The sequence below is a fragment of the Castor canadensis genome, chromosome 3 (genome assembly GCF_047511655.1).
Source record: "Castor canadensis chromosome 3, mCasCan1.hap1v2, whole genome shotgun sequence".
NCBI classification, from domain to species: domain Eukaryota; kingdom Metazoa; phylum Chordata; class Mammalia; order Rodentia; family Castoridae; genus Castor; species Castor canadensis.
The window spans coordinates 183,601,372-183,673,460 of record NC_133388.1 but is presented as its reverse complement, the minus strand read 5'-3'; the positions used below and the strand labels follow the sequence as shown (position 1 = coordinate 183,673,460).

General features: G+C 47.8%; 2 long non-coding RNA genes across 2 annotated transcripts; both read right to left on the bottom strand.

Moving 5' to 3' along the window:
* Nucleotides 1-36,323: 36,323 nt before the first annotated feature.
* Nucleotides 36,324-40,978, bottom strand: LOC141421377 (uncharacterized). The gene is made up of 3 exons (XR_012445967.1): nucleotides 40,323-40,978; nucleotides 39,712-39,809; nucleotides 36,324-36,893 (listed from the first exon to the last, which is right to left on the bottom strand). It is a non-coding gene; the product is annotated as an uncharacterized lncRNA (long non-coding RNA).
* Nucleotides 40,979-61,852: 20,874 nt separating this feature from the next.
* Nucleotides 61,853-64,155, bottom strand: LOC141421376 (uncharacterized). Its single transcript, XR_012445966.1, has 3 exons — nucleotides 63,979-64,155; nucleotides 62,351-62,489; nucleotides 61,853-62,203 (listed from the first exon to the last, which is right to left on the bottom strand). It is a non-coding gene; the product is annotated as an uncharacterized lncRNA (long non-coding RNA).
* Nucleotides 64,156-72,089: the final 7,934 nt, after the last annotated feature.

Here is a 72,089-nt window from a genome sequence, read left to right as displayed (position 1 = left end):
GTCTATTTGTGCTCTGGAATTGCTCACTCCACCTCTGAGCTCACTGTTTAAACTTGTGTATACACTTAGTCAATCTCTGAACCCAGTTCTGCAGCCCAGGGAAGCAGAGACACACCCAAGCTATGGCCAGAGGATGTCTTTGGACTTCTTCCCTTTTTTTCCAGTGGTGGTATTAGGCTTTGAACTGAGGGCTTCACACTTGAGTCATTCCTCCAGCCCTTTTTTGTCTGTCTGTTTTGGGGGTAGGGGTCTCACTTTTGGCCCAAGCTGGCCTGGACTGTACTCCTCCTATGTTATGTTTACTGCCATTGCTGGTATGACAGCATGTGCCACTAGGCCCAACTATTGGTTGTGATGAGATCTTGCAAACGTTTTGACTGGGCTGTCCTCAAATTTTGATCCATCCAACCTCAGCACCCCAAGTAGTCAGGATTACAAGTGTGAGCCACCAGTGCCCAGCATTTTTTTTTTTTGAGACAGTTTCTCACTATGTAGTCTAGACTGACCCTCCTCCTTCCTCAGCCTCCTGAGTGCTGGGATTACAGGGTCGCTCTGCCATGCCTGGCTGGCTCCTGGCTCTTAACTCCACTTCTAAAAGCATGACTTCTTCTGAACAGGTTGTCAAATACCAGAAGATGATAGAAAAAAGGAAATGTGACCTTTTACATTCTAATTTAAAAGATCTGGGTCCCTGTTTGTGTTATTATTGTGGTTTTTTTTTAAGTGTTTGGGTCTTAGGGAATCTCCCAGAAAACTTCAACCAGCATCAGAAGCTCCAGCAAATTTGATTCCACTGCATGTCTGCAGTGCCTCTGAGACGGTGTGACTTCTATGCCTGGGGTGACCGCCTGATGTCCAGAGGGTAACTTTGGACTCGTGTCTTCAGTTACCCCACCAGGGGAAGAGATGCCCAGCAGCCTTGCATGTGCTCTGAGGTTGAGTGTGGAAGGAAGCTATGCTCTGAGAGCCCAAGTTCATTCTTATAAAGATTCTCCTTTTGTTGCCAGCGCTGCACAGCCTGGGCTCCACCTTACCAGAGGATTTGGAGACTTTTCAATAGAATGCCAGATGACCTATCCTTTACCTTTTCTCTCCCCATCCCACCTCCCCCCAATCCCCTCAGTAGATCTTCAGGGGAGTGGCAAATCAGGGATCATTGCAGCTCTAGGGGACTTCTGAGACAAGCTGATCAAAAAAGAAGGAGCATCAGGACCAGGCAAATCTGGGTCTGAGTCCTGGCTTTGACTCTCACAAGCTACAGGATGAGAGTGAGCATGGCTTCCCAGCCTTGGGTTCTCTGTTAATAATTTGAGGGTCCAAACACCTACCTACAGGATGAGTAAAAAGAACACCTGGGTGTAAAATGCTAGGATCTTGTCTGCCATTCTTGTAACACCTGTCGAGTACTGCATATGTGCTGGGCACAATCCCGTGAGCTTTCCATATATTAACTCATTTCACTCTCATAAGACTCAGGATACCTTCATTCTGATGTCCATATTTTAATAGATGCAAAAATTGGTACCCAAAAAAGTGAGCGGTGTGCCCTATGTCACTAGGGAAGTCAATATTACACCTAGAACTAGAATGGAGGAGGTGTGGCTCTAACACACTCCTAAGCACCACACTTCACTGCAACTGTATGCAGTTAGTAAATACCCACCATGCATTAGGTGTATGGCTTACAAAGACTAAGATCTAGCGCCTTCTCTTGGAGATCTTAATAACTTAGTAGAAAAGACAGGCACATAGACAACTAACAGAAACATGCAATGAGAGAATCATAAGAGTAAAGACAAGATGTTTATTTAGGGAACATAAGAGATACCTAACCCCAACAAGATCTGTCAGGGAACATTTCCTGAGTGAGGAGGCACCTGAACTAGAGGAGCCAACAGAATGGTGTATGCAAAGGGAGAGGACATTGTAGCTCCAGGGAACTGTGGGGGTTGGGGATAAGAAGACTGTCACTGAAGAGGTGGCAGGGTTACACAAGGACCCTGACACAGAGACCAGGCATGGGGGCCAGTGCTAAGCAGCTGGGATTTACTCTGTAACAGTGAATGTCCAGGAAGAATACAAGGCAAGAGAAGACATTGAAAGGATTTCAGGCTTGACATTCTAAGGAGAAAGAGCATAAGGGACAAGACTAGAGACAGGACACAGTGAGGTGGGTTAGGTGCGATCCCACCCTGCTCACGAAGGCATCACGAGACAATAATCAAATTAGCGCATTCACTAAGAAAATGTGCATAGCTTTAAATAACTTGTGTATTAGTCAGGATGAGCTGCTTCAGCTGCATTAACGGGTAGGTCAGGAAATCTCTGTGTCTTAATGTAATGCAACCTTATTTTTCAAACACTTGAAGTCCAGTATGGGTCAAACAAGTTCCATCTTGTTATTTTGTCATCTGAATTAGTGTCCCCCAAGACTACCATAGCTGAAAAAGAGGTAGGTAAACCAGTAAACAGTCATGTGGCTCCAACCTGACTTCAGGGCACCTGCAAAATGTCAAGGAGAAAATTAGCATTTGATGGCACTCACCACCTCTGCCAGGGCTAGGCGTGTTTCTTTGTGCAATCTCAGGGTCATTTTTTCCCTCCTCTGTGTAGAGGCCTTGATTACCCTCCCTCCCCCAGCAGATTTAGCATTTATGGAAGTCTTTGGATCGATTCCATTAGCACCAACCACGTTAGTCATAAATGCCAGTACAATAACCTAGATGTTCCCAAATATTGCTTAAGAAGTCCCTTCCGTGTCTAATCCTCTGACCACTGCAGGAAAAGAACTCTCAGTTCTGAACAGCAGGCTTGACTAAGTCTGATTAATGAATTTCTGAAGTTATTTTTGTTGATCTTCCCAACCCCTGACGCCATAATTTGCCTGTGGCAACGTGTGAGGATTAATGAGGCTTTCAGCAGCGAGTGGAAAAGTGTTCATTACATTAATTGTCCACACCTTCAACTGAAGGCAACTCAGGGCTGTCACAACGCAGCAGAGTATCTGTGCTGGAGAAGACCCTTGCTCATTGCTGCTCAGCCAAAAATAACAGAATTCCAAGCATGCACCTCCAACATATACCTCAGTATTTTTTATTTATATACACATACTAATATGATATGTTATTGACATTATAAAAATGTAAATTTAAGCAATCTTTAACCATTAAAATCAAGATGAATTAAACAATTTTAATAACTTTTTATTTTATTCAGTTACAACAACCTTTTTTGCTTTCCAAAAAAATGATAGGCTAGGCACAGTAGCTCAAACCTGTAATCCTAGCTACTCAGGAGGCAGAGATCAGGAAGATCTCTGCCAGCCAGGACAAAGAGAGACCGCATCTCAACTAATAGCTGGGCTCGGTGGCGTTAAATGCCTGTCATCCCCAGCTATGTGGAGAAACGCAAATAGGAGGATAGGGCTAAGCCAGTGGGAGGAGGGGAGTTGTCACAATGAATCCTCCATACAATGGATAGATGCTAATAAAAATGAAAATGAAACAGGAAGATCAAGATCTAGTCCAGCCTGGACATCAAGTGAGACCCTATCTCAAATATAACCAGCACAAAGGGGCTGGAGGATGGCTCCAGTGTGGAACACCTGGCTAACAAGATCGAGGCCTGAGTACCAGTACTGTCAAAAAAAACGATAGTAATAAAAAATTATTTTAGTGGCAGAAATGTAACTTGGAACATGCTTCAGTTTTTTCCAGTATGGTTTAATCTTTCTGACATAGTAATTCATAGTTTGATCCTAAATTCAGTTTTTTTCTGATAATTACTTTTAATGGCTCTCATAGCTGAAAATGATACCTCGAAAAGAAAAGTAGATCCAAAGGAAAGAACACATTCAATCGGAATGCTCATTTTTAAATTTCACCTACAATTAGGTAAGGCTCTGGTGAAATTTCCAACTTCCCTCATATAATCTATTTTCCTGAGACTTATTAAAAGTTGTTTTTCTTTAAAAAAAAATGAACAAGTACAATATACACTGCAACATTTCATTTGGCAATTTAAAACAATCTGGAATATTCCATTTCAATCTTTTCAGAAAAAGATACAGGTTACACAGACATGTTCAGCAATATTAACAAGAAAAATATTTCAAATTATTGGTGCTCAAACTCGGTCTTTATAGGCAAGTGATCTTTTTTCTTTGTATTCAAGAATGCGCCCACAGAAAAGTGTACATAGTAAAAGAGAATAAATCAAAGTACTTTGTTTTGTTTTGTTTTGAGACAGAGTCTCACTATGTAGCTCAGTCTGGCCTCAAACTCGTGATCCTCCCAAATGCTGGGATAGCAGGCGTGTGCTACCACACTCGGCTCAGATCAACATATAGTCATAGTGTGAACACACCCAGCTCAAGAAACAGATGAAAAACCAGAGCGTTATCTGCACCCTAGGGGTGCGTGTGACTGGCTCTTGTGTGTCCAACTTCTTTTGCTCAGAATTCCATCTATGAGACTCGCCAAACCATGGCTGCCATCATGGACCATTCACTGGTTTTGTGATCTCTTCAGTGAGTGCACAATAAGTTCATTCGTTTGACATTTGTGGGCATTTGGGTAATTTCCAGTGTTGGAGTGTTAGGAATAGTGCTGCTATGAATATTTCAGCACCTGTCTTTGGTGAATGCCTCATTCTGCTTTCACAGATATTTTCAAACTATGGGATTTCTAGTTGCACCATGTTCTTACCTGCTCTTGGTCCATTTTGGTCCATGTATTACGGCATCTCGTGGTCCACAAGTTTCTTTTGAAAGTCAGTTACTGTCTCACTCATTGAGTCATGACATTTACTCTCTAGGACTCTGACCCTCAGGGACAATTGAAGAATAAGCTTGTGAGTTTTCAGTTGTGTCTGTTGTAAATGACAGTCATTTTCCATCCTTAAGAAGATCAGATAGGGAGGGGGCTGGGGTCACAGGTCAAGTGGTAGAGTGCCTGCCTAGCAAGCGTGACGCCCTGAATTCAAACTCCAGTATGGCAAAGAATAATTATAATAATACTAATTTGGAACCCTTGAGTCTGTTCCAAATATTTTTCCTAAAATGAATAAGGGACTATCTGTTTGCACAAAATATCCCCAGGTTCTCTCTCTGGCACACTGCAAGTATTGTGAAGATTTTGCTACATTTATTTATTTGGTGGCACTGGGGTTTGAACTCAGGGCCTCACATCTGCTAGAGCCACTCTGCCAGCCTCTGCTACATTTTCAACATTTGACACTATGATTCACAGCCATGGCCTGATCGAGCTCTGTGCTCTGGGGACCTCCCTTCTTTCATCAATAGCTTGCTCTGGGCAGTACAGCAATTAGTACCACCCAAGGGGCTAGCTGAGGAACCCTACGTGTTTTCTCACTCCAGTTAACACAAACGCCAAAACGTCACTTTTGACAAGAAACTCACGGATTATTTTGTTCCTTTTTTATTCACATGCATTAATAGTACAAGGGAACATCATTGTGAAAATTTCACAGATGCACACAGTGTTCTTTGTACAAGTGCACCCCTCTATTATATTCCCTTAGCCTCCCTTCCTTCCTCTCCCCCTCCCCTTTTCATACAGTATTTGGTGGGTCTCATTATGCTTTCTTCATAAATATACAATTCGATCCTCTTCACCCCCAGTACCCTCTCTTTATTAGGCTTTTTGAACATGACTTAACTCATTCAACATGATATCTCAAGTTCCATCCATTTTCCTTAAATTACGTAATTTCAATCTTCTTTATGGCTGAGTAATACTCCATTGTTTATAAATACCATATTTTCTTTATCACCTCATCAATTTAGAGGCACCTAGGCTGACTCCATGGCTTGGCCATTGTGAATAGTGCTGTGAAAAACTATTGCTAATATTTTTTTCTGCTACATTCTTCCTCTAAGGGTTCCTAAGAAAGGGCACAGAGACTTCCAAATGAGCCTGGAGGCTCCCAGGTAGTGTCCCTACCTCAATGATCTCTGTGCCCCTGTTGTAGTTAACACAGTGCCAGACAAAACTGGGTGCCCAAAGTTATTATTGACCATAGAGGGTTGAATGGTAGCTTCCAAAAGGCATATCCACATGCATATCCCTGGGACCTAGACTATAACTTATTTGAGGAAAATGTGTTGGCAGCTGTAATTAAGTTAAGGGTCTTCTGATGAGAACATCTTGGATTATCCTGAGGGACCTTAAATCCAATGACAAGTGTCATTGTAAGAGGCAAGCAGGAGAAGGCCTAGGGTTGCAGAAAAGATGGCCACATGAAGACAGAAGCAGATTGGAGCTGTGTAGCCCCAGGACAACTTGGGTTCAGGATCGCCACAGCCAGGAGGACATGAGGGACAAAGAAGGACAGTCCCTCAGAGCTTCTGGAGAGAACATGGTCCTGCCAATGATTTGATTTGCAACTCCTGGCCTCCAGAACCATGACAGAATAAACTCCTGTTATTTTTACAGCACCGAACCTGTGGGCATATAGCAGACAGAGGAGACTAACCCATGGACTACACATAATCATGCAAAACCAGAAATTCCCTAATTCAGTGATTTCCAAACTTAAGCTCTACAGACTCATCTGTATACATAGAGAAATATGTGTGGTACCCATTTTGCATTTGGGGGTACTTCTAAGATTTCTTGCATTCATTCTGCAGCTTTAAAGAACTAAGTTAAGCTGGGCATAATGGTTTACATCTGTCTCGAGTTTTCTCACAAGCTCTTGTTCTACTGAACCTAAGTGGGGGCGACTGGAGATGCAGAAAGGACAAACGATAGAAGACAAAGCTGGGGCCAGGTGTGCTGGGCGCTCAGATGGAGACGCACAGCAGCCTTGTTGCTTCTTTTCACTAATAACTCTTCTTTTACGTTGCTTTTCTCTTAATCTGTAAAACCTTACTCCTAAAGTCTTTCTTCTTCTCTATTCTTTAAAGTCTCTTTCCTTAGACTGGCTCTGTCCCATCTTTTCTCTTGGCTTTTCTTTAGCATAATCTCTCTTAAAGTCTTGGCGCTCAGACTTGCACTGTCCCATGTTCTCTCTTTGCTTTCTTAAAGTCCTGGTGCTCAGACTTGCACTGACCCATGTTTCCTCTAATCTCTAGCATAACTCAGCAGCCAACCAATCAATCCACCCCCATCAAAAAAACTCCCTTCAAAAAACCCTCTTGTCCTCCTTCAGCAAGTCTTTTACATACAGTGGCAAACAAGGAGGTAGAGCAACAATTCTCAGGGAGGGGTGTGACATTGTAACAAGAGAAACCTGCTTTCCTACTTCTTTGAACATAAACAACTTAGGAAAAGCAGCTATGCTGCATTTTGCCCTCTGCGGCTGGGGCTGTGCCAAACTCAGCCTGCCAATTATTGGGCACAGCTGTGCTTATGTCAAGTTCTCATAGGCTTCTCATAATCCATTCCCCACACACCTGTAATCTCAGCTACTCAGGAGGCAGAGATCAGGAGGACTGAAGTTTCAGGACAACCCAGAAAAAAAAAGTTAGACCTCCATCTTAACAAACAAGCCAGGCATGGTGGGACATGACTGGCCTCCCAGATATGCAGGAGGCATAGATAGGAGGAAAAACCCTATTTTCAGGTTGAAAAACAACCTGAAGCAAAAAGGGTTAAGTAGCAGAGCACCTGCCTAGCAAATGTGAAGCCCTGAGTTCAAACCCCAGTACTGCTCCCCCAAAATAAAATAAAATAATAGAAATAGCCCTAAATCTTATCCAAGTCTAAATGTTGACAGTGAAGATCAAAGAATGTATGCAATTAGTCCAAGTTCTCTTATGAAAAAGAAGTGGGGCCTCACTCAGCACCCCATTTTCCATGCAGGGCACAGCTAGACAAGAAAGAACCTCCAGTAAATAAAGTTTCCAGGAAAGGAGGGGAAATCTCAGCAGTGGTCCAGTATAGTCAAAGGCATGACAAAGATGGCCCTCACAACACAACCACCCTGCCATCCAGTGTTCAACCCATGCTGGTAAGAAAACATCAGGAGATGAGAAGGAAGGGAGATTCAAGGGGAGGAGGGTTGGGAGGACCCTGAGGAAGCACCCCAGATCTTGCACCTGTCAAGGTAGAATGCCCTCCATGATGGACCAGTTAGCTCTGCCTGCTGTCACTTTGGAGTCACTGAAAGTGAATTCTCCTGTCACTTACACCTGGGTGACCTTGAGCAAGCTCACTTTGTCTGAGCCTCTGTGTCCTGTGTTCTTGGTAACAACATGCCCTTGCAGGGCTGTTATAAGACTTAGGTGAAGGGCGTGAGACTTAACAAGACAGCAGAGCCTGGCCATTCAGAGCTGAGCCAAGGGATTCCCACCTCTGTGAGGATGCACTTAGCCATGGGCCTTGAGCAACTTACAATACCGCTCAGTGCCTCGGTTTCCTCATCTGTAAAGCAGAGATAAAGCTGCCTACCTCAGAGGGCCATTATGACAGTTAGAACGAGCTTATATTTGTAAAGATTTTAGAATAATGTCTGGCAAAATAGTGCTATAGGAGCACTTGTTAAAGTAAAAATTAATAGGAAGGGAGAAGGGAGGGGGCACGAAAGAGGGTGAGGGAAGGGTTGACTGTGATCAATTATGCATGAAAATTCATAAAAGTTAATAAAAACAAGAAGACATGAATGTATAATGGCTCAAGGTGACAGGTGGTAAACAGGATCAATGTATGTTGTATACATATATGAACGTGTCACAATGACACCCAGGCTGTGCCCAGGCTGCCCCAGCAGATGTGTGGTGAGGACAGTGAGACCCTGTGGGCCTCCCTGGCTGGCTGCCAGTCAGAGGTGTCTGCTGGGGACAACCAGTTCTCACATCGTGGCTTAAGTGCAGGCCGCACACTCGTCAAGCCCCTGGCACAGAACAGGTGTTGAGCAATTCTCTCCCTGTTTCCGCAAGCCTCCCCGCTGAAGGGATCAGGATATTCCAGGCTGGGGACCAGGCAGCCCCAGGCCATGGCCACGTGTACCTCTGACTCATGTCTAATTCCACACTGCTGCAGGAGTCCACAGCTCTCCAGCTCATGTCAGCTGACCTCTGAGTCCTTCCATTGCACCTAACAAATATTAATAATAGTACTGACACCAAGTGTGTCAGGCTGTCCGCTGCTAGGCACCAGGAACACAGAGATGAGCTCATGGGAAGGAGATTAACAAATGAAGCCTTACAAATCCTGTTGACTCAGCTCAACGGGGCTGAGGGTGGTGTGGGGGATGAGGATGGAACAATACAGAGATTTGCTTTCATTTTCTTTCATTGACATATTCAACCCTTAAACCAGTCCATGAGGTAGATGGTACATCCGCAGTTAACAGTCAAGGACCATGAAGAACAGAGAGTTTTTGTAACTGACCTAAAGTCACACAGCAAGTGTGGGTTAGATTCCACGTGTGCCCAGGCAGTGGGACTCCAAAATTCATGTTCTCAGCCATCACACTGCCTCTCGGATGGGGCCAAGGTATCATTGTCTGGTGGCCCCTCACTTTTCACCTTTGGGTCACCAATTCCTTTAACTTTAGAAGAGAGTAGGGCCCACCCACAACGTCAAGGCTGTATTCCTGCCAGGGGAAGAAGCCAATCCTGCCCTCTGAGGGCCCCATGGCTCAAGAGTATAGGTTGCTATAGGTAGGGTATTGCTATAGGGTATGGTGAAGCTTCAAGGGCCACACGTTGATGATGTAGACACCAGTCACATTGCAACTGGATAATGTCAGTACAGTGCAGTATCCTGAGGTCCAGTCTGATTAGGCCTGCACCTGACATCCCATCCCATACTCCCCCTGAATTTGGACATGAGTGGTCAAGTCCCCTTCCTCAGACAAGGAAAGGACAAAGCTAGAGAGGTCAGATGAAATCGCCCAAGAAGTAAGAGAACTCCACATATCACGCTTTTTTTCATTGCACCACATTGGCCATGGAACCACTAGAGAAGAATAATTGTGATAATTTAGAGCTTACATTCCAAAAAGAAAAGAGCCAAACACTAAGGGTGAGAAATGATAAATAATAACAGTGATGGTGGCAGGTAACGGTTGCTAGGCTCTTAACAACAGCATGCTAAACACATCACCTCATGTAATCCTCTTACCACCACCATGACAGGGTCTTTCTTATCTTTGTTCTACAAATAAGGGAGATGAAGCTCAGATGATAAATCATTTTCCCAATTTGTGTGTGGTGCAGCAGGATTTCAAAGCCAAGAAAGTTTGAATGCAGAGCCCATATTCTCAATTTTTCCTTGCATTTGCAACCCAGAAATGAAATATCCAAACAGACCATTCCATGGTCTGGTGCCCTTGGAAATTTGACTTTTTCAACTGCAAATGTGGAATTGTATTAGCCAGCCTCCTGTTGCTGGAACAAAATACCTGAGACTGAGTAAAGAAAATAATTTTTACTTAGCTTACAGTTTTACAGGCTGAGAACCCAAGATCAGGCAGCTTCATCAATATGGTGTCTGATGAAGGCCTCGATGGCTATGTCAAAACATGGTGGGTGATATCACGACATCATGGTGGGAATAAATGTTTCACATGGTGAGACAGGAAGCGAGAGGGATTCAGGAGTCAGGATCAATATTTTTATGACAATGCCCTTTTCCTGAGGACCACCATTAATCCCTTTCAAGTGCCCTCAATGACCTAATAACCTCAGTAGGCTCCACCTCTTAAAGATCCCACCACCTCTCACATTGCCACACTGGGAACCAAGTTTCCAACACATGAACCCTTGGAATATACTCTAACCATATCTAAACCACAGCAGGGACATACAACACCTACCTTCTGAGGTGGTACTGAGGAGTGATTAAATCAGAACCCTAAGGTCAGGAACTGGGCATATAGTTGTAAAAACTTCCCTGTTGACCCTAATTAACAACCAAGGTTGGCTCCATCTATTAGAGCCTTGTGAGTTTAGGATTCTCACACTGTCATGTGATATAGATGTGACATGGATCCCCTGGGGTCTTTTTAAACCACTTTCTCATGCAGCAAGCCAGGAGAGGGCCTGAGACTGTGCATTTCCTACAGCCCTTCCCCACCCCAACTCCCCCCAAAGACATGGACCACTCTTTGAACACCAAAGCTGTAGGTAATGATGATGACAGGGAATTTTCTTCAGTGTCAAGAAAACCCCTGGAGAGTGTCACACGGGAGTATTGAACTCTGTTCTGCTGCAGAGATGGGTTGGTTTGGCTGCTGTCTAAAGAGGAGGGAGGGCAGGTGGGGAGAACTTCACCAAGCCTGAGCACTGGCAAAGTGGAAGTGTAGGGGGCAGAGGCTCCTCCTCAGCTGTCTTGAGAGGCAGAAGCTTGATTTAGGTGCTAGGTAGAGAACTTCCTCTCCTGGGCTGTAGGCGGGCCCAACTGGAGAAAGACATACTCTGTGGGAAGGCCCAGTTCAGCAGGTGGGGAACATTGAGCATTTTCCTGAATTCCACAGACCTGCCCACAGCCTGGCATCTCCAGCTGGCTCTGTATCCCCTGGCCTCAATGCCCATCCTTTGGATGCTTGGATGAAAGGAAAGAAGCCATGAGCGTTTGACAAGGCTCGCCTCTCCACGAGCTGTTTCTCTCCCAGCCAGGCAGGTGTGAGTCACACTGCTAAAAAATGACATACATGTGTAAATGAGATAATAGGAGTGACAGGGATGATTCAGCTAACATCAACACCCATTGGCAGGGCTTGGGGGACCACAGCAGACAAGTTGCTATACTTGGAGAAAGAACTTGATTATGAATAAGGGATCCACACCAGACACTGTGTTTTGTTTTTTCTCTTCCTGGTTACAGACAGTATTTCACCAGGTATTTTTTCCACCAGGAGCTGCTTAGGTCTGGCAGGCCCAGGAGTTACTCATAGGGGTTGGGGACCAGAGCTGGAACCAGGGTCCAAGTGACAGGTATGAACTTACGCTGGTGATCACAAAAAACATGGCGCCCTCCACTAGTCACAGCTACCATTTCTGTCCAGAGGAGAGGACTACATATCATTTCTCCCCAAAATCCTACATCAAAATGATTTAGACCCTGGGATATACATGTAGAAAACAAGATGTCTAGGATTCATTTTAAAAACTCTACCTGCTCTGGCAGAGTGACTTAAGTGGTAGAATGCCTGCCTAGCAAGTGTGAGGTCCTGAGTTCAAACCTCAGTACTGCCAAAAAACTTAAAGAAGAAAACAACAACAAAAAACCCTCTACTCCCCATGCTAAAATTTGGGGGAGGTAATAGATGAAATTAGATGGGCAGGTGAGGACGTGCCGGGTTCATCACACCATTCCCTCTACTTTTGTGTGTATTTTAATTTCCATAATAAAAACTGTTGCTGAGGGTGTAGCTCAGTGGTAAAGCACTTGCCTAGAATGTGCAAGGCCCTAGATTCAATCCCCAGCACATTAAAACTAAATAAATAAAATGTATACTGTCAATTTAAAGATGTTTGGTCCATCTTACCAGTCTTTAACCTCCTGGGGCACCCAGATTTTGCTGGAAAAGTTCGAACACCTCACTTTTCTTCATGGGCCTCAGTTTCCTCCCAAAGTTGACCATCTGTGGGTAAAGGAGGGCATTGGCTCCAATATTCTCTGAGCCCTTTTCCAGCTCTGCCTCCCTGTCAATTCTAGCCTCTCACTGCCCCCCGCCCGTGTTTCTGTAGCAAGCTGGGGTGGCATGAATAGTTCAGAGGTTACAGCAAAGATTTGAGGGTGGTCTTACACACACAGATAGATAACCTTGGGACCGCAATTTCCAGATTTGATAAATGAAGGTAAGAATAACCACTTGTTGGGGTTATTATTAGGACTTAATGACCTTTTCTTTGTAAAATACACGGAACAGTGCTTGGCCATATGGTGTTACAGAAGTAATGTTGAGTAAGTAGAAGATCCTGAGCTACGCTCACCAAATATTCATCCAATGCCCCCACTTCCCAGCCTCCCTCCCAATTGCATCCAGGCCATGGAACCAGTTCTGATGGACTATGAGTGGAAATGGCACGAGTCAGATCCAGGCTGAGGAACTTGAAGCTGGTACACCTCTTCTATCTCTTCCCCTGCTGCAGTGGTCCCAAATGCTATGTGTTCCACATGGTGCTACCAAAAATCAAAGAGAATCCACAATCATCATTGCTCTTTGGCAGCATGAGGAATAAACTACTATTTTTCTGTGTCCTTTTATTACTGCAGCACAGCCTAGCCTATTCCAACTAAGACATGAAGAGTAGCCCTCGGGACCATAAAGAATAAAATCATCTCTCTTTCCCACACCCAATCCAAGTTATTCAAGCTTTTTGTTTTGCTTGTTTTGTTTTGAGATATGGTCTCACTATGTAGCCCAGCTGGCCTCAAACTGGAGATTCTCCTACCTCAATCTCCCGAGTGCTGGAATTATGGAATTACACCATGCCCGGTTTATTCAAGCTTTTTAGTTTGGTTTTGTATGATTTTGGTTTTGTGTGTGTGTGTGTGTGTTGTTGGTTGGTTAGTTGGTTGGTTGGTTTTCCAACACTATGTCAAATCCTTTCACTATGTCAGCTGATGTCTTCTAAACACCTTCCAGTTTGTGTATGCCCTTCTTTGGTCAAAGCCAAGAACTGGCCTTGCAACAGAATGGGTCAGGAATACACCGTAGGGTAGCATTAGATGTGCACAGCAGCGGGAGACCAGGTCATCCTGATGCATTTGGAGTTTCCTATGATTCAAACTCTGAGTGTACATCACAGGTGCTTCTGCTGAACTCACCTTCTCACACAGTCTTTGTACAACTGGCTATAATAGATAACAACAAGTCTTGTTATGTTTCTTCCTAGACTATCACCCAACTGAAGAGAGCAGGACAAGCTGGGAAGAGGAGTAAGAAAGTGTGGCAGAGCAATCACAGTTCAGTGTTTCTCACACCTGACAGCCTAAGGGCGCTTGGAGAACTTTGAGGAAGGAGAGGCCTGGTGTTAGCTCTAATTATGGTGACTTATTTCCAAGCTGAAAATCAGAACACTGATCAGATTTTAAATGTTGTACCATTTCTGTGAGCGGCATGCATCGGCGGGTGGGGGTGGGGGGAGTAATGTAGAGAATTTATCCTTGGAGAATTTGAGAAATTCCAGGTGGTTCTTTGTGTCAAGAAGAAAGAACCCTTGGCCACTGGGCTGCAAAACAATCCAGACAGGCATGATTGCCAATCCCGTGGTCTGGAGGCCTTGCAAAGGAGGGACTCCAGCCTGCTACAACGAGGGGCTGTGACAGGACTGGCAGGTCTAGGGGGGCCAGTCACGGACTTGGGGGCCAAATGAGCCTGCATTCAAATCCCAGTTCCACCTTTTACTCCCCTAATGACCCTGGGGTAGATCGCTGATGTCACTGAGCTACAGTTTCTTCATTTGAATTCCATTTAAGTAGCTACCCCCACTGGAAGGATTGGTGTGAGGATTAAAGGGTGAGAGTCTCTAGAGTCCAGGCTCTTAGGAAGCATGGGACCTGGGTGTACCATTCTCATCCCTTTGCCTCAACTAGGTACAAGGTCCCTCTTCCCTAGGACTAGGCAACTCTCCCAATCAGTAGCACTTATTCCCACTGGATAATAGCTAGAAGGAATTACCTGCTGAGAGAAAGTAGTCACTTTATTTAAATGTTTTGTAATAAGGCATTTGGAACCTGCCTTGGAACAGAGGTACAAATTGAATATTCGAATCACTGGGGAACTTTTATTTGAAAATTCCCAATGTCTCATCACACATCCAAAGAATCTGATTCAAGAAGTCTGGGTGACCAGAATGTGCAACTGGTCTTGAGGACCACCACCTCAGCTGCAAAGGGACCCCACCCCACAGCACTCACTAACTGAGGTGCTGAAGGTAGATCAGCCTCCATGTCCCCAACACACCTACATTGGAAGTCTCTGCCTTGAAGACTGAGCACTTTGGGTGACAGCCAGGTGACATTTCATCCCCCACCTTGAGAAAAATAGGGACTTGATAAATTCTATCTAGGAGCACTCAGTTCCCAAGGCTGGGCTCCTGCTTTGCCAAGAGATGATTCATGGCTGTTAAAACAAAGACAGGGAATGAAAGCTGGGGTGTTCTTCAAAGTCTTTCTATCGTGCTGTAAATCATGGTCTCTTCCAGGCTGCTCACTTGGAAATAGATCTATCAGAGATCGGAGGAAACTGAGCTCCAGAGGCCCCAAATGAGAAAGAAGAAATAGTAACTGAATGTCATTGTTGCCAATTATCTCAAGTATAAAAGAGGGAGGCAGGTCACCTTGTCCCCAGGCAAACATTGACCAGGCAATGTCCCAGGAGCTAGACCATGAAGAAGCCTCTCTTTGTCTCCTTCTTCTTACAGGAGGGCCATGTGAGAATGGCGGGCATGTGAGAGAATGGGGGGTGGGTGAGAGAATGGGGTGGGAGCTTCACTGTTCAGAATTGTTTGAAACAATGCCAGGAAAGAAATATCCAGCAGAGGGCTGACGAGGCCATACCACCCACACCTGATTGGAACTCAGCACAACTTCCAGTAAAAAATGACAGTCTTTTGGAAAATGCATTTGCTGAACTAAACTTTCCCCCATCCTGATTAAAGTTTTTGTTGCTGTTGTTTTGTGTGTGTGTGTGTGTGTGTGTATGTGTGTGTTTAATTAATTAAAAAGCTAGCCAAAAAAGGAATCACCTTGCTCTTTGGCCAATAATTTTCCTAAGACATCCATGGGGGAGGGAGAGCAATTAAAGAATGAAAAATCAAGGGCTGGCAGCATGGTGAAGTGGTAGAGCACCTGCCTAGCAAGCACAAGGACCTGAGTTCAAACCCCAGTATTTCCAAAAATAAATGTAGAACTAAAACATAAAAGTGCAAGGAACCAAGTCAGAATCCAAGCAGGTGCAGAGAACAGTCATGAAGGCTTAAAGTATTAATGCTGCTCAAAAGAGCAGTGTTGCTCAGTCCTACAACAAGGACTGAGATCCAATATGGCACCATTTCTTCTCTTCCCTTCCAGTGAGAAAACATGAGGAAAACAGGAAAGAGAGAGCGGTATATCCCTAGCACTTCTGAAAGAGGCCAAATATATGGATGCAGTTTCACCTCTATATGAGCCAAGGCATCCATGGACTATTCCAGAAATCATACCAGCTTTATGACCTCTCATTATTCTCCATTCTTCCCTTATTCATGCTACCAATGTTTGTATGTCTCAGATACACAGTGGGGATTCCAAGAACTAAAATGAGGTAGAAAAAGAAACTGGGACTGGGGATGTAGCTCAGTGATAGAGTGATTGCCAAGCATGAGCAAGGCCCTGGTTTCAAACACACACACACATTTCATCTTGCCAGGCATAGTGGAACAGGCCTGTAATTCCAGCACTTGGGAGGCTGAGGTAGGAAGATCTCAAATTTGAGGCCACCCTGGGCTACATAGCAAGTTCCAGGCGACCCTAAGTCTGAGTCTGGACTACAGTATGAGATCTGGTCTCAAAAAGTAAAATAATACAAATAAATAAATTAGAAACTGACTTCTTTGACTTCATGGTAGCATTATAACAACAGAAAACCAGAGCTGGCTACTGAAAAACAACTCTGTCCTCTCTTTGGACAACTCTTCAGATTTCAGACAACCTGAATCTCCTCCCCAACCCTGTGCCAGCTCCACTCCCCTTCCCAGCTTGGGCTGTGACTGGACCAAGTCACCCAAATTCTCTGTGCCTCAGTTTTCTCCTCAACTAAGATGAGCAAGGTAGGAGCCCTACCTTGCTCCTGGGGTTGCTGTAAGAACCAAGGGTGCATGAAGGCCTTGCAGTGACCTACAGGCTATGTATGTGCAGAATGGCCTGGGAGGCAAGGTGATGGGGAGCCATCCTGCACAGGATTCAAATGGCAGTGATGACAGGAGCAGCAGGAAAAGGCTGCAGCTGCTACTGCTGTTGACAGTAATAACAATGGCCATGGCCTTGACAAAGACTCCTATGACTCACAGCACAGCTTCTATCCACAGGTTGAGCAGCCACCAGTAGAAAGGAGGAAGACTCACTGGCAGATGGCTGTTGGCTATTCTCCCTAGGAGCACACTTTGGTTGAAGGCATAATCCTAAACAAGACTCACATCATTTAATTTGCTTCTTGCAAATCACTTTCAGCATTTTCTTTGTGTTTACATTGAGGATGAGTGATGCAGGAAGTTGTCAAAGAAATAATCAGATTAGAATGGGTGGTGACGGCTGCCACGGAAAACCAAGACTCCATGCCATTCTGTTTATATTCTGCCTCTCTGTCTGTGTGATCAACAAGCCAGGGCAGACGGGTTCTTGCTCACGCACCCAACACTTCCTCTGGGCCCATGGGAAAAGCTCTCCCAAGGTGTTGCGGCAATGAAGGAGGAAATAATCTAATGTTTATTGAGTGTTAACTAGGTGCCTTACTTAATCCTCACAATTATCCTATGCAATAAAAATCATTGCTCCCATTTTATAGATGAGACTACTCAAGGTCTCAGAGATAAAGTGCCTTCTCCCAAGATCACAAAACTAATGAGCAGTGGGCTTGGCTCAAAGCACTACATGCTAAATGCTGTGGGATTACAGAGGGAAATAGTCCAGGCTAAATCTAGCCTTTCAGGAGCTTGTAGTCCAGAGAAGGAGACACACAGGTACAAATAACATGAACTAAAAGGAGAGTATGATAAATGGTAGCATACAAGTATGGAATCTAGATGCCCAGAGGAATAATTAATTTTCACCTTGGAACCCAGGCCCTCATCAACATACAGTTGACATTCAAAAGGGACTGGGAAAGATGGATAGATCACAGCAGGAGGAGCATGGGGGCAGGAGGAGGAGGTGACGAGAACATCAGGAGGAAGGATCAGGCCTGGCAACCCAGAGCCCCTGATGAGTTGCTAAGTCAGGGGACTGGTGACACATCACCTCCCAGTTTTTGGTTCCTTTCCTTTCAGAATAAAGGGCAGACTCACCACCTAGACATTCACCCTCTTTCCCCTCTAAGTCCTTCTTGCTGGGACACTGTGGCCATGCTCCCACTCCCACTGCCACCCTGATTCTGTGTCCTGTCGCATGTACTCATCCTGATTGCCAGGCATCTTAGCCTCACCTAGGCAGAAGTAGGTTCCCCTCCAGAGGACTCCTGTAGACGCATCTCCTGCATCATGGTAACCCCTGGACCATAAATGTTCACCAATTTCATATGCCTGTGCCCAAGAACGGGGCATTATTTTGCCACCACCCCCCAAGTTAAACCCAGCACTTGGCATACAGGAAGTGATAAATGAAAGAACAATGGGCGAGGTGAGAAACTAGGGAAGAAAGGAAACTTGGAAGCCAATATTGAGTTGGGGGAGGGGAGCACAGCCTGGAATGACAAATTGGTTTGCTCAATTTTTATTCTGTGGACAATGTGGGGACTCCAGTGTTGTTTGAGGAGAGAAGAAGTATGTTCTGTTTATCAGGTTTCAGTAGGTGAATGTGGAGAGAGCCAGGCTGGAGACAGGGTGACTCTTCAGGGCACTTTGGTGACAGTGCAGACTAAAGTGAGAAGGAAATCATACTGGACCTGCACTTTAAAAACTGGACCTGAGCTGGGTGTGGTGGCTCACACCTACAATCCCAGGAAGCAGAGATACAAAGGATCATGGTTCCAAGCCAGTCCTGACAAAAAGTTCCCAATGCCCCATCTCAACCAATAAAAACTAGACTTGGTGGCACGTGCCTGTCATCCCTGCTATGTGGGAAGTGTAAATAGGAAGATCGTGGTCCAAGGTGACCTGGGCATAAACACGAAACCCTATTAAAAAACTAACTAAAGCAAAAAGGGCTGGAGGTGTGGTAGAGAGCCCTGAGTTCAAACCCCAGTACTGCCTAAATAAATAAATAAATAAATAAATGCACCCAAAAGCACATCCAGGCTGTTGCAAATGCAGGTAAGTGCGTGTCTTAAAGGCTAACAGCCTTCCACCGTGCCAGAGGTTCTTACTGTGGGCAAGCTGGGGAGCAGTGAGAAATTGCCCTGTGCTCGCAGGAATTCTCCAGAAACCCTACATAAATAAGTGCAGTTGGCAAGAGCACCCCTGGGAAACTGCCTATTATGTGACTAAGGCTCTGAGAAATCGCTACGGATGGCCTGGCAGAAACTTCGCCAGCCAAATCTATCAGCCTCTGAGGGCTCCTGAAGCGTGTAGATTATGGGCTGTGGGAATCTTGGGCCATAAAACTTTCACCCTGCTGCTGGAGCGCCTGGCCAGGCAATTAAGGAAGATTCTTTCAAGCACATCAAAAGGGAGGTGACCTCAGGAAGCTTTCTCCTCCCTGTGAGGAAGGCAGGACTCAGGTCTATTATTCTCATTTTAGAGATGAGAAAAGTAGGTTCCCTGGTGACTAAGTTCCTTGCCTGAAGTCAAACAGCCAGCAAAGGGTGGGACCCAAAATAAGTAGACCAGTCACCAGACTCCCAGGACACCACCATCTAGAGCCTTCTGTGCCACAGCAGATGGCTGTTCCTAGAGGTCTAGGCCACGTTAAGAATGTCAGGCCTTAGGTGGTCCCAGGCCTCTTGTGACTCTGCACACACAGAGACAGAGACGTGGTATCAGCCCTATGCAACAGCAGATGTACCGACAGGCTTCTCCCACGTTAGTATTTTATGAGACCCAAGGCGCCAAGCAAAGACCCACCAGCTAACTCTTTGCCCCACCTACATGCAAACCATTTTAGAGGGTAGACACAATAATAGCTGTCATCTTACTGAACTTATATCTATATAACTCCCTAACATCGTACCCGGCTACAAATTGCAGCTCTGTCCCTCACTGTTCTCAGAACACAGGCAAGTGACTAAAGTCCAGTCCCACTTCTGTGACTTGGAGGTATCTGTAATACTGCTTTCCTGGGATTAATCATCCAAGGAAGTCAGACAGGTAAAGTACACAGCCGAGTGACCAGCACGTAGTAACCACTAAAAAGAATGCTAGCAAATCATTATTAATAGCATTGATTATGCAAGTGGTCTGAGTTTGAAAGTAATTCACATTCTCTATCTGTCACAGGCTGCTTATCAAAGAGTGAAGTCCAAATCTTAATATCTAACCAATTCCCTCTCCTCTATGACAAGGACATTCACTCTTACTCTTTTTTTAAGTTATCATATTATTGTTGTACTGGGGGTACATTGTGACACTTATAAAAGTTCTTACAGTATATCATAATTGAATTTACCCCGCTCCCTTCCATCATTCGTGTTCTTGCTCTTGGCAATCTCAACTACTGCCATGTTTTAAAACAAGAGGTGATTTATTACTCAGCACAAATGACACTTGTTACAGAGATGAACCAGCCAATGACGACTTCAAAATTTCCTCTGGAGTCCTCCCTTGTACCTCCCTAGTCTTGTCACTGCTGCCTGGTCATCAATTTGTCCAGTACCCAACCAATTAAAGGAAGCCAACAGAGAGACCAAAGGCTGTTACTGAGAAGCGAGGTGACGCTGCATACATCTCTGGTCCTGACTCCAACAGTATCTTCATTCAACTCTCATGGTGTCTTCCAACCAGGAAAGTCATGCCTCGGATGAGCTCTGGTCCTGTTCCCTGCCCTCAACCGATCAGCCTGGCCCATGGGTCATCTGCAGTTTGGTGATGGCTCCATACTCTCCTCTACCTTCTTACCCCAAAAAAACCCATATCTCTTGTTCTGAGGTCTTCATATGGGAATGCACCTGGACCTCTTGGGGCAAGCCAGGAAAGTAATGTTTCCAAGAGTGACCCTCAACTAACAAAGGATAAGAAATAGCAAATAAATTCTCAAGCTGCCTTGCAACAACTTGACATCTCTAAGACAATGCTCACATCGTTGTTTCATGGGTCTTCCTCACAATTTAGTCCCAGGGGCCCTAACATCAACTGACTTATTCACACAGGGTTTACAGGTGGCTCCTCCCCTTCCCTTAGCCCCCATCGGGAGCCCCCTGCTGGAGCTCCCTAGAATCACCTTCCAATTAACTGCTGGCACCCAACTTCCTGCCTGGGGTCTGCTTTTGGGAAAACCCAATCCAAGACAAATTCTTCAGTAAAAGTAGCTTTTGTATTTAAAAGGCACATGGGTTGAACAGCCAATTCTCAAAGATGACGTTCAATTGGCTAATAAATACATGAAGAAATGTTCACCATCCCTAGGCATAAAGGAAATGCAAAGCAAAGCATTATCGAGATTTCATCTCACCCCCGTCAGAATGGCTGTCATCAAAAAAACAAACACGGGCTGGAGTTATGGCTCAAGCAGTGAAGCACCTGCTTAGCAAGCAAGAATCTTAAAGTCCTGAGTTCAAACCCCAGTAGTACACAAAAAAAAAAGAAAGAAAAGGAAACAAACAACAACAAATGCTGGCAAGGATGGGCGGGGGGTGGGGGGAGAGAATGAACCCTAATACACAGTTGGTGAGAATGTACATTTTGCAGCCCCTATGGAAATCAGTATGGAGCTTCCTCAAAAACTAAAAACAGAACTGCCATATGGCCAGGCAATACCACTATTGAGCATACATCCAAAGGAATTTAAGTCAGTGTACAATAGAGACACCTGCAGCACTATTCACAATAGCCAAGCAACAGAATCAGCCTAGGTCGCCTTCAGCTGATAAACAGATAAAGAAAATGTGGTATATATACATGGTGGAATATTACTAAGCCATAAAGAAGAATGAAATTATATCATTTGCAAGAAAATAGATGGAACCAGAGATCATGTTAAGCAAAATAAGTCAGACCTGTTCAGAAAGTCAAATATCACATTTTCTCTCATGTGCAGAATGTAGACCTAAAATAAATGTTTATATATAATATCTACATATATTCATAGAAATATATATAACATAATTGTAACTGTGGAACTGTTTGGGGGATGAGGAGGAGGAAAAGAGAATAATGGGGTGAATAATATTGAAATTCATTGTCTCTGTATGTGACCATGCCATAAGAAACCCCACTGAAAGCTGTTGAAAGATGCAGGGGTGGAAAATGGGGAAAGCAGTGAGTTAGTAGAGGGTTAATGTGATCAATATACATTATATGCATGGGTGAAATGTCACAGTAAAACCTTTTTGTACAATTAATATACACTAATAAAAAAACTAGAAAAACACAAATAGTGTAGCTAGTACTACATTAGATGGATGTTTGCTTTCAAATACAATATGGAAGAAGACTGAAAATAATAAGAACCCTGATTAGTGTGACGCTCTTTCAATAGACCGACCTCCAGTTAAATTTTCTGCGACTTTTTCCAGTTACTGCCCACACTTCCAGTTCCCTGTAGTGTTCCCTGCATTGCAGGGTTCCACCTCGTCCCTCAGTCTGCCAATGGCTTTATGGGCCATTCTTGGCAGATCAGGGTCTAAGACTGTGGTGACTTCTCTCTCTGCAGATGCTCAGAGCCAGGATTAGAGTGGAGCTCACAAGGCCAGGTTGGAAAAATGGATCCTAGCTGTCTCTATTTAAAATTTTGATATGTTTCATCATTGTTTGGCATTAGTCTTGATTTTTCAATATTGCACTAAATTTTGTTGGTCTTGATGACTGGGTTTGGGGGAGCTCTTTAAATTTGGCACCCAGGATTAGTGCCTCACTTGTCTTATCTTATTCCCAACCAGGAAGGATGTGAGTCCTACAACAGCTTGTGGCCAACCAGTGTTCAGATCTCAGAAACAAATGAGACTCCCCCTTGCTCATTATGACAAAGTCAACGCCATGCTGGAAGATGCACTAGAGCAAGGCCTATGTGAAAAACAACCAAGGAAAGCCTCCAGTCAACAGCTCCTGAGTGCTGAGGTCCACAGAACAGTCAGGACCAAAAAACCCCAACAGACACAGGAGTGAGCTAGAAAGCACTGCTACCTATGCGACTCTCAAAACGACCTCAGCTTCATGGGAGACCCTGAGGACCTGGGGACCAGTTGAGCTCCCTCTGGTGAAGACTTGGAGATGCTAAGTGATGTTACCTCAAGCCACTGAGGGTTGGGATTATTTGTTACTCAGCAATCAACAATTGGTGCAGTCTTGACCGCTGGTCTGTACCTCCCACTTGAGAACCCATCATCCAAAACGGGAGTGCCCCAGCGGGCCACCACACCACTGGAGCATGCAGGTAGTGAGGGCAAGCAACGGGACCACTCCAGTGCAGTGGCTCAGGGTTTCCCCATCTGTGTCTTTCCACCTGCCTTCTGCTCTTCCAGAACCTGTGCAAGAGGAAGCTGAAACTGAGGAAAACAAACACACATAGCTATTTCATTAAGCTCTCCGTGAGTTCCTGGGAAGCAGGGTGGCCTTGCTTTGGCAAATGGAGACAGACAAGAGACAAAGAGAAAGGCCTTGCCCTTCAACATAGAGCACAGTGCAACCCTGGGTGGAACTAGGAGCCCAGCCCAGATGCCAATCCCACCAGCCCTGGCAAAAGCCTTCAAGGTGGGCATCAGCCAGCGGCTGGGGCTGGGAAGGGCAGAGTAAACACCGTGCTGGAGACAAAAGGACAGAGTTCACATGTGCACATGAGCCATCCACAGGACTTCCAGAAATGCCTGGAGTGTGGAGTGAATGCTTGGTGATGGATCCGAGACAGTCAGGTGAGAGATTGGCACAGGTAAGCATAAAATAAATATAAATATAAATATTTATTGGTGATGGATGAGGTGGAGGGTGTAATGGATATTGTGGTTCTGGTTCTCCCCAAAGACTGGGGTCCCCAGGGACTTGAGAATATAAAATATGTATCTTTCTCACAGTACTGTCAGCCTCTACCAGGCAGCCAACCTTCTAGCGAGGCAATCCTCTACACACTCAGTGTGTATGAATAGAGACAAAGACACCATGGTCTTTCCTACATAGACACTTTAATAAAATCAGCTTGGCCTGCCCCTGGGAATGGAGGCTGCTTTTCTGTTTGTTTGTTTTGGATTTTTTTTCAAGGTTGATTGAGACAAAAGCCTGCATGTTCAGTGCCACAGAGTGCAGGCACCTTCCTCTACATCACATCACAGCTAGACCCTATTTGGAATTGCTCTAGAAAACAGCCTCAAAGCCATCCCAAGCTGAACTCATTTCTCAAGTTCTAGGTGAGCAATCAATCCCGAACATGTAAGAAGAAGAAACCATCAGTGCCCTGGGACTTCCAAAATCATCACCAATGCTATTTAGGCAACTAACTATTGGGGAGATTTGTTACATAGCATTTGGTAACTCCTACATGCATGGCCTGTGGTTTGTGCCCTGCATTTAGAAGACGCCATCCACATAAGCATTACAATCCTTTTCTAATGAGGCAGGTGGGAAAGTGATGGAAAGTTAACTTGGATGAGAAAATTTCACGAAGAATCAAAAGCTTGGGTTCTGACTCCAGCTAATGGAGACCCAGTGGCTGTGTGAGCAGAGTGAAGTCATTTCCAATTCTGTAAAGTGAGATTAATGATAAATGCCCATCTTGCATCACACTGTCATTACGAAACTTAAATTACAGAACCCCAGAGAAGGCTTGGTACTATGGGAAGTTATTTACCAAGAACGGGGTCCAAGCCATCAACACTATCAGCAGGCAACTTTACTGCAGGCTTTTACAAGGTAAAAACCAATAAAAGGTTAAGTGTTTCAAAGTCCAGCCAAGTAAATAGAAACCATTCGAATATTTGAAACAAGGGGAAATTAATATGGAGGGGGGGTGATGGAAGAGCTGTAAGACAGCCAGAGAAAGGTGAGGTAAGCCAGAGATGGTAAGAGCAGGAAGCTCAAGGAAGAATAGGATCATAGCAGCCCAACACCATCGGAAGCTGGGGCCATGGAAACAAGGTTATCTAGGCTGACGGGGTTCCCAAACTGGCCATCCAATGACTATTAAACCCACAATGGGGAAAAGAAAGGAAACCTTGTACCCTGAATTAATGAGAAATCCAGGGGTTGGTCACATCATCATCCCAGGGCAGACCTAAAGGGACTTCTCACCCCATAGCTCCCCAGGAAGTGTCATATCCACCAGTCGTTATATGACTGGAGCTCCCTAGAGTTATACAGTGCTTCATTAGAATGTGTCTTGCCACTTACCTTGTATCATGTGGACACCTACCAGGCCAGGAGCACCTGAGTCACAGTCACTTCTCTGTCCCTAGCACTGGGCACAGTACCTGGTACACAGTAGAACCCCAATACAAACTCTTGAGACTTAAGCAATAAATTTAAGAGAACTCTCAGGCTAGAGCAGTGGCTCAAGTGGTAGAGCACCTGCCTAGCAAGCATGAGGCTGTGAGTTCAAACCCAGTACTGCCCAAAAAAAAAAGACCACTTTCAGACAGGCAAAATGCTATTAGAAAATGCCTACTTCTTGAATTAACCTTGAGGGAATTAAAGTAACATAGTGAGATAGATCTCTGACTCTGGGTTCAGAAGGATCAGGGTTCAGTCTCAGCTCTACAGTTTACTGAACCCTGCTGGGCATGTCCCCCATCCTCCGTAAGCCTATTTCCTGATCTGTGAAGAGTAACTGAGACCAAGCCTGAGCATGGGGCAGACACACCACAATGCTCAATGCCTCTCAGCTGCAATGAGGAAGCACACTGTGGATGTTAATTCATCAATGCAACAATGATCCCAAAAAGCAAAGCAGATCGACCCACATGCACACTCTAGAAAGAAGAATATGCCCAAGACCTACTAAGTTTATTGAATGGATGAATGTGAGAGAGGAGGAGGAAAAAGAGGAGTAGGGAGGAGGAAGAGGAAGAAAAAAAGATGACAGTGGAAGAGAGTGCAAAACGGATATGGCTTCCAGTCTGCCATCACTAACTTTGTGACTTTGACTAAGTTCCTTTTTCCTTCTTGATTTGCTCCTTTTTAAGAAGAAATGTCGCTGGATGCTGCTTCAGGTCCCTTCTCCCACGGTCCCCTCCCAGGGCTCCCGTCATGTCTGCAGTGCTCCCTCGCGCCCTGCAGGTGGGGCTGCTGAGTCAGGAAGAAGCCAGTTTCTGCAACCTGGTCCCGGCGCCACTTTCAGGGAAATTACTTGGTTGCTGGAAACGCCTGGGAGGTGAACGTGTTGCTCCATTTCCGTCCTTGCCCACCTGGCTTCTCCTGGTGCCATGAAAGCGCCATGGGTGTGGGGAGGCAACTCGTCCTGGAATCCAAGTCCAGTCTCTATTTCCAGCAGGTGACCTTGAGCAAAGGCACTTTGCACTCATTGGGCCTCTTTCCTAGCCTGCAAAGTGAGGATAGTGGTACTGGCCCCCAGGAGTGCTGGGAGGATTAGAGAAACGTTACCAGCATTGCAGAGCACCGTGCCAGCCGGTGGTTCCTTCCCCACCTTCCTTTCACCATGGGCATCGTTAGCACTGGAGAAGAAACATGCGAGGAAGAGGACGTGGACTTCCCAAGGACTCCCTGTCCCTCTATGACTGCTGTCATCTGTCAGGGTTTACATCATGTCTCCGAGGACCAGGGGTGCATTTAATTCTTTTCTATCTCCCCCGAGCGGGGTATGACCAATGCCTTAATGAGTGAATGAGCCCGTAGTCGCTGCATCACAGTCATCCATCTATTACGGGCTGTCTTTACTCAAAGGCATCCTGGCCTTTTAGCTGCTCCCCCCCACCCATCTTTGCATACCCATGTACATGTAAGTGCTCAATAAATGCTCGCTTTGTGGTACTGCGGTTTAAGCACCTGCTGTATGCTTTACTAACGACTGGAGATGCAAAATGGGGAATTCAGGGTGTGCAGAAGTCACAGGAGCGTTATACAACAAGTGCCAAGTTCATTCTCAAGTGCTCTCTGTGTACTCTTCTACTCACTCATCAGAAAAGCCCTGGGAGGTGGGAACTAAGATTAACACCATTTTGCAGTTGGGGAAGCTGAGGTTCCTGCGGAGCGATCTACACAGCATATCTGGCACTACCACCTTCGCCATTCGCCACAGTGCCGGGACTGTATGTTGTTTGTAACTATCGTGGGGTGCGACGTGGGAGAGCTAGGGAGTGGGGGTGACTGTCCAGAGGATGGTCGGTATGAACTGTCCTGAAGGACAGGAGTTTCCCAGATGAGGGGCAGTGGGAAAGGTACAGAGGGAGGCAGAGAGCATTGTAGGCGGAGGGGGAGGTCTAACGGGGGAGGGGCAATGAGAGGGCGCATACCCAGGCTGCTCCCCGTGTCCGGAAGGTGAAGTGCTGGCTCTCGATCAGGGCAGCTCAGGAAAAAGATACACAGCACAGCAGCACATCCGGGAATGTTTTCTAGAGATAAATTTGTTAACTGGAAACACTTATCCTTTTTAGAAGCTACTCCGTGTGACTTGCCTACCTTTAGTCCGGTTGATCAAAACATACAGTGGCCCAAAACACTTATTCAGCATTCACTGAGTGCCTTCTACATGCAGGCACTTAGCATTAAACACCCACTCTCTGTCACCACTGTGGAATGAGAGGCAACAGAAGAAATTGAACTTGACTTTCTCTGGGTTTGACTCTCAACTCTGTTGCACACTAGCAGCCTAACTGTACAAGGTATTTCAGCCCTGTGCCTCAGTTTCCTTGCCTGTATAATGAGAATACTGATAACAGCTATCTCATAGGGCTGTTGTATTAAATGAGTTAATTTCCATTAAGGACTTAGAACACCTGGCAGACAGGAAGTGCCCCGTGAATGCTAGATTCGCTGCACATACGCTACGTTGGCTTTATACACTATTGCACACTTACTATGTGCCAGGTAGTAGACTGGAAGCCAAAGGTTTAGAAATAGGTGAGACCATGGCTCCTATACTCCCATGGGCCAGAGTCTCATAAGAGTGAGGCTTAGAAAAGAAGTGATCACACAGAGAGAAATAAGAGCTATATTGACAGTTTTCACGATCATAAACAAGAGCTGACATCTGTTGTGGAATTCACGAGCGGCAGGCCTGGGTAAGGCTGGCTGTGTATTTGGCCCACACCACAAAGCTTTAAGGGAGACATTCTCATGACCCCCTCAGCCAGGGGGTCCAGCTGGGGTGCAGATCAGGAATCACACTGCTGAGCAGGCTGCACAGAGCCCCAGAGTACAAGTGCCTTCAGACAGAGTGGGAGCCACACAGAAGGGGGACATCTGAGCTGTCTTCAGGGTTATTGACAAAGAGAGGGGGTTCCAGGCAGAGAAAGAGCATATGACGAACCAGTCTGAGGTGGGACTGGTGTGTCATTTGCAGAGAAGACAGAGGAACTGGCCAGCTGATGCAGAGAACCTGAGGCCTGCATACGAAAAGAAGCCTTGGGAGCCTCTCACCAAGGAGAGCTATGCAGTCGGGACTTCCTCCTGGAGGAAGAGGGATCACTGCAGGTTTCTAGCCAGAGTATGCTGAAAGGAAAACAGCCCCCCTTCTCCACGTGCCCCCAGCCTCCAGGAATCCAGGCCACTTCAGGACCCACAAGCTTCTTATTAACAAGCCTGTCCAGGAGCCCGCAGGCCTCTGCATGACACGTAAATAATTCACAGTGACAGAATGTGTTTACAGGGATGGAGGCCAGCTGCCATACTTCTTCAGCCTCAGGGCTTCCTCTCACCCCGCTGGCCAATGAGGTCCAGGGAGGACTCCGTCCCCAGTGACAGAGCCCTGGAGCTCCCAGATACCCCCAGAATGGCCTGTTGAGAGGCAGGAAGTCACACTCCATGTGGGCTGTGGAGGCCCTCACCCTGGCTCCTGGGGAAGTCAAGCCCTCCTTTAATCCCTGAAGGTCCAGAAGGAACTTTCTGGTTCTCAACACATTTCTCAGAAACAAACCAGAAAGACTTGACATGGTCTAGGGGCCAAGAACAAGGCAGGTCACAGACACAAAGCGCAGAGTGACAAAGCCTGGTGAGCAGGGTCTCCCACCTCAGCCTACAGGGGCCAAGGCCCTGCCTGGCCACTTCCTGCCTAACTCACCTGGGTCTGTTACTGCACCTCAAGATCCTTGTCCTGACACTGGGGTCCCAAAGGACTCCTCGTCTATGGAGAATATCCCCCTTCTACAACAAAAGGTAGAGCCGCCCACCAAATGCGAGAATCAACCAATAGGAATACAGTAAAATCAAGTCTGTTGCCAATTTTAGATCATCCTGTGATCCATACCAAAGTCACACTCAGCTACGTGGTGACACCCGCTTCTGGAAGATGTCACCTTGTATCTAATGAAGTTGGTGAGGTTGTAAACTCAAGCGTGTATACAAGGAAGGGCTGGCGGAGTGGCTTAAGAGGTGGAGCGCCTGCCTAGCAAGCGTGAGGCCCTGAGTTCAAATCCCAGCACTGCCAAAAAGAAAAGGAAGGTTCAGGAAGAGTGGAAGGAGGGCTTTTGCTCAAACCTAGGTAGTAGAAGGAATGCTAAGTGGGTAAGGACCACTACCTGTCAGGATTAGAAAGAAAACTCTGGGAACTTACCTAGATGTGTGGGGTTCACCTGACTCTTACAGTTTTGAGTTACATTCTTAAAAATGCTAACGTAATACTGAACAACAGAAATACTCAGTAGTGGTTTCATGGGAAGAGAAAGACGTGCGTGCGTGTTTGTGTACACACACTCGGAGATGTACACACACGCACACAAAGACACAGGGCAGTCTGTCCTCACTACTTAGGCTCCGTTTTACAGAGCTGCTGTGACTATTGAGTTAGAGAGTATTGACCCTCTGCTCCTGCTGGAAGGAGACAGCTGGGTTCCTGGGAACCTCTGGTGGTCGCATTTCCACCCACCAACCCATCCCAAGGACTACTTAATGTAGTCATTAACACTGACCTCACGGCAGCAGCTCTCAGTCACAGCAGAACAAAGCTGACATGCTTTCGCTGCCAGGCGTAGTGCAGCTCTTAACATTTTGGGGGTCCATTTTAAACAAACTCACCCCTCAAATAAAGCACCATGCTTTGAGGTCCAACTAAATGGACAGCAAAAAGGAGACTCGTTTACCGTATGAGCTCACATGAGAAGGCAAAGTGCCACCACGGTCTGGTGAGTCAGATTTTTCACTGCTGTATACATGTCCACGATGACTGAGAACATGCCACGAGTATTGATTGGGGGGATACAGGTAAAAAGTACAAATGTGTGAATAATGAAGATACGGCCCCTTGTATGTTCCTATGTAGTAGTCTGTATAGTTGTGTGTACGTGTGCATACATGCATACAATATGTATCAATTACATGACTGTGGTCCTGAGATCCTGGTCATCAGGTGTGTCCTCCGCTGCTTCCTTAAGGCCCTCTAAGAAGCCAGGGACCCTTGAGCTGGGCTTGGTGGCCAGAGACCTCTTTGAACAGCAGTGAAGCCAGAGCTCAGACAAGGAGCGCTCCACAGACGCTCCCGGTGAGCCCCTGTGCACAGCAGCCTACACAGCCCTGCCCAGAAATCAGCCTATGGGGTACCACTGATTAATGGCAATGAAGGCCCAAAGGCTCACCCTGCACCCTGCACCCTGCAGCCCACACAAGCAGCCGGCCACTCCTGCCTTTGTCCTTCTTATGGGTCATGTGACAAAGCCATTTGTGCTCTCATCTGTTTCCTTATCTGTACACTAGACCCAAAAGGCAGAAGCCACATCTGGCTCATTTTTGTATTCCTAGAACCTGGTGCAGCACCTGTGGCTGGAGCCCTTGAATATTTTGAACCACTGAGAGGCAGAACGACAGGAACATTAAAGAGCTTGACGCCCCAGGCTACTCAGAGCGAGGCCAGGGACCATGGCTCTGTAGAGATGCAGGTTCTCAGGCCCCTCCCTCCACCTTCTCCAGGCAATTTCTGGGGCAGGGCCCGGCAATCTGTATTCTAACAAGTTTTCCAGAACATTCTAATGCCTACTGCATTTTAGAAGTTGAGTCAATTCTTCCCCCCTCCCATAGTTATACAGACAGGAAACCGGAAAGGGAACCTGTTTCCTCAAAGTCACACAGGAGACTAAGGGACAAGACGGAATTGGAGTCCATCCCGTAATCCTTGGTCCTGTGTTCTTCTGAGCATCCCACAATGAGGAAGGGACAGGTCCCCACCATGGAACACAGCCCACCATGGAATGGTGTGTCTCCACAAACATGATATGTGGTTCTTGCCATGGGTCACCTCCTCTCCACTTCCCTCCTCTATTCTTCTTTGCCTTCTTCCAATCTCTCTCTCTCTCTCTCTCTCTCAGAACAAGTGAGAACCCATTTCCTTTGCATATCAAATGAGAACCATGTCACACACACACACACACACACACACACACACCCTCCAACTCAGTCAACTCAGAGAACTGAAGAGGCTGTGTTTGGGGACACAGTGGGACAATCTGGAGAAAAGGACTCAGCAATTACACTTCCTGTGAGTAAAGAAGTTATTTTCAAACTCTTCCTCTGTCAAACTCCCTCTTCTCCCTCCCTGCTCCCCAACCCCCTCGCTGCCCCCCACCCTCCTCAGCTGGGACAATGGGGTGCGTTTATCTCCTGTGGGTTCTGGGTTACACCCAGGCAAGTAGGTGAACGTTCTGGGAGGCCGTTAGGGTTTCTCAGAATGAGTCATTTTTTCAAAAATAACACAGCCTCTCGACATCACTGAATTTCAGCATTCTTGGGGGCTCTTGTAACCTCTTTTGCAATTGCATTCCAAGCAAGCCTGACTTCTTTCTCAGGCCCAGGGCAAGGCCCCCTCCCCGTGGAAGGGCTTTGCTGACAGACAAATTAAGGAGCTCAGCAGGATCCGCAGGGCCTGGCCCAGAGGGCAGTCAGTTGCAGACAGGGGCTGTGAGCAAGAGGGACGTGAGACCAGAGAGGCCAGCCTGGCTGACCGCAGTTCCTCGCTGGACTTTGACAGGCCCAGCTGCTGCCTGGCCTCCCCTGACACAGGTAGGGCTAGCTAATCATCCTGAGAGTGACAGCCTGTCACAGCTTCACGAAACACACTGCACATCTATCGCCTCATTGTGTGATGAGGACACTTGAGCTCCCAGATGCCTGGAGAAGTTGAAGGTCTGGCACCCGCCCTCACAGTGGAAGAGGACAGTCCCCCCTCTCTGAGCCAGACACTCGACCAAGGGCACTTATTCACCCATACCCTCAGGTCTCTTGTTATTCTCTCTTTTCCAGATAGGAAAACCAAGGCTCAGAGAGGCTGAGCAACTTATCTAAGGTGACACAGCAAGAGGCAGAGCTGAAAGTGAAACTCAATTGTGTCCGGCCTCAAAGTCTGTATCTTTCCCAAACACAGTGTGCAAACACTGCTCTCAGATCACTTTGCACACAATCTCCACTGGCACTTAGCATCACAGATTTTTAACTAACACTTTATGTTCTGGCTGCTATAGGTTCTTGTTTGTTTGTTTGAGACAGGGTCTCACTCTACAGCCCAGGCTGGCATAGAACTCATGATCCTCTCGCCTTTGCCTCCCAACTGCTGGTATTACAGTTATGTCCCACCATGCCCCGGCTCCTGTAAGCACCTGAAAGCAAAGAGAGTGATGTGTTTCTCTCTGTAGCCTCAGCCCACAGCTTACTGACAGATACAAAACCACTGTCAGATGAAATCGGTGATAGACTCGAGCTCCAACCCACTGCACCACTCCCATTCTCAAGCATTGGAAGCTGTGGTTCTTGAGGTATCTCTGATCTCAACCTGACTCCTGTCCCCCTGGTCCTGGCAAATGCCTCACTCTTGGGACCCCCGCTCCCTCGTGCCAATCAGAGGGGATGGGGACATGTTCAGAGACCTTTGAGCATTCATAGCCGATGGTTCTGGAAGTTTATTGAGTTTTCTCAAGAAAACAGAGCCCAGCACGTTTGTTGGCTCAATGTTTGTTGACTAATTAGGTAGAGCAAAACTCATTAACAAGTTCTCCGCATTGGCCCAACACTATTCATCACATCCACTGTGTCCCCAAAAGACGTGGGATATAAAAGGGGGACTGTGGGGAAATCAGCGAGAGCTGGGAGGATGAGAGGAAAGGGTGATAGGGATATCATTCAAGCACTTGATATCCATTAATGAAGCCCATTAAAATTGTCAAAAAGCGGGGAGGGGCGGGGTGAAAAAAGAGCAACGAAAGAGTGAATTTGATCAAAGTACATCATACACACACGGACACGTCCCAAAGAAACTCTGTTGTACAATTAATATACAGTGAATATGAAAAAGTTCTTTCTCTATTTTTATCAAATTAATTTATTTCTATTGTATTTATGGCCATTTTAATACATTAAATGTATTCCATGCATGATTAATTTCTTCATATTAAATAATATTTTTCTACATAAGGTATTTCCTTCATAGCGTTTTTTAATCTTGTTTGGCTTTATTAAGGTATATTTGATATGTCATAATATTTACCCATTTCAAGTGTACTATCCAATAGTTTTTAGTAACTTTGCCAACTAGTGCAACCATCATCATAAGCCATACACACTTAAAATAATGGCACAGGGATGCACACAGGTCTAGTTCGGGGGTGGGTACTAGTAGGAGAGGGGAGGGGGAATTGAGAGAGGAGAGGAGGGGGAATGTGGTAGGTGTATTTTATCTACGTGTGTGGAAATAGAACAATAAAACCTGTGAGACTGTTTTAAGAACGAGGAGAGGGGAAAGAGGGAGAATGATGGAGGAGGTGAATCTGACCAAGGTACATTGTAAGCACAATATGGAAATGTCACAATGAAACCCCTGTACAAATCATATCTGCTATTAAAAATGTTTTTTTTAAAGTTAGTCATAAAACCCACCAATTCCACTCCCAATATCTACCCAAGAGAAATTAAAAATTCTTTAAAAGACCTTTGCACAAAAGGGGGAGTCGCACCTCTCAATCTTCATTCTGGGTGAATGAACTCATGTGTGAACGGCATAAATACACACCCCAAATCAGTATGGGCTGGGGGGAAGGCCCTCCACCATGCTTACCTCATCACTCCCTCTGGAAACTGCCTGTGTTTGCGCCTGTCTCCCAGAAGACCGGCAGCCGTGTTTGTGCACCTGCTTTTGCACCTGCTTCCCACGAGACTCTGTCCCAATGGCTCTGGGCAGCTCAGTGCTTGCGGGAAGGCAGCCCCAAGTGGCCACACAGAAGCCTTGGCAAAAGCTGGAATTCTGACATCCTGTCCTCTGCAGTATCCTCTGTTGTTCCGGGGCATAGCCACTTGCATCCCCCACCTCACAGCCCTGAGGAGTAAGCAACATGTCTCCCCTGTGCCCGTTTTAAAGATGAAGAAACTAAGCCAGCAGCAGTGTCCATACTGGAACTGTACAACCACAGACAATGAGATTTGGGGGACATCCTGAAGGCCACCTGAAATAGAGCTTCTCACCCCTGTTTTTAGCAAAGGAAACTTGTCATTCTTCTTTCCCCCCAAGGAAAATTCACTGGAAATTTCACTGTAGAAAAATAAGATGAGGTCCTACCTCAGATAAAGGAGAAACAGAAAACTTAACCCCTCACCTGTCCCAGGGGGAGTATGGGAAAATCCCTGCAGCCAGCCAGGTGAAGCCACCACTCAGAGTCCCTGAGCCAAACCAACATTCTGCAACATGTGCCCGTGTTCCAGTCAGGGTCCCTCCAGCAGTGGCTCCCACTTCCTGGTGGTCACCTTCCTCGTGCAAAAGCCGAATGCTATCCCACATGCCAAGGATTTGGGGCCTGGGGGTCCCTAATTCTACTGCTTCCTAGAGGAGGACTCACTCCTCTACGTCCTAGAGGAGGACTCACTCCTCAGGACTTCCTGAGGAGGGTCACTCAGTCTCTCTTTGATCCTTCACTGCCTCAGCTGCAAAATGGATTAAACAGAATCACCTGCCCCATGCGTGGACCTCCACACCTGCAGATGTTCAAGCTGATGACATTGCTATTCTAGAGCCTTCCCCAGTGTGGTACCTGAACCCCCGGAGGGATGAGGGGTGTGTTTATACTTACAGCAAGTGACCTGGGTTTGCATTTGTGGTGAAATGGTTCTGTTAAAGACATCTAAGAACGAAAGAGTGGATGGACTTCAAATATCAAGGAAGCAATGTGCAAATGGGAGACAGATGTGGTCAACATTTCCAAGGTCACGTGAATAAACTTAGCGCTCAGGAAGCCTGGAATCCAAGTTCAAGGGCTGCTGGTGATGGAGGATGGGCGGCACACGCTCCTCTGTGTCTTTGGAGGCGCCCACGGGGACAGGCCACACAGGTTACTCTCTCCAGTGTAAGTTGGAAGCCTCCAGCTCCCTGCAGACCTCTAAAGAAGAGAGGCAGAGAAAGCTCAGGAAGGACCCTTGGGGAGCAGCGCTTCCTCTTCCTCTCACATCTTCATCCCCATCTGAAAGGTAGAAGAGCCTTCAGTCTGCAGGCATCTCCAGGTTCCAGCCTCAAAGCCACTCCACTAGTCCATCATCTCTTATTTTTAACAGTAATAAAATCATCCCTCATGTGTCTTTCACTGTTGTTTCGCTGTTTTTCAATTCTTGCCTATGGAAGAAGGTGGCCAGGCAGGGACTATTAAGATGTCGCTGGGGACCCAAGCCTGTAGGGAGAACTGGGACTGGAACCTGGGTCAGGTGGTATTGACTCCTGGCCTCACAGCAGCCCGCTCAGCAAAGGGCTTCTGGCAGACACGTGGTTTCATTGCATGGCAGCATTGCCTGGGCATCAGAACACCCAGGCCGGCCAGCAGCACCCCAGCACATTCTTGGCCTGTCACTCTGGGCCCTGGCCAATACACCGAAGTCTCTTTCCCTTTGCTGTGGGAGAGTCCCAGGAGGCAGTTCCTGAGGCCTGCTGCCTTTCCCCTCCTCAAAGTCCAAGAGCCCCACAAACTCAGGCCATTCAGCAGCGTCAAGGCCAGAGTGGAAGGACCTAGTAAGAGGATTTGAAGCGACCTGAGGTCACAGTTCCTCATGTTCTGAGGAGCTTGTTCAAAATGCAAGCACCCACCACACCTTCCCCACATCCAGGTGCGTCACATCCAGGTGAGCTGAGCTGAGCAGGTGTATTTTGAACAAGCTCCTCCCTAAGTCCTACTTGCTTCATCATAGAAGTCAAAGCCAAAGAAGGGGTTTCATTTTGCAGAGAGAAAAACTAAGTTCCAATGATAGAAATTTCTGGTAGGGGATGCTTATTGTGCCTGTGCACATGCACTTGAGTTTGCACTGATGACATCAGAGGAAATTGAGACACTTTCCACCCAGGACACTGCAAGTCCTGGCCTGTCAATGACCAGCTGCTGTGAGTTCTAACCCCAGACTTGCTCCCCTGGAAGCCAAATAGAGTCTGAAAGGGGAAGGAGGTGCACCTCAGAAAGGGTTCTTTACCAAAGCAAAGAATCAAGCTCTCCCATCCCAGCGCTGAGTCTAGCATAGGATTCCTCATTATTAAAAGCAGAAGAGAGGCCCAAGAAAAACTTTTTAAAAGATGTAGGCACCTCCCTAGAACACATCCCCCTGCTCTCCCCTCTTGCTGATTGCCAAGGGGTTGGGGAAAGCTGGTTCTTACCCACCCCAGTCCAGCCATGTGACTATGGCTAAGCCAACCATGGAGTTCCAGTTGCCACAAACGGGGATTGCTCCAAGGATAGGCTTGTGCCCTAAACTGACCAATCAGAGTGAATTCCAGGATGTTTGCAAGAAACAAAGGAGAAAAAAAATCATCTTCGGTTGCTATCTGCTAAAGGGTGAAGCATCACATAGCCAAGGAGCTGCTGGCAGCTTCTTGCAACCAAGGGAAGCAAAGTGAAGAGACAAAGATAAACCAGGTCATCAGAGCAGCGTCATGCTGCTGGATCAAGCTTTGCCTGAAGCATACACTCTAAGACTTCTTACTTAAGCCAATAAATTCTCTTCGTTATAGACATCAGTTTGAGCCAGGTTTTTATTACTTTCCACCAGTTGATACTGTCTGTTCTTCACTGGTACCACTTCTTTACATCTGAAAATAATAATAATAGTTTAGCTATTTATAGTAATGGAGCAACTTAATACACAGAGTCTCAGCTAAGATCTAGGCCAGGCAAATGTTATAGCAGTGAAAAATAAGAATGAGGTTTTACCTGGTCTTCTCTATGGCTCCCTCCACCATACCTGCCCCACTGCCCCACGGTAAGAATTTGCTAAAGGATGTGTTTGTCTTAAAAGACATCCACAAATGCTTTGAACACCTCCCATTCAAGAGGTGGAGTCTAATTCCTCTCCTCTTGACTGCAATCCAGACTTAATGACTCATTTCTTTTTTTTTTTATTTTAAAGATGTTTTATTTCAAAGATACAAAAATTCTCAATAAAATACTTGCCAACATACATTCAACAGTACATTAAAAATATTACATACTAAGATCAAGTTGGTTTCCTTCCAGGGATGGAATGACTCATTTCTAATAAATAAAAGGAAGTAGAAGTGGCACAGAGTAACTTCGGAGTCTAGGTCACAGTCTTCGTCTACCCAGTGCTCCCTCTCACAGGGTGCTCCTTCTGGGAAGCCACCATCTGTAAGGAAACCCAGGTGGCACAAGGAGGCATGGTGGTCAGTGTTCTGCTAGGGTCCCAGCCCATAGTCAGCAGCAGCCACTAGTCCTCCAGACAGTTCCCGCCCAGGCCTTGGAGCTGTCACCCTGAAACTGAGTCCTACCCAAATGCAGAAGCAAAACAATGGCTGTTTCAAGCCACTAAGTCTGGGAGTCACTTGTTACACAGCATTAGGTAGCTGGAACACAGAGCTAAGCATGAAGTCATGAAACGCACACGTATGCATTCATGTCATCTGGCTCACTCCCTGTGACAACTTTGTGATGACCTTGCTATTAACACTTCCACCTTACAGATGAGAAAACTGAAATTCTGAGCGGCAAAGAGGCCTGCCCCAGGTTCCTCGGACAGCAAGTTACATGTGGTTCTCATTCTTCCAGGCCCTCCATCCTTTCAACAATAAGGACTTCAGGGGCTGATTCCTTGCTTACTCTATGTCTTGGGGGACAGAGAAAACTGAGATGATGGGGCCTGAGGCCACTCCTGCTTTATAGAGAATAAACCTCCTCCAGCCATCACCATAGTCACAGCAACTGTGCCCATCTGTCACCCAGCCAATCTCCAGACAAGAAAACAGAATGACCTTCTGAAATACAAATCTGTCACTCTGAAGTCTTTGGTGGCTCCCTCTTTCCCCCAACATACACTAGGACTCCTCAGCGTGGCACCTGTGCCCTGTCCAGCCTCATCCACCTCTCCAGCCCCACCTCCCACCATCCTCTCCAGTAGAGTCACACATCAGCCATGCTGAACAACCTACAATCCCCTCACCCACCAGCCCTCTCTCATCTGCCCTTCCCCATTCCTCCCCTTCTCTGGCTGGTGAGCTCTCACTCCTCCTGAGCCCTAGGCCCAATGGCCTCTCTGTGCTCCCCAGGATCCTGGGGGCTGCTCCCCCTCAGATTTCAAAGACCTCACACATATGTATCTGTGTGCATGCGTGTACACGTGTGTGCACACGCGCATGTGCATTTGTGTATGTACGTATGCTTGCGTGTGTACGTGCATACACGTGAAGGAGAGAGTTTAGCAGAAATTATTTACAAGTGAGGACATGCATCTCAGCTCAGCCATTTGCTAGCTTTGGGATTTGGGGCATTTTACCGGACCTCCTTCAATCTCAGTTTCCCACCTGCAGAATGGGTGCACGAAGGTTCCTTGTAGGGTCATTGGTCAGATGAAAGGAGATGACCTATATGGAGGGTTTGGCCCTTGTATCAGTGCTCACCCAGCTGTCACACGTGTGCTTGCTATTTTTGGAAAGTCAGGGTTCCACCTGGAATTCCATGAGAAATTCCATGGGCAGGGACCATGATCTTTCTGCCCAGCCTGCCCACAGCCTGAGTCCTGATAGGCATTCAGTACATAAGTGCTGCAGAGGAGAGCAGGAGAAAGTAAACCTGGGCTGTGTATTCATATTACAGCCAGGATACTCATGGGAGAGTCCCAATTTCAAGCTGTGATCAAGGTTTGGGCCACTGGACAACTTGGGGCCTAGAACCAGCAGCATAGGAAACAGTCAACTAAATCTCTCTCCCATTAGCCACAGGACCCTGCTGTTCCTGCTGAAGGAATTTCTCATCACCCACAGTGATCTTTTCCTGGAATAGAAGCATCCGGGGAACACGCTCACAGCAGCAAGTTCTTCTGCTTCCATGGTCTGTGCCCCCTCAGCCGCAACTCCCTGGAAAGCCTGGGGTGCTCTCAGCTGGGCTCCGTAGACTCAATTTGTCCCCACATCAGGCCCACAGAGGGCTCCCTCACCTGGAGTCCTGGATGGACTTCCTGCCAGCTTGACTTCTCTTCCAGTCTCTTGCTCCAATCCCATGACTCCATCTGGTGTCTTCTTAGAGCAGTGGCTGTCACATTACAACCAGTGTCCACTCCTGGCCCATCCAGTGCCAGTGCAGAATGCAAACCCCACACTCCCTGCTAACACCCTCCATGGCTCCCCAGTGCCTCCAAATAACCCCCCAGTCTTCACAACACATACTGAGGTGGTTCCATGAAGTCCATTAAAAGTTATCAGGTCCTCACGTGGAAATCATACTGCCTACATGAGCGACTCTGCTGGCTTGTCCTTGCAGCCATAGCTTGTTGGGCCAGGAGCAGACACCTAACAAAAGGCACTCAATCCCTTGTTGGAAAGGGGCCTAGGAAGTGACCCGGTGACAGTGCTTTGCCCAGTGGAGCTAAGGGTGGCTAAGGTGACCCATCAGACTCACCACAGGGAGTGTTTGTGCTGGTCAAACACTCCTTGAGCTCCGAGCTCCGTTGTTATTCTCAGCTGCCCTTGTCGGGGGATAGAACCATGGAGCTCCACCTGATGAATTGATGACAAAGGTAAGAGTCAAGGATGTTAAAAACTAGCTGCTCCTTCATTTCTGTCTACTCCGCCCCAGGGAACATTGAGGTCCCCTGTTCTGGGTGACACTGTGTGTGGCCTTGTTAAGCCATGTCACTATCTGGGCTCATCTGTTATGACAGCAGAGCCGCTCTCATCCTAGCTAACACATATTCTTAAGGACTGAGCTGGAGATGCACACAGAGAATTGGACATGAAAGGGTTTTATATTAATGTCAAACCCCCAGGGAGCTTTTGTTTGGCTCAAGTGGTAAGAATGCCTGCCTAGTTCAAAGCCCAGTGCTGCCAAAATGAATAAATAAATAATAAATAAAGCCATAGCTCAAAGCCACTGCTGTCATCAAACTGCCTCAGCTGGAACTAATCGCTCTATTTTATTCATTTCCACAGCACTCAAACGCTGAGATTTTTTCTTTTTACCTATAAGATGGGAGAATCAATGAGAAACCTTGTGACAAAACCCATGCTTACTCTGAAGCCATGAGTAGTGTTGTGACTGCCGCTCCTTCCCTCTGTCTCCTGGCGGTGTTGAGGCCATCCTTCCTCCATTCTCCTTCTCTTCCATCCGTTAAGGTTCTTTGGTTGTAAACAGAACCTCTGCCTGCCCCAAGCACACGCCTCCTTTTAAACGTTATAAAGTGTATAGATTAGGTGGCTCTGGCTAGATTGCAGAGACCCCTAAAGAGTGGAAGAAAGCAGTAAGGAGTCCTTCAACCAGAAGCCCAAGGGAAGTTGGTGGCCTTACCACGGTCACCGAATAGTGTTGAGCTGGCATCTCTGTGGTTCTGCTAAAGTCCCTCATGCTCATAGGTGCCTGCCATGGCTCCAACCATCATGCCCACATTCGAGTCAGAAGGAGAAAGAAGGAAAGAGACATCCCAGCAGATTCACATTTGCATCTCCCTGCCTAAGTTACAGGCCACCCCTAGCTGCAAGGGTGTCTAGAAAGCAGTTTTGAGTCTTCACATCCTAGAGGAAAGGAAGGCCAGCTGGGAGGGATGGGATGTGTGCTGAGGATCAACCCTGGTGTGCATGGAAGAAGGACTGGCTAGACTGAGAGCCAGGTGGCAGAAGCTACGGGGCAGCAGTGTTCTGGGGGGGCAGTCAGCTCCAGTGTTCTCAGACCTTGTGACATCCTTTCCCACAGTCTGATTTCCAAGACTGGGCACAGGAGGCGCACAGGAGCCTGCCTTGGGAAGGAGAGCTTCCCACAGCAAAGTGAAAGGGACAGACAGGTCCAAAACCCCAAACTCCTCACCCCTCCCTTGGAGGATGCAAGCTCCTAGAAGCAGAATCCCTGACATCCCACCAAGGAGTCCACTGCTGCCCCCACCAGCAAGGCGATGCAGCCAGCCAAGGCTGTTTCATCCTTCTGTTTGTTTGGTGGACTGGGATTTGAACTCAGGACCCGAGGCTTGCTAGGCAGGTGCTCCAGCACTTGAGCCATGCTGCCAGCCCCTGTTTCATCCTTTTTGTTTTGACTGATTCATCATTTTATCCTTTGGTCTGGAAGCCAAGCAGACCAGGATTGGTATTCCAGCACCCCTTTGTCCTCTCTGGGTGGCTGTGAAGGAGCTTCTTTGCTTCTCTTTGGCTTCATTTTCCTATTTGCAAAATAGAATTAAGCCCATCTCAAGAGGTCACGAGCATCGTGCCTGTCCTCCACGTCTCGTACAGGCGTTGGATGAGAACTGTCTGCAGTGAGCGTGTGGTGGACAGCTCCCAACACCCAACTCCTCAGCAACTCTTCTCTGGATTCCTACAGAGTTTCGGTTTGATATTTGAGAAGAGAATGAAGTTCTGATCCTTCTAGTGCATCCTAAAAATAGTTAGTTCTTCTCTGTGCATTGTGTCAGCTCAGCAAGTTGCATGGAGGGAACTGGGGATTGTGAAAGGCAGTCTTTCTAAAGAGAGGTCAAATGTTCTTTACCCGAAAGGAACTCACAGAGGATGCATATGTTGCTGTAGACCTGGTAGAGAGCATGCGGGCATCCCTCGACCCCCATGCCAGGGCTGGATCTGCATCCCCAAGGCTAGGAAGAAACTGGGACGAGATGATTTCTAGAAAAAGTGGGTATTTGTCTCCTATTCATTCATTCACCCACTCCAGACCTCTGCAAGGCATTTACTGAATGCTACCAGCTGAGAAACTGAAGTGCAAAAGATGCACCAGGTGCAGGTGGCTCACACCTGTAATCCTAGCTACTTGGGAGGCTCAGATTGAGGGGATGATAGTTCCAGGCCAGTCTAGGCAAAAAAAAAAAAAAGTGTATGAGACCCCATCTCAACCAATAGCTGGGTGTGGTGGTGTGCATCTGTCATCCCAGCTACAGCAGGAGGCTTAAAATAAGAGGATCCCGGTCCAGGCTGACCTGAGCAAAATGTGAGACCCTGTCTCCAAAAGTAGCCAGAGTAAACAGGGCTGGAGTCATGGTACAAGCAGTAGAGCACCCTATGTTAAAAAAAAAAAAAAATCATGTCTGCCTTAGAGTTCTCGTGGTCAGGCTATTTGATGAATTCCTCGTACATTCCAGAACAGTAGCAAGAATATCAATAACTAACATTTATTGCATGTCTACTAGGTGCCACCACAATTCCAAAGCTTTACATCCTTCGTTCACTCTTAATCCTTACTTTAACCTAATAAGATAAATATTTTGTCTGCATTCTGCTGATGAAAGAAACACGCGGCCTCAAAAAGGTGAATAATTCACATGGGCTCTTTAGAAAGTTTTCCATCAGTGACAGAAGTTAATGGAGCATCTAACATCTGAAGGACTGCCAGTTGTCAGAGAAGCTGCAAAGGACATAAACCTAGAGTTGCTTTAAGGCTGACAAAACTAATAACACCTGCTGGACTTTCTCAAGCTCTCTTGCTTGGGTAGCACTGTCTCCTTGAAGGTCTTTGCCCCAACTTCTCTACATAGCCACACCCTACTCATATTTCCAAGCCCTTCTATGAAGAAAAGCTTCCAGGCAGCCCCATTCCAGTATATGACTCTCATCTCAAAGATATTCTTATGTATGCATTCCTGTTGACCCTTAAATTCTGCTGGAAGTTCTGCTTGACAGTGTCTTTAGCTTCTCCATCACTAATCAAGTGAGTGCTCTTAGAAAGAACAGAGGACATTTTAGTCATCCCTGGACCTCCAGGACCTGGAGGATGAAGGAACTGATGGATCCCCATGAGTCTTGGAAGGATTACTAAGTCCACTCCAAGGGCCCACCTCACAGCAAGCCCACTGTCAGCACTTGGTGATCACAGACACCACCATTTCTATGTGGAATTACACATAGAAATTAACCACGTGAGACCCAGCAGGGGAAATAAGTATCTTGCATGCCAGTGTCACAGCACGGGAGATGCTTGCAGACATTGTGAGCAGGGCGATCGCCAGGGAGGACAACCTAGACTGCCTAAGCTGTGACACTGGACTGCACCAGCCCCATCTCAGCCAACTCTAATGCTCACGCAGGACGCTGACTGACACCAGTGGAGACAAAAAGAAGAAGTCATGTTAACAGTTTGTGCAGCTTCGGGGGGAAAACCAAAGCTTCTATCCCTGACTTCCACTCCTTGTTCTATCCTCTGTCCCACCCAACTTTTCCCTCCCATCCCAAGGAAAAAATCCAAATGTGCCTCTTTTTCAGAGGCTATTTTATGAAAATCTGAACTTAACCAAAAGTATAAACCAGTGAGTCGGGATTTGCTTTACAGAAATCTCTACTTTAGAAAAAGTTCTTTCAATGGAAAATTACCAATTTGCTGCAATAAGAGTGCACTTTTTAGAAACTTGTTGTGTAAGATTGTCTTCCCCTGAACACACACTGGGTACTCAGCAAGTCAATTATGTGGGAGATTTGGGGGAAAAACTAGAAGGAAAGAGGGAGGATTGGAGATGACCTGGAGTTATGGTTCTTCTCCCCAAAACTTTCCCACCTGCAATGACTCTAGAGCTCCTCATAATGAAATATGATCCACCACAAGTAAAGAGTCTGCATGAGCAAATGAGTTTAACAAGTGTGCCTGCTCTGTCCTGCTTCTGAAGATCCCAATGGCCATTTGATTATTCCAGGATCCAGACATAAAGCAACTTGCTTAGCTTTTTTTTTTTTTTGCGGTTCTGGGATTTGAACTCAGGGCTTACACCTTGAACCCCTCCACCAGCCTGTTTTTATGAAAGTTTGGTTTTTTTGAGATAGGATCTTGCAAACTATTTGTCTGAACTGGCTTCGCACCGCAATCGTCCTGATCTCTACCTGCTGAGTAGCTAGGATTGCAGGCGTGAGCCACGGCTCCTGGCTTTGTTTAGCTATATTTAACCCCACTTTTATAAACTCATTTGACCACACGGAACCCCATATTGCGAATTTCTAAAACCATCCCATAGAACTACTTTACTACTTTCCAGAGGAGGCTGTCTTGAGAAAAACCCTGAAGTAAAGTAAAAGCCTGGTGCCTGCAGGCAGATAGCCTGGATTTAAAGCCCAGCGATGCCTCCCACTCCCTGGGTGACACAGGCACCTTAATTCGAGCTGTGCTCTGGGTTTTCGGTTTCTCATCTGCAAAATGTGAACGATTAGAAGACATGGTGGGTGTAAGAACTGACGATGTTAACATTCGAAGTTCTTGGGATGAACTCAGTGTAAAATGAGTGCTCAATAAATATCAGCAAAACCAGGCTCACTGAGATGTGAAATTCATGTACCATCCAGCAAAATGAGGAGATGGGTGTTAAACAGCCCAGAACCTTCTCGCAGTTCAGCCCCACACTTCCGGGAAACATTCAAGAGAATCCTGATAATAACAGGAAGGTAGAGTTAAAGCCAAGATGAGGTGGGCACAAGGAAAATATAATCAGCCCTTGGTCGTAACTGGGATAATTTTCAAACAGAGGATCAGGGAAAATGAAAGTGACCCACCACTCTGGGCCAGTGATGGATGAGAGCTCAGGGTGAAAGCCAGCCATGCCATGTTCCTGCTGCGTGACCTGACACTAGAAACCTAACCTCTCTGTACCTAGGAATAAGCTCAGCTCTGACTTTTTAGACCCATTAAGTGAATAGTGTCTGACTTTTGGCAAGAAAAGGTTAGCCCTTATTACTCTGAACTGGTGATGTCAAAACTTACGCTTTTCGCTTTCTTTTTTGCTGGGGTGGGGGGTTCCTTCCCCCACACATATGCACAGAGTCTTAGCACCAAAGGGTTCCTGAGAGGTTGTCTAGAGCCACATCTTTGTCTGACAAAGAAACCGGACCCAGAAAGAGAAAGGCATTTCCCTCAGGTCCCATGGCAAGCGGGAGGTAAGGGAAAGAGCCACCCAGCCAGTGAGAGAAGTGGATAACTTTCCCTTGGGTGCACAGGTTCCAGGAAGGGAGTAGGTTCCCAGAGACATGTGACAATGGCAGGAGGCAGCCCAGTGAGCACCCCAGTCAGCATTTCCTATCTCCAAGCCGCTGCCCCAGTGAACCCCGCCTTGACCTACAGCCATCTTCTGCCATGTGCGTGAGGCAGCACCTCGAAGACTTGAACTTGAGACTTCATTTCTTATGAAATAGTTCTCCCATGTGCTCCTCCAGCTTGGGTCTGCAGCCAGCCCCTCCTCTGCTGAGGGGACTTCTGTGAGCAGCCTAACCCAGCAGGCCTGCCCGGCTCTGAGCGCCTCCTGAGGCATAATGGCTGCTCCTGCTGGACAGCTGTCAATCACAGCCTGGTCCCAGAAGAAAATGTCCCAAACACTCTCCGCCAAATCCCAGCTCAGCCAATGGTCCCTGTCACCGCACCTACACTGAGTACCATGACATATAATGTACAACCAGTCTCCTCAGCTCTTACAACCATCCAAGGACATCAGATTTGTGGTCCAAATTTTGCTCATGAGACAACAGAGGACTGGAGGCCTCCATAACAGCCAGGGTGGTCCTTCTGTCCTTGTCATTTCTCTGCTCTTCCAAGGCCTCCGTGTCACTCAGAATAAGCCTTTGAGACCATATCAGATCTATTCTGCTCCCTCCCTGACCTCAGAACTTACCCTGCTCTCCTCACCCAGCACTCTTCCTGGAATAAGCTACATGCTCCCACCTCAGTGCCTTTGCACTTGCTGATACAGCCTCCCCTGCTCATCTTTGAGGCCCTCTTCCTCACTTGCTGCCAGTCTCTGGGCAAATGGCACCTCCATGTGCCCTCCATGACCACCATATAGAAAACAGCTCACTCGCTCCACCCTCCACGTTATCTCTGTATGCTGTTTCATTTCTCATGTAAACTTGCACCACCACCACCTGACCAGTCAGGATCATGTTCCCAACCAATGAGGATCGTGTGTCTCTGTTAATCCTATCTCTTTCCCCAGCATCCAAGCTCCATGCAGGCAAGTGCTATGGCCTCTCCACTGCTGGATCCTCCCTGCAGAGAGCAAAGCCAGCACACAGTAGGTGCTGTCTGCACATTTGCCTGGGCATCCCATCAAGGAAGGGGAGGCAGAGAGCAGCCAGCTGAGCAAGGCTGGAAGAGGAGCAAAGGGGAAGGCAGAGCCCATCTGAAGGAGGAACTGGCGGGCCAGCAGCCCTCAGGCCCCTGGCAGGGCCCAGCTGGATGCAAACTCAGACCTTCTCCCTTCTCCTCCCCGAACTAACTGAGCCCGCAGGCAGAGAAGAGAAGCCAAGCCTAGCATTTCCCCAGCTGAAGCTGGGGCCTTCAGCTCGCTCAAGTGCTACTTTATGAAAAGATGGAATAGAGAAGAGCTGGGAAATCACCCCAAGAACAAGAGACCCCAGCCTGCCAGAGCACCAGGGCACCCAGGAGATGCGGCAGAAAACAGAAATCCCCTGGCTGGTGGTTCATGAGGGAAAGGGCTGTCCACAAGTACAGGGTGAGCATCGTCACCCGAGCTGGCAGGGTAGACCACTGTGGGTCCTTGGCTGGGGGAGCAGGGAGGAGGTGATGCCACTGCAGACTTGGAAGAGGGCCCTGCTGAATCAGGTTCAGTCAGGCATGGCTGCTACCTAAGATGTCACCCTCACTCCTTCTGCCCTCTGGCCTCTAGCTGGGCCTTCCAGGCACCAAACTCCACCTGAAGACAAGTGACAAAGGAGCTGGGATGCAGCTGGCAGTGTCAGCTTCCAGGGCTAGAGAGGCCCCAGGACTGAGGCCCAGGAGAAGAGCCAGCAAAGAGGGATAGTGTTGGAAGTAGTGGAGTGGCTCAAATGGTAGAGTGCTTGCCTCGCAAGCATGAGGCCCGAAGTTCAAACCCCAGTATCATCAAAAAAAGGAAGGAGGGAAGGACAGAGGGGGGGACGGAGGGAAGGAAAGGAGGAAAGGAGGGAGGGAAAGAAGGGAGGGAAGGAGGGAGGGAAAGAAGGGAGGGAAGGAGGGAGGGAAAGAAGGGAGGGAAGGAGGGAGGGAGGGAGGGAAAGCATTTAGTGAACATTCAATGACTTGGGCAGAACCCCACACAGGCCAGAGCATCAGAAGCATTTACTGAGCAACTCTCAGATAAATGCTTGCCAGGCACACCAGGCACCCCTCCAGTCACCCCCCCCAGGGCCTCTGCACTGTTTGGCCCTCAGCACCCTGCACCAGCACAAAGGTGCATTAAGGCCTTCACACCACACTCACACTCCACTCACACACAGACCACCCATACCCAACTCTCACACACACACACATCCCACTCACACATGCACCACATACACTCAGCTATCACATGTGTACACACGTGCTCACAGCCACACCACATACATGCTCACACATTCACTGTACACACTCACATGTACTCGCCCTCTCACAGACCCACATACTCAACTCTGCCACATGTGTTTGCACACCTGTACACACTCATGCTCACACTCACACTCAGCAGTATACCCTCAAAGACATCACCCACTCATCTAAAAGAGGACCCTCTTTCCTGTGCTCCCAAGACACCCCATGAGTCATCTGTGTCTTGCCTGCCTCCCCCGGCTGTGAGAAAGCTGAGGGCAGGGACTGTCAGCACAGCCTCGGCAGGGACTGTCAGCACAGCCTCAGCAGGGGTGGCGTGTTGAGGAGCTCAGCTGAAAGGCACAAACTAAGCAGAGTGTACGGGCTTCACTTTCCTGGTATCACTCCCAACAAGGTAAAAATTGGTGTCCCTATTATTCAGAAAGGGAAACCGAGGCTGGAGAAGGGGACACAACTAGGGAGGGAGAGTCAGGTGAGCCTACCTCAAAGGCATGCTCTCCACCACCATCACCAGCCCAGCATACAGCCTGCCAGATTCGAGGAAGGTAACAACTAATCTCACCCAAAGCCAACTCTTCCTTCAGGGTCCACGTGGGTTGAAAATTGAGAGCTCAGATCCAAGCATCAGCTGACTACAGTCCAAAGCTACTGGGAGGAGAGCACACTCACTGTCGGCTGAGTTGAAATGATCCCCCACACGTTTTTGTGGAGTATCCACCTCTGAGCTAATCTGTAAGTGTGTGACACCCTCCTCATTTTGTACAGATCTGTCACCAAGGACCCTCAATCACTGTCCAGGCCCTGAACAAAGGGACACACTGGAAGTCTCCCCTTCTGTGCCTGGGCTTGGCAGCTAGTGGTGGGGGAACAGAAAGTGGGATTGGAAGAAACCAATGTAGTCCAAACTCAGAAAGTGAACCCAGAAAGCACACAGGCTCGATGGAGCAACTCTCGCTTGCCTGCTGTTTGACTTCTAGCAGGAAGTGTTTGTGAATGGTATTTTCCCCCTTGCTGGCCAGTTCCTCATTGACAAACTCTCTTCTGTGACACAGGGACATCTTAGCTCCCAAAGTGATGATGGGACTTTTTTTGTTTTTAAATGTCCACTTCCAGGTTTGCATTCACTTCTTCATCTAGAAGGGCAGAAAGGATTTCCAAATACCAAACATGGCCTCTGAACCCCAAAGACTCTGACTGTTGCTTCTCCAAACCATGCAACCCAGGATGAGAGGTCTCCATCCACCTCCTCTTCCTCTCCCCTGTCGCCCACTCGCACCCTGCGTGTGCTTTATCAGCCCTTCCACATCCCACCCTAGGTTATGAAATGACACGATGAAATCTGTCCGGTTGGAAGGACCTAGAACAAAACCTGGCCCAGACACACCTGTAATCCTAGTTGCTCAGGAGGCAGCGATCAGGAGGATTGCAGTTCAACGCCAGCACCAGGCAAATAGTCGGCAAGACTCTATCTCCAAAAAAACCATTCACAAAAAAGGGTTGGCGGAGTGGCTTAGGTAGTAAAAGTGCCTGCCCAGCAAGCATGAGGGCCTGAGTTCAAACCCCAGTGCTGCCAACAAAAAAGAAGAACAGATCCCAATGTAAACCATAGTGGGCTCCAGGTCTAAGTGGACCCATGATGGTACTGGAAACTTCCTCACACCCTGCCCTCTCTGGGCACCAAAAAAACAGACACCATGAGCTGTCATGGAGATCATAGACAGGTCCCTAGAATCCTACATCCTAAGTCTGCCCTCTCTTCCAGGGCCTCTGTCGAGCCCTTCTCTCCTTTTGTGACAATGGAATCTAAGCTCCTGCTCACTCAGCTGTCTCCACCTTGTCCTTGACTCTGACTCCTTGTTCACGGCCACTGAGTTCCCATCCTGCCATTTGCCTAAGTTATGGAATCTCCTACCTCTGTTCATGCCTGCCTCTGCCTGGGGGCAGCTGTCCCCTCCAATTTCATCTGGCAAGCTCCTTCTTATGCTAGAAGTCTCCGTCCACACACCCCAAGCTATCCTGTGCTCCCCGGGAACCCCACGCTCCACTACACTCCCATCTCTACACTCTCTGCTTGGGGTTGAAAGCGTGTTTGCTGGTCCACCTTCCAGAGTGACCTCTGTGTTCTGGGAAAACAGAAGGTCCAGGTTGGGTCAGCCCAGACTCTCACAGCCCAGCATGGTGCCTGGCACATGGTGGGTGCTGAGAAGAGCATTTTCCCAAATCGGGCTCAATGGCCTTCATCTGTCCTCACCATCTGGATGATGGGTATGTTGAGGTCCCAGCCAGAGAACCAGGACGTAGAGGTAAGTACCAAATGACCGAGTCTCTCAGCCATAGCCAGTGGCAGGCACTTGCAAGCTGTGTTTGGAACTATAAGGATATATGCCAGAAGCTGCACCTGTTATCTCACAATAATTTCACACCAATCCTACAGGATCTATATTATTTTACCCCACTATATGGATGAGCAAACTAAGAAACAGAGAAACTAGGCAAATTGCCAAATCACACATCTGGAATGCAAGCCCAACACTGTCTGGCCCAATGGCCCTCTCTCTTCCCCAAAAGGTTAACTTGCCTATCAGAGCAAGGGAAAAAAATGTCACTAAACAGGAACCAGGAAGCCTGTCACATGACCTGGGCCTGATCACAATCAATCTGACCCTCGATTTCCTCATTGTTTCCCTCTAAGCCCAAGTTTACTCATGGCTTAAGACACAGCTAGCATCACTTCCTCTACTGAGCTTCGTCCAGCCTCTCCATGTCTTGATCAGGGGAGAGCAAACCAATCCTTCCTTTGTGCCTTCCCCGGCCTCATATTCTAGCCCCCGTGTATCAGTCAGCTAGTGTTGTATAACAAACCACTCCAAAACTCAATACCTTTAAACCAGGGGTCAGCAAACCTTTTCTTAAAGGGCCAGATAGTAAATATTTTAGGCTCTACATGTCACATGGTCTCTACTACAAGCACAGAAACCTGCTTCTGAAACTTAGCTGTAGCCAATATGTAAATAATTGGGCATGACTGTATTCTAATAAAACAGGTAACTGAGCAGCCCACAGGCCATAGTTGGCCAATCTCTACTGTAAGCAATAAGCATTTATTAGTAGTCATGACTCTAGGAGTGGCTGAGCCCTCTGCTCACCTGGGACAGACTCACCTGATCTGGATTGAATTCACTCATGCATCTGTGCCCACCTGGCCAGGTACCTGGAAGATGTTTACTTGCAAATCTAGTAGTTCTCCTGCTATCAACTGAAGTGACAGAGATAATAGGGCCATGAGTCTGCCATCATCAAAAAGGTTACTTGGGTTTGTTCTAGAAACTCTAGGTATGGTGGAGAGAGCAGAGCAATGAAGGCCTTGGCTCCCAAATCCCCCCCCGCCCCACCACCACCACCACATTTGATTGACAACAGCACATCACAAACCATCCCAGATCCTAGAGTTAGGGAAGCAGCCTCCATCACTTGAGGGAAAGAGCCAGGAAGTCAAATTGCAAGGAGTGTGGACATAATGCAAGCCAAAGAATCGTGGCATCTTCAGTCCTCCATCACAGGCACGGTTTCTGAATGTACATATTTGCTACCTGTGTGCCTCTCTCTTTCTGGGCTTTGAGCCCTTTGAAGAAGGTTTCTGTGTCTTACCCATGTGTAGCTCCAGGGCCTATCATAGCACCTGGAACCTTCTAGTTTACCTCCTACAGAGCTCACAGTCCATGTGTCTCCATCACCACCACTTGTACCTTGCTCCAAGCCATTGTCATTGTAGTCTTGACTTGTCTTCTTGCAGCCACCTTAGCCTCCTTCCAGGCCAGTCTCACCTCAACACCAGACAGATCTTTCAAAAATCTAAATCTATCGTATAAACTCCTCCCCTTCTAAATTAAAACCCTCTAGTAGCATCCTGTTTCCACTGCCCTTGAACCCTACACATCCAAAGTGGCACTAAGGCCCTTCAGCCCATGACCTGCTTCTCCTTCAGCCCCATCTCACACGTCTCCCCCTCTGCATTCCCACCTAACAGAAAATCTTGTCCCCCACATGGCCCTTGCACATGCTGTCCCCACTGCCTGGAAAGCTCTATCTCTCTTCACTAGCTCAGTCCTGCCTGCCTGTCACCAGAGAGGAAGTCTCTCGGGTGCCCAAGTCCAGGCCAGTTGTCTTTACTCTTCATTCTCCCCAAACCTGACCCATTTCCTTCAGATAACTTATCTGTCTGTCACCTGTACTCATCATGATTAGACCGTGATTGCCATTGGTCTTCTCTGCCAGGCTGCAAACTTGGGAACTCCTGGCCTCATCTGTGGTTCCCCAAGACATTCCCAGCAGCCAGCATGGCAGAGCTCTCAGCGCAAGCTCCGCAAACACCAAGGATCTGTACAGAAAGGCACAGAGGCGCTGATCTCCGCCATGGTTACAGGATCAGATTGGGACCCTGACGACAGCAAGCCCATGGGAGGGCTGAGGAGTGATCCATATTTACTGGACACTGGAAACAAGCTGACCTCAGAAGTGGCCAAGTGCCAGACAGCTCCACTCACTGGAGGGGAGCTGGAGGCTGCAGTAACACAGGGAAATAAGCCATGGAGAATCTGGGGGTGCGGATGTCCTGGTGACTGTGCCCAAGGCCGTTCCTGATTCCTGGAGGCCAACAATGACAGGAAAGTCCAAGAACTCTGGCACAGGGAAACCCCATGACACGGCCAGGAGCAACCCAGGTTTGGCATCAGAAGTCCTAGGTCCAAGCCCAAATATTTCCTGGATTTAAGACAAATAAAATTTATGTATTTAAATAAATTTTAAGCTCTCTGTGCCTTGTGTCATCTTTTGTTAAACAGGAATCAAACTTTTAAAAGTCACTCACAAGATAAATATAAAACAACCACAAGGAAAACACAGATTGAAAGGACGTGCCAATAAGAGCTGTGGTCACAATGTGCCTGCAGGGGGCCTAACATGTCACCTGCTTTTGCTCGCTTAATCCCCAGCATGACCGGACAAGGCAGGTCAGACAACTCGTCCCATTCTACAGACAAGGAAGCCAAGGCACAGAAATGTTCAAGTCCGGGCCTGAAGCCACGCTGCTAGCAGAGATGCCTCTAGGCTTTAGTTCATGCTCCTTTGCTCCAGAGCCCTGCCTGGTGTCGCTCAAGGACGCTCAGCACCCTCTTCCAAGAGCAGGACTGCCTCCCTTCTTCCGACTGAACTTCCTGGCCAGCTGACCACGCACAGGCCTGGGTCCTGCACCTGCCTCTGTCATTTCCTCTCCATTTGACCTTGAGCAAGCAAAGTTGCCTTTGTAAAAGTCAGGGTTGTCCTTTCTGTGAAATGGGTTTACCATCCTGCCATCTTTCCAGGTCATCATAAGGAACAACTGAGACAACACTGTGACAGCCAATGTAAGTGGCCAAGCAGCAAAAGGCCTGCAGAGGGGGCATGGCCAGGCTTGAAAAGTGTAGACATCCAGGACCCAAGCCCTGGCAAGGGATGGCTCTCCCAGAGTGGGCTGCCCTGCCCCTGGCCACGTTGTTTATGCAATCACAGACTCATGCTGAAACCCAAGAGAGCCATCTGCCCTCAGAGCAGGCCAGACGCCATGTTCCTGTTTCCTTCAGAGGGAAAGGGAGAGAGAGAGTTTGGCAAGGGATGGTGACCCCACAATTTTATACCATTTCTCTTCTTCCTCCCTTCCCTTGCTCTGTGTGTGTGTGTGTGTGTTTCTTTGATTGCATGTAACTTCAACCAGTGGCATCTCTTAGGGCTCCAAGCAGCCTCCTGCCACAGGTCCCATGCTGAGCTCTGCTTCCTGCATCGCTGCTGCAGCCACTCTGACTCCAAAACCTCCTTTGAGGTCAGGTCACATGGCATCTGAGTGCTCTTTGGCCTTAGAGTGGCAGTGTAGGCTGGCCAGGATCTGGGTTTTTATTTTAAACTCATCCACTGTTATTAAATGCCAGAGTCACACCCTCTCTCTCTCCACCTAGTGTTTCTCCCAATGTCCTCAGTGGTTCACTCCATGGGTCTAAGCCCCCCACTCCTGCCTCCCTGTCCTGGAGATACAAATCAGACCTAAGCAGGGCCTCAAGGGCTAACCAGGCCCAGGAAGAACACTGACATGTACCACATGAGATTTCTGCCCCTGGATTCCCCCAGGTGAACCAGAACACGACATGTTAACACAGTAACTTTGGGAAGGGGTCACATTAAACCTTTCAGTCACTTACACTGTAGTATGAACTGACCCTTTAGCAGACAGCAAAGACAGTGCTGTTAGATGACAAAGAAGGAGAAGACAAGAATTAGCTGGACAAAATACCACAGAAGTGTAGGAGCAGAGGCTGGGCAAGCACAAAACCAGCCTTGTGCTGAAACCAGGCCAGGAGGAAAATAACTTCTAGGTCACCAGCTTACTCTTTATGAGGGTTATTCTCTAGTTACTTTATTTAACTTTATTTTATGTAAAGGGGCTATTCTAGGCTATTTCTAAACATAGACGAATTTAATAGTCACAGCCACCTCATCAGATAAGTTTTTATTAGGAGGAAACTGAAGCATAGTAAATGAAGTAATTTACCAAAGTCACACAGCCTCTGGGTAGTGGAGCCGAAATTCAAGTTCAGACAGCCTGGTTGAACATCCCACACTGTGAGTCTCTATCCTGTAATAACTGTAACAAAGGAACACAAGGCTGTTTGCATGATTTTATCCTTTTGAGACCAGGAGATGAACAAACTCCTATCAGGAAAAAGTCATTTTTAACATTCAGCTTCAAAAACACTCCACTTAGCCAGGTATGGTAGCTCTTGCCTGTAATCCTAACTAGGTGATGATCAGGAGGATTGCCATTGGAGGCCAGCCCAGGCAGACAGTTCTCTAGACCCCATCTCAACCAATAGCTGGACGTGGTGGTGCACACCTGTTGTTCCAGCTATGTAAGAAGCATTAATAGGAGAATCATGGTCCAGCCGGGACATAAAAGCGACACCTTGTTCAAAAAGTACCTAAAAAGCAAAAAGGGCTAGCAGCATAACCAAAGCACCAGCATAGCAAATGTGAGGCCTTGAGTTCAAACCCTAGTACGGCCAAAAAAAAAGAAAATTCAATTAGGAAGCATCATGAAGACTGTCAGAACCTGTCATCAGAGGCTGGCTTTGGACTTGATAAAAATGACATTCATCCACTCACCTTTCTGCCTCATTCCATCAGCACTACGAGCATCCTTTCTGCCTGGGCCAGACACCAAGCCCACAGTGGTTAACAAGGTAGCCATGGACCTTTTGGCCAGAGCTCACAGACTGGACAGTGGTCAGAGCCTTGGCAGGTATATTCAAGTGACAGGTGGCAGGTGCAGGCCAGCTCACTATGGTAGGAATAGACTGTATACTTAATACAGTCCCAGGGTGGGGATGGGGACAGGTTCAGAGAAGGGACACCTAAGTTGAAAGGAAGTGGGTAACACATGCAAAATCTCAGAGGTGCTGGAGGGCCAATGTCACAGCAAACAGAAAGGTGAGTGAGACTGGTGGGTGGGGCAGAAGGTGGACAGTGAGCAGAGCCCAATGCCCCAGGGCCATTGGGACCCTGATGCACAGCTGGGGTTTACATGGGGAGGGGAGAGGTACTGACAGGTCTTTAAGCTAAGGCAGGCCTGGGGGCAGTGGGGTTCCTGGTGGGCAAGGGGTCAAAGGGCACATCTCTCCTCTAGATGGACCTCCACATTTGTAGGTCATTTCACACCTGCCAAATACCAGACACTGGGGACACCAGGATGAAGAAAATCCAGTTTGGTTTTGGTTTGGTTTGATTTGGTTTTGGTTTTTTGAGACAGGGTCTCACTATGTAGTTCAGGCTGGCCTCAGACTCCCACTCCTCCTGCCAGCCTCCTGAGAGCTGAGATTATAGATGTGAGCCGCCATGCCCAGCTAAGAAAATCCAGGTCTGGCCCTCAAAGATAGCCTAGACTCTCTGAGAGGGAGGAGGCTTTCAGGTTGGGCTCTGTTTTGGTGACTTCTTAAAGTCTGACCCTCAGTTATTGGCACAAATAAGGTATCACCAAATGAAAGTCAAGGGGCCAGTATTCTGGGAAGGGGTGAGCCCAGACAGCCATGACAGCAAATCTCCCCCTTTAGAGCTAAAGAGAGTTGTTTTTTTTTTTTTAATTTTATTATTCATATGTGCATACAAGGCTCGGGTCATTTCTCCCCCCTGCCCCCAACCCCTCCCTTACCACCCACTCCGCCCCCTCCCTCTCCTCCCCACCCCCTCAATACCCAGCAGAAACTATTTTGCCCTTATTTCTAATTTTGTTGTAGAGAGAGTATAAGCAATAATAGGAAGGAACAAGGGTTTTTGCTGGTTGAGATAAGGATAGCTATACAGGGCATTGACTCGCATTAATTTCCTGTGCGTGTGTGTTACCTTCTAGGTTAATTCTTTTTGATCTAACCTTTTCTCTAGGTCCTGGTCCCCTTTTCCTATTGGCCTCAGTTGCTTTTAAGGTATCTGCTTTAAGTTTCTCTGTGTTAAGGGAAATAAATGCTAGCTAGTTTTTTAGGTGTCTTACCTATCCTCACCCCTCCCTTGTGTGCTCTCGCTTTTATCATGTGTAGAGCTAAAGAGAGTTGTCCTCCTCTCCAGATTCTTGGAGTTGCATGACAGCAACAAGAACAGCAATGATCATAATTGTAGGGAAGACTGACATCGCAGATCCCTGACACAATCCCAGCCAGCTCTGTCCAGCAGAATTCCCCACAGCGACAGAAATCATCTAGATCTGACCGTGCAATATGGAAACCACCGAATGCATGAAATATAGCCAGTGCAGTGGAAGGATATGAATTTTTAATTTGAGTTCACTGGTTAATTTAAATAGCCACATGTGACTAGTGACCACCATATTAGACAGCAGAAAACAGGATATTATGTTAAGAACTTGATGGGTAGATAATATGTAAATCTAATAACAGACAATGAGACAAACACGATCATAATCTCTACAGATGTAGAAACTGAGAGCCAAAGAGATTAAATCATTTTTTCAAATCACTCAGTAAGTGTGAAGCCAAGACTCAAATCCCAGCAGTCTGATTCCAGGAAGAAAGGGACCTTCATCCCATATTTATCCATTTATCCATCCATCCATCCATCCATCTAGCCACTCATTCAATCCATCTAGCCATTCATTCACCCATCCATCCAATCATTCATACATACATCCATTCATCCATCCATCCTTCCATCTGTCCATTTGTCTATTCATCCACCCATCCATTCATTTGTTCATTCATATACTCATTCATTCATTTATCCATTCATTTGTTCATTTATTCTCCATTCATTCATTCATTGATCAATTCTTTCATCCATCCATCCATTCTTTCATCTGTTCATCCACTTATTCATTCATTCCAGACCATTTTTGGTGCTCTTCTGGAATTAAGCACCATGCTAGATGACAAAAATAGAGAGACAAATGGGATAGGGGTCCCTGGACTCAGAAAGCTGAATACCTGGAGAGAGAAAAAGCAGCTAGAGGTAGCCTTGATACCAAGGGACAGCTCCTATGACAGAGAACCCTCCTCAGGGGCATGGCCCTGCATAGGGATACTGGGGGTCTTGAAGACAGGCAGGACCTCTTTAGTTCACAAATCCTTGCTCCCTCCCTGAGCCCTGGCCAGGTTCCCCAACTCTCTTCTTGGGGTGTCCCGATCTATGAAGAAGGCCTGAGAGGAGAACACTTCACCCCTTTCCCATGAGAATCTCAGCAACCTGCGTGCTCCCTGGTAAAGCACCTGGTCCTGGCTTCCAGAACCTTCCTCTGTTAATATCTCCTGAGCCTGCCCTAGTGCTTCCAGGCAGCCCACAACAAAGCCCTGGGGCTTGAAGCCTGCTCGACTTCAATTCTGGTCCCAGCTCTGTCCCCGCACTGACCCAGCAGCCCTGGGAAGGTCCTCTTCATCTTTCTATGACTCGGTTTCCTAATCTGAAAAACTGAGATAATTTCCTTCCCAGGGTTGTTATGAAGATTAAGTGTGAGATAATTTGTAGATATTTAATGGATCATTAGTCATTATTATCAATTAAAGCTAAAGGCAACCTGGAGTCTCCTCAGAGCTCAATCACTTGTTGGTATAAAATTGGACGGTCCCCAGCCCCACTCCAGGTTACAGTCTCCCCATCTGTAAAATGACAATGTAAGGCTAGACATGATATCATGCAAGCAGACACCTACTGAAGGGGTCCCCAAGTGACAGGGAGCTAAACCTCCCACAGGGCACCCACCATTTAACTCCTGCTAACAGGCACTGCACAGGATGCTGGTTACTGTCCCCAGATACTGGGTGTCCACAGAGGCTGTCCACATGAACTTTTTGTAAATGATCATGAATTATAAATGGATGTAACTGTCTACATCTTTTCACTTTACCAAAACCCACTCAGTTAAACAAAGGAAGTCTTCAACCCAAGCCATGACCAACCTAGCAACTGCCATTGTAACATCAACAGGACAGATGACCTTTCAGAACCTTTCAGTCCTGACGGGCAACAATTCTGCTCCTGGGAGCCTCTGAGCCTGGGCCCCTCCACCCCTGCCACCTCCTTTGCCTGTTACTGAGAAAACACATCTTTCAGGTCCCCTTTTCAGTTCCTTCCCTGATGCATGCGTCACCAACCTATGGAGCCTCAGAATATACCCTGTTCAGAGAACCCTGTACCAAATGCTTTCTGGCAAGTTCTCCTTGGGTTTCCAGGAGCCTCTGCACCTCTCAGTTCTCAGTTCCAGTGGGTGACGAGTGGCTCCACACTGACCTCACCTCCCACTACACCCAGTGGAAGGTATTGATGAAGTCATCATTTCAGTCACTTGGGGAACAGCAGGTGTGGAAACCGAGCTGAGCCAACAGCCGGGGTTTGTCAAGAACAACCTGCATGCCAAATCATGGGGTAGGATTTGCCTACCTCACCTTTGTGGCAACCCTATAAGACAGGTGCTACGATCGTCTTCATTTTACAGATGAGAACCTTGATAGCCCAAGAAGCTAAGTGACCTAGTCAGCATCACCCAGCTAGCCAATGGCACTGCTGGGCAAGGGGGCAAAGCCCCAGAATCCCCATCTATCTCTGAGACACCCCAACCCAGTCTCTGTGCAAGGGCCTATCTTGCCTGGCCCCAACTCTGCCCTCCAGCATTACATCTCATTCCCTCCAGGAAATCTCATGTGTCTCAGGGCCTTTGCACTTGCAGATCCCTTCACTGGGATGCCCTTCCTTCCATTGCCTGGTTGCTAGTCCAGGATGACTTCTGAGGCATCTTGTCTGTGATGTCATCCTGGACAGTGAGCTGTCCAGTCCTGCATCTGTGTTATGTATATGTTTTATCACTGTGTGACTCACATGGGTTGAGCACAACCTCACTGTGTCTGTCTCCCCATGGGATTAGGAGCACCCTTCCCTTTGGGTGAGGGCAGGGCTGGGGCTACCTGACAATTCAGTGGGACCAAGGCACAATGCTCCAGATGACCCACACCGAGCCCCTCCCGTCCTGATGCCTTTTACATTTGCCAGCCTGATCCTACGACTGGGGACACTGCAGTTGGATGAGCCATGGTGCCACCTTAACTACCACACCCTGTGTGGCTTAAGCAGCAGAGACTATGTGGCCAGAGTCCTGGAGGCTGGAAGTCCAAGATCAAGGTGTTAGCAGTCTTGGTGTCTTCTATGGCCTCTCTCTTGGACTGGCAGATAGCTGTGTCTTCATAGGGTCTTCATATATGAGGGGCTCAGTCCTGATCCCCTTTTCTGATAGGGGAACCAGGCACATTGGATTAGGGACGACTCCATCAACTTCAGCAAACCTCCATTACATCCTTAATCAAAGGCTCAATCCCCAAACACGCTCTCATTCTGGGGTCCTGAGGGTTAACACTTCAGCATAAATTTTGAACATATGAATTCAGCCTGTAACACCCCTCAATTTCCTACCTTCCTTCTGCTCCCCAAGGTCACCCATACCACAGAATAGAATCATTAAATAACAAGGTGAGAGTGCCTCAAAAATTAAGTCAAAGTGGCAGCCATTGGCAGACGCTGGCTTTGCTATTGTAAGTGTACACCTCACCCACCAATGACCTCCAGGAGGGAGGCAGGTGGGAGTTGGGATGCTGGTTTCCTGCCAGGAAGCCTTGTCCTCACTGCTCCAGAAGGCCATGCTGGTACTCAGACCTTGCCCAAGATCAGGCCTCTGGAGCTGCTCCGTGGCCCCCAAGCCAGATGTTCCCAGATGTTCCTAGCCACCTGCAGAGCTTCTGGAAGCTGCTCCCCTGACCCTCAGAGCCCCCAGGAGAAGCTGATTGAAGTACCAAGCGCCCTTATTCCACAGCATCAATGAAGAAGCAACTTGCCACCAGCCCTCCTGAACCATTGAGAGCTACCTGCTCTGCCCCTGGGGCTTGGGAGTGGTCCCCATGCCTTATCCCACAGCCTCTTCCAGCCCACACAGCCTAGAGGAGAGCTGCCTCTGGACTGTTCACATTGTGAGATCTTCCACAACTCCCTGCCCTTGCAAAGTCAAGTTCATCACCTCAGTGTGGCAGTCAAAGCCTCTGCATATCCCAGCCTCAGCTCCCATCAGATGCACAGCCAGAGCGCTTGCTTGGGTTCAAATCCTGTCTCTGGAACTTTCTAGCTGTACAGCCTTGGACAACTTATTTAACTTCCCTATGCCTCAGTTTTATAGTCCATAAAATAAAGACAATACTTTGTTTATAAGATGTAAGAAATCAGTTGATACATGTACAGTGTCTAGAATAGTGTCTAGAATATATTAAGCTGCGTGTAGGTACTTGATAAATAAATCACATCTGAGCCCTTACTCTACAACACACCCAACGCAAGACAAGTTTACCTAAGAACCTGCAGTGAACAAAGCACAGTCCCTGGCAGAGAAGAGTTTGCGAATACAGAGAGATTTGAAACTGGCCTTGACGGGCAGGGAGAAGCTCCCCTGGGGGGTGGGACAGCGGAGGGAAGAGCTTAGCCATCCTGCACAGGGAAGAACAGAAGTGGAATGATGGTGGTTTGAGAGTGCATGGCAGGTTTAAGATAGGACAGGTGAGCAGGGCCAGAGCTCAGAGTGGGAAGGAAGGCCCTAGAAGCTGAGACTGAATAATGAGGGACACCGAATCTGGAGGGAAAATGGATGCTGGACTGAGTGTCCTGGGAGTGGGGGGAGGGAGCCACTGCTCAATCCAGGAATGCACTTTGCCCCCAGGCAGTGCCCTCTCTGCCCTGTTCACCCTGGTGCCCCCACCCTGCCTCCTCCTTTAGCAAACCCTGAGCTCCAAGTCTGTCTTGATTTGGTGCTAGGCCCTGGCTACAAAAGTGAATATGGCAATTGCCCTAAAACAAAGGAAAGAGAGAGACCCTGGACAGGAGGCAGCTCCTGCTGGACAGGGTATCAGGAAGGCTTCCAGAAGAGGCCATGGAGCAGGATGACGACAGGCACAGGAGCCCCAGCCAGGGGAAGGGGAAGGAGAGATGTTCCGCTCTGTGAGAAGGCACCCGACCATGAACCTCAGAAACCTGCTGATGGCCCAGCCAGCTGGGGCAGAGGGCATACTGTGGCCAAGGGGGAGGGGCGGGTACCAGGGGAGGAGGTGACAAGCCAGCGGCCAAGCCAAGATCTTGCATCATCAACCAGGAGTTCATGGTTGCGGAGAAGGACTTCTGGAAAGGGAGAGGCCGGAAGAGAGTGACATTTTGGAAAGAGTCCTGTTGGTTCCCCCAAAAGCAGAGACAAAAACATACGTGGAGGGAGTTTGACAGGTGACCCTTGAAAGAAGCAGTGACAGTGACAAGAACAAGGCAGATGAGAGAGTAAAGGGGGTGTTGTCGAGTGAGTTACTTCTGTGGGCAACCAGACTCTGCTCTGTTGAGACCCAATAAGAAACCATTAGTGAGTCTTATATTGTCACCTGCTGTCATCCCCCATGGCTTCAGGGTTGCACCAAGGAGATGATAACTTTCCCCCAACCCATTTCTCCTCCAGACAGTGCCTGGGCAGGGCTGATAGGTCTTTTGTGTCTCTATACAAGCCCTCCATTCTTGAAATAGGACGTTTACAGCATGCAAGAAACTGTACTCGTGGCTCTGCTAAAATAGTTGGCCCAAGAGGGTAGAATGAAACAGACAAAACAATCCCCCGGGCCCAAGACAATTCTGTTAGAATTGTATTCTGCTGCCAGGAACAGGGAAGCCAAAGCAACAGTGACTCATACAAGTTGGACATTTATTTCACTTTTGCATTGATGAAGGCCATAAATAGTAGTCTATGGCTGATTACTCTTTCAGCTGTAAACAGCCATTATCCACATGGCTGCTGCTAGAGCTCCAGCCATCGTATCAAGCTCCAGGCAGCAGAATAGAGCCAGGAGGAAGAAGAAAGTACCCTTTCCATTTTAAAGCATCTTCCCAGCACTTCTACATCACACTTGGGCTTACGTCTTCCTTTAGAACTCAGTCGTACGGCCATTCCTAGTTGCAAGAGAGACTTCCAAATATCCTTTGAGTCACTGGTCATGTAAGTAACAAGCTGGGATTCCATGACTAAGGAGGAGAGAGAGTGGACCTGAAGAGGTAAGAAGGAGCCCTTGTCACAAGGCTGTGAGGTGGCACTGAGGAAGCAATCACAGTGCTCCAGGGGAGAGAAAGCACCAGGAGTGGGAGGGAGAAGGGTGTGCATCTGTCAGGTGCCTGTGTATAGGTTTGACCGTACCTGGTGGTACATGGCAGGGAGGAGTCCCAGTCCTTGACACGGATGAGGATCCGTGGTCGAGGTGCCATTCACAATGTCAGGAAACATCAGAGATGGACAGCTTGAAGGAAGGCCATGAGACCCACTGAGTTTGTGACACCTGAAGGACAGGCAGAGATGTCTAGTAAATAGACAGTTAAGTGCTCAGGTGGTCAGAAGAGAAGTCCTGGCCAGAGATTGCAACCTAGGAGGCATCTGCCCTCCAGATGAGGGTGCCGAATAGGCAGCAGGGGTCTCAGACCCACTATCCTACCAGAACACCAGCAGGGGAGAGGAGAATCGAACCAGGGTGTTCATCCCAGGGTTGGCTGTGTCCCTCTGCCGAAGGTGTAGGCCCTGACAGGAAGCCACTCAGGGCTTTGCTCTCTGGGCTTGGCTCTCTGATAGCCACTTGGTCTTCAGGCTGAAGGTTCATAATAGCTCCCTGTTATGTTAGTCCTAGAAAGAGGCACTCTCCTGCTGAGTTTCCTTAATCCTTCCACTATCTATAAACGGTGCCTCCATAAAGGCTCCTTAGTTACAAGAACAGATGGATAGATGGATGGATGGACGGATGGATGGACAGATGGATAGATGGATGGATGGACGATGGATGGACGGATGGATGGATGGATGGATGGATGGATGGGTGAGTGAGTGGATGGTAGATAGAGAGGAAGCATGGATAGATGAAGTCATAAGGAAAGTTGAGAAGGAACAGCCAAGGAGGCAGGAAAAGATGGAGGAATCAGGGAAAACTGAACATAGGGTCCGATGTGACGCCCACATTAGTTAAGAGGAGAACTGTAATGCACCCATTGAATCTGCCCCAAGAAGGTCACTGATGACCTCAGTGAGAATCATTCCATGTTGAGAGGGGAGCAACTGCAGATGGGGGAAGGTGAGGAGGTGGTACATCTGCTTTTCTTCACATCCACCCAGAAGCCTGGCTCACATGTCACCCTCTCCACACCCTTTCTCTGGGCCTCTCCTCTCCCTCAATGCTCCGTAAGTATCCAGTGAACTGGGTGCCCAGAAGTGATGAGTGAGCCCCCGGGACAGGGGTCCATAACCAGATATACACAATATTCTAGAAAGCACATTGGCTTGGAGTCTAAGCCAGCCCCTCTAATTCCTGAGAAGGAAGTGTGTCTTGTCTAACTTGGCTGGGAGCAGGCTTAAGAGTCCTTCCCAGCCCTCTTGCTCCATGTGAAAGATGGGTAGCTCTTCAGCTGTGGCCTCCTAGCTGGTCAGCCTCCATAAGGGACTTCAGTGTACCTTGCCAGTGTCCTTGTCTGCTACCTTAGCTGTTTCCCTATTATGGATATCCCACTCTCCCACCTTCCCTGGGCCTGGCGAAAGCCAAAGGCAACCTCTGTTATAAACTGACACCTGAGCTGCTCCTGGTGGTCCAGTGAGGAGCCCAGCCACTCCTGCCCAGCACCTTGGGTGTCACTCCAGGGCAAGTCAGCTCAGCCTTGATCACCCAGGCCAAAGCTCCAGCCAGGGCTGCATCACCAACAGGAAGGAGAACTATTTATAGGCAGCTCCAAAGCTGACATTTATGGAGAACTTCCGAGGCTCGGGTGCTGGGCTCGCAAGGTACTTACATCAGCTCAGCCCCGCTTGGGAGGCTGTGGTCTTCTGGTCCCAGTGTCTGAACTAGGAACCTAGGAAAGATCAGTGTCTGGTCTGGAACAATTTGACCTCTTCAGATCCAAATATCTCTTCTTAGTAGAATCATTAGGGAATGAGCGGGGAAGGAGAAGGGAATTAACACCTTTGCTGGGCAACTGTGCCCCTTACCCCTTAGGACAACTCTACAAGGGACCTCCATTTTATGGATGACCACTCTTAAGCTCCAGACAGCCAGGTCTGCCCGGAGGGTCAGTGATGGAGCCTGGGGCTCTGATCTGAACCCAGGCCTACTATGACAGAGCCCTTTTACCATCTTCTGCTTAATCCTTGCTAATCCCAACTCTAAGAGTCAGACAATGCTGTCTGCATCACACGAATGAGAACACTAAGGTTCAGGTAGGTTGTGATGCCTACACCAGGCAGGAAAGATGGGGTCAAGGACAGGACAGCTTTTCCCTGCCCCTCAGATTGTGCCCCTTTCCATGGCTTTTACATACACGTGCACCCCATTTCTGCACATACCCTAGTGATCTTTCCGATGATGGCCTTGGTACTTAGCTGTCACCACATGGAATTAAAAGTGGACCAGAGCACGGCGGGTGGGGCACGTGTAATATACCCAGTCTCACACACTAAGTTCTGTGCTCCACATGGAAAGAGGGGCGTGACACTGCTGCCACCCACTCTGTGTCTTCCCTGCTCCACTCAGCCCTGGCCTGGTTCCCAAGCCAACCAGGGAATGGCTTGGTTTCTTGGAAAAGTGAGTCACTCGTGGTACATGGAAAAGAAACCGGCTGTCTTGTTTCCTGGACCTATGTAGAGGTCACCCTTGCACAATTCCGCCTCTGAATCTCCTGGGTGACACGAGGTCTGGAAATCTGTGCCTTTTGAGACTTCAAGACCCTTCCGCCCTCCCTGACTCATTATATAATGATTACCTGTTGAGGATCATCACCCCAGGTCCTGCCTGAAGAGACAGCATCCAGCTCCTACTCTGGATCCTGGGAGGGACTCCACCTCCCACCTGCCATGACAGGAGACAGCATCTTGATTTCCTTGACTCTGTAACAGGCTCCCCCCATTCTCAAACACTGACAGTGCTCTGTTCCCAGGAAAGAGAGGTTGTCTCCTTCCCTAGGGGGAACATCTGAAGACCCACTCCAAGGAGAATCTAAAGAAACCCAAGCACTCTCGGCAACCATCTTGTGCTAAACTCGGGGTGGAGGGAGAGGCATGACACACAGAGTCAGAGAGATGTGGATTCAAATTCTAGCACCACCCTACTACTGTGTGACTTTGGAGACTTTCATTTCTTTGAGCCGAGTTGGTTACTCTGAATGTTAAGCAGAGACTTGGTACTAATGTTTCTTAGGATTGTGTGAAAATTAAAGAAAATAGTTTGAGAGAAAATGTACCACACAATGTTGGGTCCCCTTCCCCATTCACGTCTTCCACTTCCAGATGTGTCCACACCTGGGTCCAGCACCTGCTGGGTCCCCGTCCCACACCTTGCACGTGGTCATGGGTCTCTTCAAATACCATGGTTGGCCATTTACTGCTTTCATGCCTGGGACAAATTCCTTTTTTCTACATTCCTGTTCGGGATCACAAACCCTAGAGAAAGAATTTCTTATTGTCAGCTCATGTCTCAAAGTCAGCAAAGCCCTTACAAAGTCACACAGCAAGTGGCCATCAGAATCCAGCTCCACGACCTGAGCTCTGTCTGCATTGCTGGCCCCGGACCTTTGTAGAGTTCTCTCTTCAAGGGCTGAAGGTTTCCAGAAAGATGGTATGGTTGGCACCCCAGCACCTCTGAGGTCCCTTACAGCTGTCTTGGATAGTAGAGTGAGCTGGAATTGGTTACAAACTTTCATTTCCACCTCTAACTTCTCATAAACTCAAACAAGAAGGCAAAGGAGCAACTTCGTGACCCCATTGGCTGATGCTCAGAAGTCTACCGGGCTCTCTGCCCACCAGATCTGGGCTTCAAAGGTGAAAACATGGGGAATGAGGACATCAGCCCTTGAGACTTCCCCAGAAAAGATGACAGCTACTGTGAGAAAGGTCCAGTGACCTCCATCCCAACCCACCTCCTCTGGCAACCCTGGGCAGTGTGTACCCAAGTGCTCCCCCCAGAAAAGGCCATTGTATCCAGGAGCCTTTCTGTCCCCCCATGGGACCCTAGAAACCAGAGAAACCAACGACTTTTCTATATTCAATCATGTGCTTGATCTGATCCTTTTTGACAGAGAAGTGCCTTGGATCAACCCCAGATACACAGGCCAGAATTTCCCTGGGGCTTTCAAATAGTCTGTTCCCAAGAAGGGTGGTGTTGATGCGGAGCCAGGGCTGGGAACCACCAAATCTAAAATTAATCATAGGAAATGTATACCCAACACCTACTAGGTACCACACACTGTCACCACAGTTAACCTCGCCACTCCCCAAAAAAGTGGTTTCCTCAGCTCTGTTTTGTGATGAGGAAGTAGAGGGAGGAGTGTGCTCACTGAGGCTCAGGGGTTTCTTGAGCCCCACAGCTGGTGACAGACAAGACCCAGGTTTGAGTCTAGTCTTTCCAATTTTAAAGCCCAGCCTTTCCTGTCCCCTCTCTTCCCAGCTCTGCTGTGTGGACCCCCTGTGCTGACAGATCCTAGAGATGCGGGATGAGGCAGACTCTGCCTGTACAGGTGCTGACACCGAATGGGGGTGGTGAGCAGATAGATAGTTCACACTAATACAACGCTGCCTAAGAAAAAGAAACTGAGGCTCCAAGGATATGAAAGTCTGTGATGGGGAAGAACCAAGGTATCTGGTAGAGGTAATCTTTGAGCTGGGTCTTGAATGACCCCATGTCTCCTCCACCTGTATATTTGGCTTACATCCCTGTACCACAGTGTTCAGTCCTAAGGATGGGCCCTACCCTCAGGACACTCAGGATCCAATGTCCTGATTCCTATGTCTCCCCTCCTCCCCGTGGCTGGCCCTTCCCTACCTCCTTCTCCACTTCCCATGGCGGCCATCGCACTGCAGTGCAGAGTGCCCTCACTGCCAGGTCTTTCTGATCACCCTGGATATAGGGGCGTTCCAGACTGAGCTCAGGGCAGGGAAAGGCACAGGGCCCTGCCCAGGCCTGGGGATCCTGGGGTGCCCTCCAGAACCCAGAGTGACTCACAGCACACAGACACCTGAGAAACAGGAGTGACAGACCCACTTCTCTGGGAATTTGGGGAGAGAGATGAGATAAGAAGAGAAAGTGCTTTGAGCTCCTCAGAAGGAAGCCATGAACAGATCCAGGGTGTTATTACCAGCACGATTACACCTCAATTAAAGGGACATGCATCTGACTCCATGAGGAATCATTAACTTGCCCTGCAACCCACACATGGCTGTATTTTAATGTAATTTCATTTTTATTATTAACAGATAAGACCACAAAATACTGTGCGAATCATTCTAACAGGCGGATACGCCGCTCCTGTCTGGGTGGGGTCTCTTCCTTCCCACAGGGCCAGGAAAAGAGCCAGCCCAGGGAAAGGAGGCTGGTTTGGCTCCCTGGCTCCAGCCCCAGGTCCTCCCCACAAAGCTTTGGAACCATGTCTTGGACCCTGATTCCATTGTCCAAATCCACTTCTCCTTGGTCATTCACACCTGCCTTCTGGAGCCTTCAATTAAGTGCTAGAAGAATTTAGTGAACTGTTGGTACCAGGCACAGGGGGAACAGAGTAGTCGGACACTGTCCTGGCCTTTAAGCAGAAGTACGCTAGCCATTCACTCACTCGCCTAGCTAGCTCTCAGCATTTCACTCTGTGCAAGATGAATAACACATGTGCCCGATCATAGGCGTCACACACCTGTGGGTGGAGACTGACCTCTGCCAACCACAGAAATATACACTAATGTGGACTATAATAAAGAAATGCCCCTGGGGGTTGGTAGGAGTCACTAGAAAGAGGACTCCTCTTTCCTCAGCCTTAGTGTAAGGCTGGCTAGAGTCTGGGAAAGGTTTTCCACAGGAAATAAAACATGAACCAGCCTTCAGCCATACAGAGAAGGAAGGGTATTGAAGGCCAAGGGAACAGCAGGAGCAAATGTGCAGGGAAGAAGGAAATGTGTGCTCAGGGCACAAGGAGGGGCCCAGTGTCTCCCCAGGAAGATGGGAGTATTAAGTGGGCTAAAACAGAGAGTTGAATACAGAGTGAGAGGTACCCTGTGTAGGGCCTGCTATTCCACGACTATTACACCAGCAAATCTGTGCAGCCGACTGTGAGCAACCAGGTGCAAGACACTTTCCTTGTAGTACCAGGTGGACCTCACCCCAGCCCGAGAGGCTGAACCCTCTTTTTGTATATGAAGACAGTAAGGTCAAGAGCCTCAGATGCCCAGCTGGTCAGAAGAGAGGTAGGCTCAGAGAAGTCCTCACTCCCAATGCCAGAAGAAGGGCTTGTTTGCAGATGGATGGGGTGGGGGTCGTCTGGGTAGGTGGATGGAGGAACTGGGTGGGAGGAGAACAGGGTGAAGGCAGAGTCAGTTTATATTGGCTAAGGGAGGACCAAGGTGCACTTCCAAGAAGAGGGCTAGAGGAAGGAGGGAGGGCTCCTGCAGAGCACCTTGACCTTCTCCACAGCACCTAGGTGCAGCACAGGGTGCAATTTCAAAGGGAAACAACCTTAAAGAAAGTTTTCTGGCAAGTGGGACCCTTCCTGCTCCAGCATCCACCCCTCCTCTGCTAAGCACTCAAGGATTCTCCACTGAGGAGCCTCAGCTGCCTCCCAAACATCCTAATCCAGAGGGTCTGGAGGTCTGCCACTTATAGGCACATGACCAAAGCCTGGCCAATCAGAACCTTCCATCCTCCTGCTGCCACATAACAGTTTGGTCAATTAAAACCTCTCATTCACCTGCAGACAAAAAGGTCTGGCCAATCAGAACCTTTCATCCTATGGCCACATGACCAAGGCCTTGCCAATCAGAAACTTCCATCTGCCTGGAATCTACCAGACTCAGTTCTGAGAAAATAAACTGTTAGGAAGAAGTTCTTGTTCCCTATATCTATGAATTAAAAGTCCAGTGTAAACTTCTAGAGACACTTTCTGGTGAAAGTCTGAGAATGAAAGTAACATGGAAGAAATCAGAGCTAGGAGAGGAGGACATTTGTAATCCCTGGATTCAGCCAGAACTGAAGTCACAGATACAAGAACCTGTAAGCTCCCTTTCATGAATAAACTATTTGTGGTTTTTGACACTGGCAACCAATACAGTCCTGATCCATCTTGGTCCAAATGCTACATTCCCTACATGGGCTGATCGGAACCCAGCTCATGAGCAATTTCCTGAGACCACACAGCAGGTCCACTGATGCCATGAGTCATCTAGGATCACCCAGAGTGGGGGACGAGATCCCTCTCCAAACCAGGACCTTGGACCTCTCCCTCTCTCTCCAAACACACTTTTTCCCTCCAACTCCAGTCTTCTGACAGCCTTGTCCTCCTTCCACCTGTACTTTTAGTTACTCAATATTCATCTTTAAGTCACCTCATTTTAGTATAAATGCATTTATATTAAAATTAAATTTTGTAGTGTGATCAAGTGGAACACAACGTCACCTGCCATGAAAATGCAGGCAACTGAAACACCCGCCATGTTAATTCAATTGAGATCAGATGCCATTACCCCAAGCCCTCCCTCCCTCTGTTCAGAGACAGATTAGAGAGTGTCAAGCGTGTTTACCCAAGTGTTACTTACCTCATCAGAGATCCCCCTTGGGGACCAGGACGCACATGCACCCCTCAGCTGCTAAGAGCATTGGGTGCTAACGCCCACCATGAGACCTCCTCTAGAGGATTACTTTGAAGGCAGTCAGGATGGATCTCGCAGGGAAATGCCTAGGAGTTGAACTCCCCATTCAGCGACTGTCCGAGAGGGGGAGTAGAAATCCCGGCCTCCTCCACGTGGTCCAGTCCTGGCGGGATCTGCTGAAGCCACATCTTTGCTGAGCTCCTTCCTGTGCCCTCTCCAACCTTCCTCCACAAATCAATTACACAAGAAGCAACCCCCAGACTGTATTTCTAGGGTGAAATCAGATGAAAAGTATAAAAAAAGAAAAAGCCTAGATGTAGGCACAGGATGACAGTGGCTTCGAGCAGAGCAATGGCAATGCAGGTCCTGAGAAGGAGAGAGCAAGTCTTGCTTTATCCGTGGTTTCTCACCCAGTCCTCCATCCGCACAGATCTTGGAGGCAGGTAATAGTATATACTCTTGGCAATGCTATCACCAGCAATATTACTCACTTGGAAGTGAAGAGACTCGAGCTCTGGAGGGTTGATAACTCACCCCAAGGTCACACAAGCCAGAGACAGGATTTGAACCCAGACCTGTCTGACTTGAGCTGGAGTTCTTGGCTACCACACCTTCCTGTCCCATTTGGAACAGGTCATCTATGGAAAGGTGTGTTCGTCCCCATGGCCACATGATAGTGGAGGGCTCACGATGGGGCTCCAGCCTTGCCTCTGCTTCTAACCACTGTCAACTAAGGAAAGTTCCTTCACTTCACTGGGCCTCAGTTTCTGCTTCTGAAAAAAGCAGTAAGAAATTTAGTTCAAACATCTCTTGATTCTTCCTCCAGGATTCTTTGTACATCCTCCTATAAAATATAAAACTATTTTGTGCATGTGATGCCCCAATGTTAGTCCATGAGCCAGTGAACATGATTTGTCTGTGTACACTGGCACAGAGTAGGTCCACAGAAAATATTGGTTGAGTTGAATAAAATGACTGGAACGGAATTAAATGATTTCCGTCATTCCAGCCTCCTGATAAACCTTACTATGTTGGGAATTATGCTTTTATGAGAATACACCTTTTACAGCAGCCTGTCCCCTGCTACATGGTTCTCTCCCCTCACAAACTTTCCAGCAGTCTGAGCAGGGCTGGAGAGAGTAGATGACCTTGAACCAAGGTGTTAAAGAGAAGAGAACCCCAAAAAGGAGACGCTCTAGTGAGATCTCCAACATCCCATGTGGGATGTCATGACCCACTCAGACCACAAGTGTACCCTCCAAACCCAACCCCCTCCCCCCCGCCCCCCGTCCTCCCGACCTCATTCGGTGGAAGCCCCATCTGACCAGTGACTTAAGTAGGAAGCCCTGGGGTCACCCCATGCTTCTTTCTCCCTTCACTTCCTGCCTTAGAGATTCCTATCCTAATTATGTCACCAGCAGTCACATCTTCACACTGCTTGTACCCTAATTCAACTCAATAGTATCTCTTACTCAGACTTCTTTAAATGAAGTCCAAAATCCTTAATCATGGCCCAGAAGGCTCTGTGTGACCTCTGCCAGGCCTTAGCCACCCCTCCACCCCACCTTGTTCTCTCTTCCTTCTCCCCACCTCCCCACCCTGGACCTCCCGCACTCCCACTACACTTTCCTGCCCTGGGAGTTCCATGCCTGACACCTGACGCTCTTCCCAATCCTGGAGTGTCCCATTTCCAGGCTGACCTCCCCTTGCCCTTGACACTCCATGATACCCAGTTCTTTTCCAGCTGATGTTTTTCTCACTTGCAATGTTTGTGCTTCCACACCACTTTATCAACTAGATTTGCCCACAGCTCTGTCCCAAGAGCCTGGAGCCATGCCTGGCACAGAACAGGGACCAGAATTCCAAAGATGGAATGAATATACAAGAGACAGGGTGAGCAACCCAAGGTGGTGCAGGTCCTGCAATGACTCTTGCTGTGCCAACCCTCTTTCCTGGATTGGCCTCCTGTCTTCTTATGCACAAGGCCTCCTGGGGTCTGTACCACAAGGTGACACTCATCACACAGTGTCATCATGAGATGGATGTGTTGTCTGAAGTACATCATGGTGCTTCAAAACTCCACTGCAAACACCGTGCTCACGCTCTGCACTGTGTGTGTAACTCTGCTCTCCTCTCCAACACAGCTCCCCAAGGCCTCGCCCTGCCATACACAGAGATGAAAGCCAGACAGAGGAGCAGGTCACATGCCTGCAAATGTGGCCAAACACCTCTGCCTTTGTGCCTTCCGTGAACACTACCTGTGCATAAGGCTCTGAGTGAGGTGCTA